The sequence below is a fragment of the Anabrus simplex genome, chromosome 12 (assembly GCF_040414725.1).
Source record: "Anabrus simplex isolate iqAnaSimp1 chromosome 12, ASM4041472v1, whole genome shotgun sequence".
Taxonomy (NCBI): Eukaryota; Metazoa; Arthropoda; class Insecta; order Orthoptera; family Tettigoniidae; genus Anabrus; species Anabrus simplex.
The window spans coordinates 9,441,503-9,503,340 of record NC_090276.1 but is presented as its reverse complement, the minus strand read 5'-3'; the positions used below and the strand labels follow the sequence as shown (position 1 = coordinate 9,503,340).

General features: G+C 40.3%; 1 protein-coding gene and 1 pseudogene across 2 annotated transcripts; both read left to right on the top strand.

Moving 5' to 3' along the window:
• Positions 1-15,008: 15,008 nt before the first annotated feature.
• On the top strand, positions 15,009-52,490 carry LOC136884256 (ankyrin repeat and SAM domain-containing protein 3-like). 2 transcript variants are annotated; one of them, XM_068229876.1, is made up of 5 exons: positions 15,009-15,052; positions 24,937-25,055; positions 31,947-32,140; positions 39,146-39,284; positions 52,183-52,490. In XM_068229876.1, exons 1-5 carry the CDS (start codon positions 15,011-15,013, stop codon positions 52,241-52,243), a joined length of 555 nt encoding a protein of 184 aa, XP_068085977.1. In that variant the 5' UTR covers positions 15,009-15,010; the 3' UTR covers positions 52,244-52,490. The 2 variants fall into 2 exon arrangements, with proteins under 2 accessions (XP_068085977.1, XP_068085978.1); XM_068229877.1 differs by lacking the exon at positions 52,183-52,490 and adding an exon at positions 48,539-49,035.
• On the top strand, positions 33,150-34,862 carry LOC136884378 (piggyBac transposable element-derived protein 4-like; annotated as a pseudogene).
• Positions 52,491-61,838: the final 9,348 nt, after the last annotated feature.

Genomic DNA, 61,838 nt, shown 5'->3' with positions numbered 1-61,838 from the left:
TTTTTCAAACACTGGAAAATATTACATACGTCTTTAAATTTCAAATTTGTCTCAAAACAGAAAGAACTGGGATCTGTGTAAGTACACTGTAATATCTTCATTGGGGTAATCACATTAATATGGCGTATGGCCTTCGGAAAGGCCTGATGTAGAGCTTTTGAGTTGACGCCTGATGGGCGACGTGTGTGTGAATGGGGTCCTACCAATGATGAAGTCTACTTGTGAAGACTGCACCCATCTAGCCCCCTGACCCATCGGTATTCACCAATGAAGGTTAAAATCCTCGTCCCAGCTGGGAATCTAACCCGGGACACCCTGGACCAAAGGCCATCATGCTAAACTATTTAGCCATGGAGGGAATCACATTAACGGGATTGTAAATAAACGTTACAGATCTCTTCATGTTGTTATGAATATGAGGGTATTTAGGGGTTTAGTTGGGATGTACAGGAGAGATCAGACCCTTAACTAGAGTATAGTTCTAGTGTATGGGAGGTGGTGGTGGTGATTACTGTTTTAAGAGGAAGTACAACTTTGCAACCATCCTTTATATAACACTAATCAGAGAGGAAAACTGGAAGGGGTCCGACACATCAAAAAATGAATATATCAGCCAAAGGAAGTCAAGGGCCATGAAGGGCATACAATGAAAGACTCCCTAGAATTTGCAACCTAATACCGTCTGGATCAAAAAAAAAACAAGAGTTGATCAAGTGATGTCGGATAGGTTACATGAAGGTGAGGAGCCTGGCATAAGCAAGTGGTAGCAATGCCAGGACTCAGCTCAGGGCACTGTGGTCGCCAACCTACACTCGCAAGTTGAGAGCCCCGGCATGGGATACCATGGGTGACATTCTACCCCACCCCTCTCATGGGGTGGCTTGATACGAGAACTGGAAAACAGCAGCACTATTTGTTGTGAGTGATTCCCAGCAAAAGAGTAGCGTTGTGAAAACGTTGCGAATTTTGGGCTGAGGGACTTGGTAGTAAGGAGACTGTTTCAAGCTGTCAGTGGAGAGATGGTGTAGAATGGCATTAGTATATGAATATCCACACACCAAAAAAGGGTTGTGTTAGATTAACGAACGTTGGTAGGCGTGTTTATCTATATATTTTAAAAAAATATGAAAACTAAAGTCAGTCAGTCCAGCCATTATATCCGGTCGATTTCCTTCATTCCTTTTTAACTAAAAGGTATTCATGCACACGCGCCATTGATATATACATTCCAAAGCTCTAAAACCAATTTGCAGACCAAAAACAAAAAATTGGTGCGCGTTGTGCACTTTTCGAAAAAGAAAAAAAAAAACCCACTCATAACAGTGAGATAAACCGCGTTGTTGAAACCAAATTGTATTGTTGTAAAACAGGACATTAACAAAGATAAGGCCATACAATAAGTTTCCCTCTTAAAACAAGTCACAAACCACATTGAACTGTACAACTAGCGCGATGCACGGCTGAAGGAAGAGTTAAAGTCTATGGCTTGCCGCCGTCTGCTGACATCATCAACGGGCGCCACAGAGCGTATTGTGGTGTGAATACTGGCGCCCTCCTTTGTGTCTTCTGCGAACTAAAATGAGTCAACTTGTGGCTGGCATTGTTCAGGTAACGTGTAGACAGCCAACCGGTTTCTCCTGGGCAGGGCGCCAGATTTTGAAAACTATTCTTACAAAGTCCAACCTAGCAAGTGGCCACACAATTGGGTTCGATCCCCAATGTCGACAGTCCATGGTTTCCCAATTTCACTCCAGGCAAATTATAGGGCTGTACCTCAAGTAATGCCACGGTCGCTTCCTTTTCACTCCTTGCCCTTTCCTACCCCATCGTCGCCATAAGACCTATCTGTGTCGGCGCGACGTAAAGCAACTAGTAAAAACTCACGTTCCAAAAAGGTTAAGGCCCCGGAAAATGTCGAACTGTAACCCTCATGAAAATGCGGTTCTAGGTGTTTTCGAATGAGCAATACTTGATGGAAAACATAACTATTCTTTTATTAGCAGTTTTTTCAACAATAATGATTGAGTACAAAAAAAGTCCGCGTATATCCACACAGAATCGACGTAAAATCCACATTAAATGTAAAGGTGTGTTATAAGAATGTAAATTTTAAATATATATATGAGTTAAAAATGGAAGTTAAATAAATACAAGTTATGTCTCTAAAATCTTAAGGTAAAAAAATAAGTCTAGTTTTCTCGTAGAATGATGCCAAACAGAGATTTTTTTTAAAATAAAGTAAGTTTGGCATTTATTATTAGTATAATAATAAAGGAGAAAGTGAAAGTCTTAAGTCTTTACTACAAAATGTTAAATATCTGTGAGCTCGATAGCTGCAGTCGCTTAAGTGCGGTCAGTATCCAGTATTCGGGAGATATTAGGTTCGAACCCCACTGTCAGCAGCCCTGAAAATGGTTTTCCGTGGTTTCCCATTTTCACACCAGGCAAATGCTGGGGCTGTACCTTAATTAAGGCCACAGCCGATTCCTTTCCACTCCTAGCCCTTTCCTGTCCCATCGTCGCCATAAGACCTATCTGTGTCGGTGCGACGTAAAGCAACTAGCATATATATATATATATATATATATATGGGGATTTACCGGTTACCTCCATCGGGCGCGTCCCATTGGAATTGGGGAAGCTCGCTGGCTTTGCCGCCAGCAGAGTCAGAGTGTAGTAGGGAAATAAAATACCACCGTAAAAAAAAAAAAAAAAAAAAAAACTGGTCCCTTACCAGGGTTACGGCGAAGACTGGTAAATGACCAGAAGCCAGAAAACATCTTGAGGCAACCTCTAGGGCTAACAACCATAGTTGTAAAAGGATGGGTACCCGTCCAAAGCAAAGTCAAGTCAAAAAGCATGATGGCACAACATTTCAAGAAACATACCCCAGGGGGTAAATCTTCGGATAAATCCCTCGTCGTGAACGCCACGGCGCACGAGTCTCGTTCGGATTCTGGGGGAGACTCGACATCGTGCAAGAGACGAGTCGGAGCGTCTCGGTGTACCCCGAAGAGTCAAAAACTCAGGCCAAAATCTAAAACCTTTCTAGCAACTTTCAACATAAATTCACTTACACAAACTGGCAAGCTGAAAACCCTCACCAAAGCTCTTCACGAAAATCAGATATCCATAATGGCCCTACAGGAAACAAGGTACCCAGATGAAGAGATTTTTTAATCTGAAGGCTACCGATTTTTCAAGAGCAAAGCGCAAAGAGGAATCCTCAATGGAGCTGTGATGCTTGGAACCGCGTTTGCTGTTAGAACCAAGATCCTTAAATCGGTTGCAAATTTCGAACCTGTGAATGACAGATTGTCTATACTCACAATTAAATGCGCGAACAAAACCTACGCCCTAGTTAACGCACATGCTCCTACAAACGATAAGAACAAGTCTGATCCAGACGAAGTTGATAATTTCTGCGACCTACTGGATGAAAAATTTAACAAAATCCCCAAACACCATGTCAAGCTTCTTTTGGGTGACTTCAATGCCCAACTAGGTCGTGAACAGAAGTACAAGAGAGTTATAGGAAATTACCATGCTCACAAAAGAACCAATCCCAATGGCAAAAGACTGGTGTCCATTTGCGAAAATCACAACCTGCAGGTCATGTCGACCCACTTTCGCCATCTACCCAGAAAGCAAATGACTTGGCTTTCTCCCGTCCAAGCTCTCGGAGAGTTCCAAATTGATCATGTTGCAATCTCCAGGAGAAACAGCCCTGAGATTATGAATGTCAAGGTAAAGAAAGGCATCAATGTGGCCTCAGATCATTGTATGTCTCTTATCAAATTCAAACCAATTCCCGCAAACACAAGGAAGACAACCAAACAGATCACACGCTTCGACAATGATAAACTTCGGCAAAGGGTCGAATAGTTCCAGGAGAAGGCTACACCAAATGACACTGACTTTAACAACGCCAAAAGTCTCCTTGTTGAGGCCGCCAAAGACGTTGCAGAAATCAAGAGAGGCAAAAAGCATGCCTGGTGGAATGGTACCTGCGAATCAGTCCTCCAAGAAAGACTCAATGCGTGGAAACAGTACTACTCTACGAAATCAGAAAATGATTGGGAAACCTACAAAACCCAACGTGCCCAAGCAGCTAGGGTGTTCAGAACTGAGAAATGTAAATACGAAAAATCTCTCATTGAAAAGATAGAACAAAACTTTAGGAAGAATGAAAGCAGAGAGTACTACAGAGCCTTCAAACGCAAACTCACTGGCTATAAACCACCATCTCTATGCTTTGAGCGAAAGGACGGCACACTGGCGACATCAAATGAAGAAAATTGCAGCATTCTGGCAGATTACTTCAAGAATTTACTTAATTGCTCTAAACCTCAAAGCGCCATTGAGACCAAGGAACCCTTACTCAGGTACCCAGATTCCAGACCACCCGACAGAGATGAAATCAAGCGCCACATTGCCCGTCTGAAAAATAACAAAGCGCCGGGGGAAGACTCAGTAGTAGCAGAACTATGGAAATATGCCCCAGAGGAATCACTTGATATCTTGCAAAAGCAAATAGAAGAAATTTGGAACAAGGAGACCTTACCCGAAGATTGGAAAATAGCTTTGATCCATCCATTACACAAAAAAGGCAGCATGAAGAACATCAACAACTACAGAGGAATATCTTTGCTACCCGTGACTTACAAAATTCTATCACTTGCCATCCTGGAGCGTTTGGAAGCACAAGTCGAACATCAAATAGGAGAATACCAAGGAGGGTTCAGAAAAAGTCGCTCAACAGCTGAACAGATCCAAAATCTCAAAACGATCATCAGATATTGTACACTAAGGTCCAAGCAGTATGTGTCTGTTTTTGTGGACTTTAAGAAAGCGTACGACTCCATTGACCGGGAAGTCCTGCTAACCATCTTAAATGAATTTGGAGTTGATTTGAAACTGCTGGCATTAATTAGAGCCACCCTGACCGATGCAAAATCCAAGGTGAAGTTCCACGGATATGTCTCGCATTCCTTTGACATCAAAACAGGAGTCCGACAAGGTGACGGGCTATACCCGATACTCTTCAACTGTGTTCTTGAAAAGATCATCAGAACCTGGCGGGTGAGATTACAGGAAACCAACTACAGTCCATTGAGAATAGGAACGAAATCCAAGGGGATCGCAACAGACTGCTTAGCATTTGCCAATGATATTGCTGTTCTCTCAAACGACATAGAAACCGCTAGAGCTCAAGTTGAAATTTTAAAGGAAATTGCCGAACAAACTGGTTTGCAGATATCGTTTGAGAAAACAGAAGTAATGACTAACATCAAAGAGGCTCCACCAAAACTCCATACAAAATACGGGGACATCACCCGAGTAGACAAATTCAAATACCTGGGTAAGATCATCATGAAAAATGGACTGGACAAAGAAGCACTTCAGGAGCGAGTACGCAAACTGGAAATAGCCTACCAAACATCCCGCACAATCTACAACAAAAAATGCCTATCCCAAAACACCAAGATACGTCACTATGAAACAGTTCTGAAGCCAGTAGTTCTATATGCAGCCGAAACCCTGTCTCTAAATGCCAACAAAGGACTCCTTGAAGAACTGGAGAAAAGAGAACGCAAAATTGTGAGAGGAATCTTGGGATCAAAGTACAGAAATGGAATCCATCAAAAGAGATCCAACAAGGAAGTCTACAGCAAAATAGAGAAAATTACCGACACAATCAGAAAAAGACGGGAACGATTTTACGGTCATCTGAAAAGAATGGACGGAAGAAAGTTAACTAAAGAAATCTTTCACTTTTTTTATTCAAACCCCAAAACCACAATTCCCTGGTTTAGAAATACCAAAGAAGACCTGCAAATGCTACATGTCTCAGCTGAAGACGCCCTTAACAGAGATCTCTTCCGCAAGAAAATATTGACGAACGGGCTAAACCGAGACGAGCAGTCGAAGAGAAGACACGGTGCCCCTTGGACAGAGGAGCGTAAGCAGGCCCACTCACAAAGAATGAGGGAAATTTGGGCTCTAAAGAAGGCCCCAAGTTCAGTGTCAAATGCAACAAGACTTAACGTGGTCCTTGATGGCCCTAGCGAATTATATATATATCTGCGAAATTTCTCACTCATAAAGAATGTGTTCCGACGAACAGGCGATCGTTTGATGAAAATGTTCGCCACAGTTTCGAGTTCAGTTGTTTCTTGCTTATGGACCTGCATGATTTGCATTGTCGTTCAATTTTCCTTGCGTCATGGCACAGCGTAGGTACATTTTAAATCTTCTCATGGCGGATAAAGAACGTTCTGATGTACTTGTAGAAACAGGTATAGTTAAAATGATCTTTAGCAAACTTAATTACCTCTTGAATCAATTACCCTTTATGAAGTTTTGGATAAATCAGATCTAATTAATAAAATGAAATATCCATATTAGTCACTTGTGATTGAGAATAAAGAAAACACAAGTTTTTAGTGGACTCCTCAGCCCCGTACCCCGCCCCCCCCGTTGGTAATGTATGGAAAATATACTTCCCCCCTTTTTCTTTCTTTTCTTCGGTTATCTCTTTTTTTTTAAATTTCTTCTCTCTGTTGGGGTTGCTGGGCACCCCCTCAAAAATTTTGAGGAGTTGCTCGAGTACCGTAGTTCCTGGGGGTGAGATATCCGCACACACATTGCCATCGTCTTTCTGGCTATTTCTGACGTGACAGCAACCGTAAAATGTAATTTTATTTAACACGTTAACTTCGAGGTGAATAATTGCTTTTTACTGGTAAATAGCGGAAAGGCGATTTACGTATTGCAGGTTGTAATGGGCTAAAATAAGCATGATTTCATTCCTAGATGATAACCAAAGATATAATCTTATCTTCAAAGTTACTATAGTAGGACCCACGAGAGTAGAAGTCTGACGTTTGGCGCTACCGGCGAGAAAAAATTGACTAACGCTGCTCGAATATGTTCTGTTACTGTGGAAACAATAACAGGGATGCTACATTTAAGAACGCTATCGCTATCCATCACGCTTGTCCATAGGAAATCCCACATACAGGTTCGGAGCCTACAAAATGTGTTTCTGCCCTTTTCCTGGCCAGTTTATCTGCCTTTTCATTTCCTTCTGTACCTTTATGCATGGTACTCATGTTATTTTAACAATGTTGTACTTTGAGAGCTTCAGAAGAAGTGAGGTCAGAGTTTGACAGAGCTGTGAGTGACCTCAATAGGAACAAGGCAAGGAATGAAAGATGACAGGAAAAAAACCGGGAGTACCCAGAGAAAAACCTGTCCCGTCTCCGCTTTGTCCAGCACAAATCCCTCATGGAGTGACCGGGATTTGAACCACATTACCCAGCGGTGAGAGGCCGATGCGCTACCGTCTGAGACACAGAGGCTCAGTGTGTTGCCTGAATATTAAGAGAAAAGTGGTGGAACTAACACTAACACCCAGTCTCTGAGCCGATCCTGATGGGAATCAAATCCGGGACTTCTGAAACGACGGCCACAACGCCATTCAGCCAAGGATTCGAACAAACTGAAATCCTTATTGAGTTTTATTAATGTAATGATAATGTTATTGGCTTTACGTCCCACTAACTACGTTTTTAGGTCTTCGGAGACGCCGAGGTGCCGGAATTTTGTCTCGCAGGAGTTCTTTTACGTGCCCGTAAATCTACCGACACGAGGCTGACGTATTTGAGCACCTTCAAATACCACCGGACCGAGCCAGGATCGAACCTGCCATGTTGGGGTCAGAAGGCCAGCGCCTCAACCGTCTGAGCCACTCAGCCCGGCCTTAAGTTTTATTATTACTATCAGTATTATCATTCAACTATCGTATTAGGAAGAAGCAAAAATCATTATTTAGTTTCATTATTTCTATCATTTTTAAACACGTACGGTATCGTTCGTTGTTCAATCTTGCCGCCTGATTATTCTTCAGGGACTTGAAAACGCTTTAAAAATATAGTTAAGTACCGCAGTTAAAACTCTAGGCTTTAAAGTTATACAAACATGTACGGTGTCTGGAGAGACAGATTTTATTTGTACTACTGCTTAAGGCCACGGCCGCTTCCTTCCAACTCCTTGGCCTTTCCTATGCCATCGTCGCCATAAGACCTATCTGTGTCGGTGTGCCGTAAATCCAATAGAAAAAAAAACAACAACAAAAAAAACTTCTGGCCAGGATGAAATAGTAACAAAAGTATGTTCCTGCAACGGTACAAATTACAATGTAAGAAGAACTTGTGATCCGTCGTCTTTGTACTGTACATTAAAATGAAGTTCTGGAGGCAGTCTGTATATTCTGGGGAGGCATTTGCAACGACTCGTCGCACATACACAGATTTTGGCTGTCTCTAAATTGCAGATACAGTTTGAAGGGATTATACGCTCAAACATGGGCGGCAGCAAGGTGGGGGCACTTGCCCCCCCCCCCCCCCCCCTGGAATTCTAAAGATGTTGATGTTCAACTGTTTAATATCATACCAGATTATTTCATAAACTGAAATTACTGACAGTCATCTAGCATATGTTATAACTGGAAGTTTCTGTAAACAATTTAATGTTGCTGACGTTATATTGGTTTTTATATTCAAGAAAATTGTTAATGTGCCCCTTCCCCCCCTGGAAAAGATCCTGCGGGCGCCCATGCGCTCAAAATATACAGAAGCGCACAGCAAACTCAGGACGAGGCGGTATCGCCTTAGCTCAGTAGTCTAACACAGCCGTCTTGAGGTTTCTAGCGCCCAAAAGCTCGAACTTCGAACTCTGACATCATCTATTCGTGTTCGAGCAGCTCGAGCCCGGCTCAAGCACATCGTTACCAAAAACCCCAGAAATAGATAGGATATGCTGAGGATCGTTTAAATACGGATATCCTTCTGTACCTCCTCTGCGAACCATGTGACTTTGCCGCGGCGGGGAGGCTTGCGTGTCCCAATGATGCAGATACCCGAGCCGCAGGTGCAACCATATCGGGTGGGTATCTGTTGAGAGACCAGGCTAACGAATGGTTCATCGAAAGGGGGGTAGCAGCCTTTCGGTAGTTGCAAGGGCGGCAGTCTAGATGATTGACTGATACGGCCTTGTAATAATACTCAACATGGCTTAGCTGTGTTGATACTGCTACACGGCTGAAAGCAACGGGAAACTACAGCCGTAACTACCTCCCTAGGATATGCAGCTCTCTCTGTATGAATGATGTACTGATGATGGCTTCCTCCCGGGTAAAATATTCCGGAGGTAAACTAGTCCCCCATTCGGATCTCCGGGTGGGGACTACACGAGAGGGGGCGATCATCAGGAAGATGGATACTGACATTCTGCGAGTCGGAGCGTGGAATGTTAGAAGTTTGAATCGTTGTGGTAGGTTAGAGAATCTCAAAAGGGAGATGGATAGGCTAAAGTTAGATGCCGTTGGTATAAGTGAAGTACGTTGGCAGGAAGAACAAGATTTTTGGTCAGGCGACTACCGAATTATCAACACAAAATCAAACGGGCGAAATGCAGGAGTTGGTTTAATAATGAATAAGAAAATAGGGCAGCGGGTAAGCTGCTACGACCAGCATAGTGAAAGAATTATTGCCGTCAAGATAGACACCAAACCAATGCCCACCACAATAGTGCAGGCCTATATGCCTACTAGTTCAGCGGATGATGAAGAAATTGAAAGAATATATGAGGAGATAGAAGATTTAATACAATATGTCAAAGGTGACGAGAATCTAATTGTGATGGGAGACTGGAATGCAGTGGTAGGCCAAGGAAGAGAAGGTAGCACAGTAGGAGAATTTGGATTGGGACAAAGGAACGAAAGAGGAAGTCGGCTGGTTGAATTCTGCACTGATCATAATTTAGTCCTTGCCAATACTTGGTTCAAACACCACAAACGACGGCTGTATACGTGGACGAGACCTGGAGACACTGGAAGGTATCAAATAGACTTATTATGATTAGGCAGAGATTCAGAAACCAGGTGTTGGATTGCAAAACTTTCCCTGGAGCAGACGTGGATTCTGACCACAACTTGTTGATCATGAAATGCCATCTGAAGTTGAAGAAAGGAAAAAATGCAAAAAGATGGGATCTAGACAAGATGAAAGAAAAGAGTGTGAGGGATTGTTTCAAGGAACATGTTGCACAAGGACTAAATGAAAAGACTGAAGGAAACGCTATAGAGGAAGAGTGGAGAGTAATGAAACATGAAGTCAGTAGAGCTGCTGAAGAAATGTTAGGAAGGAAGAAAAGATCAACTAAGAATCAGTGGATAACTCAGGAGATACTAGACCTGATTGATGACCGACGAAAATACAAGAATGCTAGAAATGAAGAGGGCAGAAAAGAATACAGGCGATTAAAGAATGAAGTGGATAGATAGTGCAAGATAGCTAAGGAAGAATGGCTGAAGGGGAAGTGCAAGGATGTCGAAGGCTGTATGGTCCTGGGAAAGGTAGATGCTGCATACAGGAAAATCAAGGAAACCTTTGGAGATAGGAAATCTAGGTGTATGAATATTAAGAGCTCAGATGGAAAGCCACTTCTAGGGAAAGAAGGCAAAGCAGAAAGATGGCAGGAGCATATCCAACAGTTGTATCAAGGTAAAGATGTAGATATTTTGGTTCTGGAACATGAAGAAGCTGTTGATGCTGATGAAATGGGAGACCCAATTTTGAGGTCAGAGTTTGACAGAGCTGTGAGTGACCTAAATAGGAACAAGGCACCTGGAATTGATGACATTCCCTCTGAATTACTGACTGCCTTAGGAGAAACCAGCATGGCAAAGTTATTCCATTTAGTGTGTAAGATGTATGAGACAGGAGAAGTCCCATCCGATTTTCGGCAGAATGGTGTTATACCTATTCCCAAGAAAGCCGGGGCTGACCGGTGTGAAAACTACCGCACCATTAGTTTAGTACCTCATGCCTGCAAAATTTTAACACGTATTATTTACAGAAGAATGGAAAAACAAGTTGAAGCTGAGTTGGGAGAAGATCAATTTGGCTTCAGAAGAAATGTAGGCACACGAGAAGCAATCCTGACTTTACGTCTGATCTTAGAGGATCGAATCAAGGAGGACAAGCCCACGTACATGGCATTCGTAGATCTAGAAAAGGCATTCGATAATGTTGATTGGACCAAGCTATTTATGATTCTAAAGATGATAGGGATCAGATACCGAGAGCGAAGAATTATCTACAATCTGTATAAAAATCAGTCTGCAGTGATAAGAATCGAGGGCTTTGAAAAAGAAGCAGCAATCCAGAAAGGAGTGAAACAAGGCTGCAGTTTGTCCCCTCTCCTTATCAATGTTTACATAGAACAGGCAGTAAAGGAAATCAAAGAGAAATTTGGAAAGGGAATCACAGTCCAAGGAGAGGAAATCAAAACCTTGAGGTTTGCCGACGATATTGTTATTTTATCTGAGACTGCAAAAGATCTCGAGAAGTTGCTGAATGGTATGGATGAAGTCTTGGGTTAGGAGTACAAGATGAAAATAAATAAGTCCAAAACAAAAGTAATGGAGTGTAGTCGAACGAAGGCAGGTGATGTAGGAAATATTAGTTTAGGAAATGAAGTCTTAAAGGAAGTGGATGAATATTGTTACTTGGGTAGTAAAATAACTAACGATGGCAGAAGTAAGGAGGACATAAAATGCAGACTAGCACAAGCAAGGAAGAGCTTTCTTAAGAAAAGAAATTTGCTCACTTCAAACATTGATGTAGGAATTAGGAAGATGTTTTTGAAGTCTCGTGTGGAGCGTGGCATTGTATGGAAGTGAAACATGGACGATAACTAGCTCAGAAAGAAAGAGACTAGAAGCTTTTGAATTGTGGTGTTACAGAAGAATGCTGAAGGTGAGATGGATAGATCGAATCAAGAATGAAGAGATACTGAATCGAATTGGTGAGAGGAGATCGATTTGGCTAAATTTGACGAGAAGAAGAGATAGAATGATAGGACACATCTTAAGACACTCAGGACTTGTTCAGTTGATTTTTGAAGGAAGTGTAGGTGGTAAGAATGGTAGGGGTAGACCAAGGTATGAATATGACAAGCAGATTAGAGCAGATGTAGAATGCAATAGTTATGTAGAAATGGAAAGGTTAGCACAGGATACGGTGGCATGGAAAGCTGTACCAAACCAGTCTATGGACTGATGACTCGAACAACAACATCCTTCTGTAAATATCTACACTGGTAAAGTAAATTCGTGTCCTCATCCCAAGGTGGTGCAGCTCTTTTCAGGCACACCCCCATTGGAGGTGAGCTGCATGTACCATTTCAACCACGTACCAACCCTCCTGCCATTCTTAAATTTCTAGCAGTACCGAGAATCGAACCCGAGCCCCCGAGGACGGTAGCTAATAACACTAACCGTTACATTACCGGTAACCGTCAGTCAAAGGAGTATCCATCTTAAAAAGGTTGGTGTTATTAAATATGCCTATGCATGTCTACCTAGGGCAGAACGCATGGGCACTCCAAAAATTCAGAAAATCGAGTGTCATTGACGAACATTTGACTGTAAGATTATTTATGTGCGCACAGTTTAATCTTTAATAGGAGTAGTAATGAAGATATTCCCTCAGACCTCGAAACAAATAACATAATATAAATGTTAACCATAAATATCTTAAACAAATTATTTATTTACGTTTAATAATTAATATAAACGTCTCCAACTTGGATAGGAGAATGTAAAGTAGTTGCATATTTACGTGCCGGAGAGTTTGAAACCACGTCCATAGCCAGCCAGCCAGCCAACCTACACCTACAGCCAGTGTAATTCGTTCTCAGTCGATTCACTATTCGAGATATCGCATCGATATAGCAGCGGTACAGCTCTTCAATATTAAAGTTGTGCCTATAATCACCTGTGGTCTACAACTCGTCTGGGAATACCTAAACTTTAATAGTCTACGATGAATAGGGAAAGTCAAAGCCGCATACTTAGAGAGCTCTGGGGGCTTTCGAAGTATACACTATCTCGACTTGTGTATGTTCTGATATTCTATTCTATTCTATCCTCTTTGGTTCTGACTTAGCCTACAAGGAATACAAAGCCTGCTCACTCGCAGTGTTCTCTTCAGAAACACTGTCCGCCTGGCAGTGCGCGTCTTGACCGCTGCAGCGCTAATATACCACCTCACATCAGCACTCAGTAGCATTGGTAACGGGAGTTAAAACCAGCACAAATTCACCTCTACACTATACTTCCTGTATATTATATACGTTACTGAGCAGAATGAAGTAGAAAATAATAAATGTTCACCTTTTACCCCTAGGAGTTCAATTCAGACGTGGGTTTTCATTTCAGATAACACGTAAAACTGTCGCAATTTATGTCTGGCATTTAAAAGGATATAAGGTATGCACTAGATATTTTTACTAACGCACCGTAGATTTTCAGTGAAAAGGGACGACTAACTATTTTCCTTGATATTTTCTTCTCGAGAAGTATTCTCGGCGATACTCATCTGTCATGTCATTAGCGCAGTTAGTGACAGAGGAGTGCAGAAACTTCTGCAGTATTATTCTGCTTTGTTCCTCAGGATGATCACTTTTCCCACACTGTAGAATAGGATTTTTAGCAACACGTGGCAACAGTATTTCGGTTAATATTCGTGCTATTTTTGGACTACCTAGCGTTACCGATAACATTTCGTCCCTTACTTGCCCCAGTTTCATCAGCAGTGAAACAAGACTTGGCTTTGGATACCTGAGACGTGAGACCACCTCTGTCTTTGATTTTTATTAATGACGTTAGTGGAAATAGACTCTGGATACTACTAATTTTATCAACACACTCTTGACATGGCATGTGGTCTTCGACAACTCTTACCAAATACCCTCCAATATATGCCATTGCAGCACTCGACGGAGAGGTCACTAGGGTTCCATAACTTATCTTTGGTACCACTTACACAACAGAATAAGGAAATTATTATCATCAGAACAGGAGCAATAATAATAAGTAACCTAATTTTTGCCGTCACATGGTCTGCGTATTTACTGTACCATACCTTGTCTGCTTATTGCTTTAATCCATAATTCGCTAGTTGGCTCTTGGCAAGGGAATTCATGGAAACTAGTTCCAGGAACTTTATTTCTAGAGCCTTGTTTACAACACGGTACGCAACAGTACACCATTGTAATATGATTGACGCATTTTGACAATACCTTTTTCCAATTTGGTCAGTGTGTGAATTAAGCCGAAAGTGTCAGGTTCCAATTCATCCTCAGTTTACAAGGATTTACCCGTTTCACGTCGGATGGTAAAATTATATTCTGCGACGTTTGCAGCAAGAGGTGAGTGAGTGAAACTTGTTTTATATTTCCCCATAACGAATTATTATCAATTTAGCAAAATCAACACGGTGTTTTAAATAATGCATATTAAGATACATAAAACTGCAGCTGCCTAAAAATTTTGTAGAGCCTATTTGAGAGTCTGTTTTAGGCAGCTAAAACAACATTTTAGCACCTAAAAATCAGAGGTCTAGTAATCACTGTATCAACAAACACGAACACCAGTCACCGAGCCAGAAGAATTAATTAGACGTGATTATAATCACGCATTCGGCCGGTAATCGAATACGGGACCTTCTGAACCGAAGGCCTCAGCGCTGACTATTCAGCCAAGGATTCGGACAAAAACAAAATCATTATTGAGTTTCATTATTTCTATCAATATTAACATTCAACTTTCGTAGTAAACGTCACCAGTAAGCATACAACGTGTAGAAATACCGCCAACCGAGGTGTTCATGTGAGGTTGAATTGCAGCGCCTCTAGCGGCAAATATAACATCCACAGGGCGGACAGCTATGAGTGGCTATTGGGCAGGCTTTGTATTCCTTGTAGGCTAAGGTTCTGACAAAGGAATCTTTCCTGATCGAAGATGTCACTACCATCCACGACAAATTACGATCGACTACTTACGAAACTGAAGCAGCAAAGAGAAGACATTTGGTTACATTTCTATGCAACGGATGTTATGACAACGCGGGGATGGATGGATGGATGGATGGATGGATGGATGGATGGATGGATGGAAGCGAACTACGAATTAAGACATATTGCAATTAGATTGGCTGTTCATGGTTTTCACTTTAAGCTTTGCAAAACCAAAACATTTCATGAACCTGAATTCGGATGCATGTGTAAATTGTGCGATCGTGAATGTGATAGATACCACGTCTTAAAATGTCCAAATAGAGGGAAATCGTTGATTAAGTTCTGTTAAGAAGAATGAGACTTGTGTGGCTTGGAAATATTAAAATTAATGTACTTAGTTACATCAAATACTGTATTTGGTTACATGGCCATTTTGCTGTAATAAAACTATTATAACACATCGATATAATGGAATACGACTTAAACATCTCGATATACAACTTGCTCGTATAATCGAGTAGCGTATACGATTCCAACCAACGCCACCTGAAGCTGGTGAAGTCACTATCAGCAAATACAGTAGAGATCCGCAGAGATCAATACGCGTCACTGAGCGATATATCGAGGGACGGCTACTGGAGCTCACTCTAGCGGATAGACCTGAGAACTACTGATTCTCTCATAAGAGCATGTGTATTTTTGTGTGTAATTTTTGGTGTTATTTATGCGTTTTCAGGGAGTTGACATAAATAAATAGTAGTGTGTGTCATCCCATGATATCTCCTCTCAACATGAGGGGAAAGGTATGTGCTGTGTTTGGCTGCAGTAATTACGACGTAGAGAAAAATGCGCGGTCGTTCTTCAGGTTCCCTCGTGACAAGAACATTGTTGTATTGTATTGTATTTTATTTCGTCCAACTGATCATACAGTGATATGGGACACGTCGATAATCATATTTACAGTAACAAAGGATAAAACAGTAATATACATGCCATTATAAATAAAGAGATACACTGACTGACAGAGCAAATGCAACACCAAAAAGGAGTGGTCAGAACTGTATGCCAATTGCAGGGTAGACTGACGTCACTGAGGTATGCTCATGATGTGAAATGCGCCGCTGTGCTGCGCACGTAGCGAACGATAAATGGGACACGGCGTTGGCGAATGGCCCACTTCGTACCGTGATTTCTCAGCCGACAGTCATTGTAGAACGTGTTGTCGTGTGCCACAGGACACGTGTATAGCTAAGAATGCCAGGCCGCCGTCAACGGAGGCATTTCCAGCAGACAGACGACTTTACGAGGGGTATGGTGATCGGGCTGAGAAGGGCAGGTTGGTCGCTTCGTCAAATCGCAGCCGATACCCATAGGGATGTGTCCACGGTGCAGCGCCTGTGGCGAAGATGGTTGGCGCAGGGACATGTGGCACGTGCGAGGGGTCCAGGCGCAGCCCGAGTGACGTCAGCACGCGAGGATCGGCGCATCCGCCGCCAAGCGGTGGCAGCCCCGCACGCCACGTCAACCGCCATTCTTCAGCATGTGCAAGACACCCTGGCTGTTCCAATATCGACCAGAACAATTTCCCGTCGATTGGTTGAAGGAGGCCTGCACTCCCGGCGTCCGCTCAGAAGACTACCATTGACTCCACAGCATAGACGTGCACGCCTGGCATGGTGCCGGGCTAGAGTGACTTGGATGAGGGAATGGCGGAACGTCGTGTTCTCCGATGAGTCGCGCTTCTGTTCTGTCAGTGATAGTCACCGCAGACGAGTGTGGCGTCGGCGTGGAGAAAGGTCAAATCCGGCAGTAATTGTGGAGCGCCCTACCGCTAGACAACGTGGCATCATGGTTTAGGGCGCTATTGCGTATGATTCCACGTCACCTCTAGTGCGTATTCAAGGCACGTTAAATGCCCACCGCAACGTGCAGCATGTGCTGCGGCTGGTGGCACTCCCGTACCTTCAGGGGCTGCCCAATGCTCTGTTTCAGCAGGATAATGCCTGCCCACACACTGCTCGCATCTCCCAACAGGCTCTACGAGGTGTAAGGTGTACAGATGCTTCCGTGGCCAGCGTACTCTCCGGATCTCTCACCAATCGAACACGTGTGGGATCTCATTGGACGCCGTTTGCAAACTCTGCCCCAGCCTCGTACGGACGACCAACTGTGGCAAATGGTTGACAGAGAATGGAGAACCATGCCTCAGGACACTATCTGCACTCTTATTGACTCTGTACCTCGACGTGTTTCTGCGTGCATCGCCGCTCGCGGTGGTCCTACATCCTACTGAGTCGATGCCGTGCGCATTGTGTAACCTGCATATCGGTTTGAAATAAACATCAATTATTCATCCGTGCCGTCTCTGTTTTTTCCCCAACTTTCATCCCTTTCGAACCACTCCTCCTTGGTGTTGCATTGTCAATGTCAGTCAGTGTATATACAATGTGGTAAAGAGGCACAGATTAAAAAAAAAAAAGTGATACATAAGTTAATTTTCAAGAGCTAAGTATTCTTCAATAGAATAAAAATAATGGTTAGAAACAAATTTGAATAATTCTTTCTTAAATTTTGAACATGGTTTTATCTGCTTAATGTAGTCTGGTAATTTATTAAATAAATGTACTCCTGCATAACTCAAACTTGATTCATATAGCTTAGTTTTGTGTGGTTCTATGTGCAGACTGTGTTTATTTCTAGTATTATACCTATGTACATCAGAGTTTATGGTGTAGCTGTTTACATTCTCCTTCATATATACAAGTGTATGGAAAATATAAAGGCTAGGCAATGGTAAAATAAAATAAAGTTTAAAGTATTTCTTGCAGCTTGTCCTCCTACCGACACCGGCCATTCCTCTAATTATTTTCTTTTGTAACTTAAAGATGACTTCGCTATATCGTGAATTCCCCCAGTAAATGATTCCATAGGTTAGTATGGGATGGACATATGCAAAGTACATAATTTGGCAAGCCTTTAAATTAAAACTATTTTTCAAAGATATTATCATGAAATAAATTCTACTAAGCTTTTTCCCTATAAACTCTGTATGTTTATCCCAGGTTAATGATTCATCCATCCACAAGCCAAGAAACTTTGTTGATGATGAGTACTCAATTATGGTCTCTCCAAATGATATTGGACTAACTTCCATATTTAAATTAATCTTATGGTGAAATCTAATCACAGAAGTTTTCTGTTTACTTAAAATTAATTTATTATCTTCAAGCCAGCTCAGGATATTACTCACTATATTGCCTGCCTTCAATTCTAACCCTTCAGAACTTTCATCAGCTACAAAAACAGTAATATCATCTGCAAACAAAGTTAATTGCACTCCTTGAATATCATCAACAATTTGGACGATATCATTAATAAATACTAAAAATAATAATGGTCCTAAAACTGACCCCTGTGGAACACCATGATCTATGTTTCTGGCACAGGAATACACATTCTTAATTACATTTTTGCTCAAATCAGTACCGGTATATGATATTTCAACAATCTGTCTTCTATCCCCTAAAAATGAAATGAACCAGTCATAGGCCATTCCCCGAACTCCATACATGTATAACTTTTCTAAAAGCAAGCTGTGGTCAATTATATCAAAAGCTTTTGTTAAGTCCAAGAAAATACCTAAACATGCACCCTTCCCATCTAGTGTGTCATATATCCGTTCAATAAAGTTAATGAATGCTGTGGTAGTTGATCTATTTTTACGAAAGCATGTAAGTAATATTGTGTTTGCATATATATTCTTCCAGTGACAGAGATTTTTATAGTACTTCATAATCTTCTGACCTGCTCGACCTATATTTTAACTGGCTTAAAATGTAATACGCATATTTTATTGTATAGTGCAGCAGTTAACCTTCAATACCGATGTGTTGTTGTAGGTGTGATCTGTGGGTTTTGAAATATCACAAAAGTGATTTGGATAAGGTGTACAAGAAAGAAGGGACGTTACGCTTATATAAGAGTTATAAGATCTGTTCAGATCATTTCCAGGCCAGCGTCTTTAAAAATCCTCGACTATACAACCAAGGGTATGTTACATTTTTACTCTAATTGTACGTAAATATTCCTCAAAGCATCACTATCGACAACATTTTCATACTTTTCTTTCTTTGATCCCTCTTCTCAGATTAAAGCCGGGATTTTATAGATTATCTTTCTGTTAGTAGGCTTCATGTTAAGAGGAAAATTGTCCAGCTATTAAATGTTAACTCGCCGGGCTGAGTGGCTCAGACGGTTAAGGCGCTGGCCTTCTGACCCCAACTTGGCAGGTTCGATCCTGGCTCAGTCCGGTGGTATTTGAAGGTGCTCAAATACGTCAGCCTCGTGTCGGTAGATTTATTGGCACGTAAAAGAACTCCTGCGCGACTAAATTCCGGCACCTTGGCGTCTCCGAAGACCGTAAAAGAGTAGTTAGTGGGACGTAAAACAAAAAAATTATTATTATTATTATTATTAGTAGTAGTAGTAGTAGTAGTAGTAGTAGTAGTAGTAGTAGTAGTATTGCCAACCGGGGTAATTCTGGGACAAAAATGAAAACTTTCAATTTCTAGGGCACTAAATCTCAAAGTAGAAAGTTGGCATTATGTTAAATTAATGTAATTTGGTACCCACAGTTCATTTCCAAGAAGAAATTTTATTAAATCTTACAACTGTTTAGCAATTCCACAAAAACTGTGTCCCAAAATTATCCCATGGTTTGGAGTAATGTTGGGACAAGCATGGGGCAAAAGAGGGACACAGTGATAATTCAATGAGAGGCAATAGTGGGATAGAGTGTATTCATATTATGTGACTAATTAAAATAAAAATTAGCCCAATATTATGCTGTTTTTCGTTAGTTAAAAAACAGGTTTGTTAACTGGTAAAAATTACTTGATACTTAAAGCAAGAATAATCACTTTTATTTCCCACCAAAATACATAACACTTGGGATAAAAAATGACCACTGTACATACATATTACCCAATTAAAATTTTGGCAAAAATTTATATTTAATATATCTGAAATAAGCAAAAACATCACTCGATATACACACACACGCCACAGGTACATAATAAAATATATGTTTGGAAAAACGAATAGGCTACTGCTACAGTCTACAATATGTCAAAGTAGCCTAATCCAATGACCTAGACCCTATATTTTTTCTCCATTACATCTATGGACTCGGAAAATTTATTACGGATCCGATCCCCAATACAAACAAATTTAGGTTGTGGCAGTTTCTTTATAATATTCACATGGCTAATTAAAGTCACATCATCTTCATCTGGCCTGAATACCATATTTTGTTTGTCTGCACACTTTTAAACACATCACTTCAGAATCATTATCATCAATTACATTTTGTATAACACACACATACCTGTATTCACTGATTTTTGCTTCCTGGCTACTTCAAATTTCACCAAAACAAAATCTGACTGGTGTAAACCTAAAATACCTAATTTTGCACCTGATGTCTCCTTTTCACTGATTAAGTTACAGCTGTCTTCAGAATCACTTGATATTACAAACTCATCACTGCTTTCGCTGCTTTCCAATTCTTCCATGTCTTCCTCACTCTTTCACCTTAAAGTTTTAGGTTTTGGTCTAGCCTTCTCTTTTCCTGGTTTAGTCAATTTCTGTTTACTACATGGTGTCGTATTTATTATGTCTAAAAATTCTTCTGTTTTAAAACAAAAGTAACCTAAAAGAAGGTCCAACAACTGTCCCACAATTGCCCCGGAAATGAAAATAAGAATTTCTTTCTTAATATTGATCATACAAATACTTAGCTTTAGAGACAGTTTCTGCAATGCTTTCTTTAGATGTGGGTTAAAAATAATTACTTGTATCAACATCAGTTTTTTCAAAAATTATAAATATTTCTTACCAGAAACCAAATTTTTTAATGCTGAAAATGATTGTAAATTTTTCGTTATTTTTCCTGCTCGTCACATGGTAATTTTTTGTAATTTAGTTATTGCCTGCCATTCAATAAACTCAAAATAATGTATTGCCACTAATAAAGCTTACAGATAATTTACTTGTAAGGAGATATGATGATGTCCCTCTTTTACCCCAACATTTTGCTGTCCCACATTTGCCCCAGTTGACCCTATTATTATTATTATTATTATTATTATTATTATTATTATTATTATTATTATTATTATTATTATTATTATTATTATTATTATTATTATTATTATTATTATTATTATTATTATTATTATTATTATTATTATTATTATTATTATTATTATTATTATTATTATTATTATTATTATTATTATTATTATTATTATTATTATTATTATTATTATTATTATTATTATTATTATTATTATTATTATTATTATTATTATTATTATTATTATTATTATTATTATTATTATTATTATTATTATTATTATTATTATTATTATTATTATTATTATTATTATTATTATTATTATTATTATTATTATTATTATTATTATTATTATTATTATTATTATTATTATTATTATTATTATTATTATTATTATTATTATTATTATTATTATTATTATTATTATTATTATTATTATTATTATTATTATTATTATTATTATTATTATTATTATTATTATTATTATTATTATTATTATTATTATTATTATTATTATTATTATTATTATTATTATTATTATTATTATTATTATTATTATTATTATTATTATTATTATTATTATTATTATTATTATTATTATTATTATTATTATTATTATTATTATTATTATTATTATTATTATTATTATTATTATTATTATTATTATTATTATTATTATTATTATTATTATTATTATGCGCATAATGAGAGATTACTTCAAAGATCGCACTCTGTTGTATGATACGGAAGATGGAGAAAAGACAAAACGCCTGACGGCTGGTGCAGCGCAGGGATCGATCCTTGGTCCAGATCTTTGGAACATAATGTATGATGGCTTGTTACGTTTGGAGATGCCAGAGGACACGAAGCTTGTGGGCTACGCCGATGATGTGGCCGCCTTGATAGTAGCTCGTAATGTTGAAATGGCTCAAATCAAACTGAACCAGGTGATGCGGCGCATAAAAGAATGGATGATGAACCACAGTCTAACATTAGCCGAACACAAAACGGAGATAGTTCTTCTGACGAGGAAAAGGATCGAAACTCTTGTACCAATGACTGTTGGAGAGTTAGTGATTGAAACATCTGCGAGCACAAAATATCTAGGAGTGACACTTGACTCCAAGCTCACATTCTGGAATCATATTCAGAGAACGACAGACAAGGCAGTAAAATACATGACTGCACTTAGCAGACTAATGGGAAATATTAAAGGTCCGAAATCCAGCAAACGACGTCTTCTCATGTCGACGGTTCAGTCAGTGCTCTTATATGGCTCTGAAATCTGGGCTGAATCCTTGAGATTCGCTTGGTATCGGAGAAGGATAGCTGCCGTACAACGGAGAGCGGCTTTACGTATTGCATGCGCATACCGCACGGTCTCCGAGCCTGCAATCCTCACGGTGGCAGCAATAGCCCCAATAGACCTACTTGCATTGGAGCGCCATGAAATCTGGCGAACCCAAGGAGAGCTGGGAAAGAAATGTGCAAAGAAGCGTGCCTTCAGTCAACGGATGAGGCGATGGCAACTCAGATGGGAAAGTGACCCTCGAGGCAAATGGACCAAGCGATTGATACCACGCTTGGATATCTGGGTTGAAAGGGCCCATGGTGAAGTAAATTACTACCTCACGCAGCTTCTAACAGGGCATGGATATTTCCGGAAATTCCTGCATAAAGTGGGCAGAGCGAATGACGCAGCATGCATATACTGTGATGACATTGATGATGTATTTCACACCTTTTTTGTATGCGGCCATTGGACGATTCAGAGAAGATGTGTGGAAACTGAACTAGGAGAATTGACAGCAGATAATATTATTTCGGTGATGCTGCGAAACCAGGAATCCTGGGATCGCGTGGCAGTGTACGTGGAGAATGTCCTTCGTCAGAAGAAGAAGGATTTGGAAGCATACGAACGATTGTAAAGGAGAAATGAAGAAAGAAGACGTCTGAAAGACAAGGCACGATATCACCCTGAAGTAATGCGAGAGCGGTTCCGGGGTGATGATACACATCGTGGGAAAAGGGTGTGTGGTTTTTAGTGGGTAAGAATCCCACACACTTGTGGAGTGCGGACCCTTCACAAGTGTCTTTTTGAAGATTTTCCACAATCCCTCGTAAAAAAAAAAAAAAAAAATTATTATTATTATTATTATTATTATTATTATTATTATTATTATTATTATTATTATTATTATTATTATTATTATTATTATTATTATTATTAAATGTTAATTCATTGCATCATATGTGTAAGGAATGTGCCGATATTGTTATTGACAAGTGTCTTAATGTGATGATACAATGTTTTTAAATGAGAAAAAAGACAAATCCAACCGTAAGAGTTCAGGCAGGAATTCTAAAGCTAAAAAAAGTAATGCATAAATGAAAGATCAAGCCATTTCACAGCAGCCCATTTCATATCTTGTTTACGTGTCTAATTTCAGTCTTTGAATAATAACCTTTTAAATAATTCTTCATTCATTTATCCAGATTTGCTTTAGCAACTTCGTAGTTAATATCTCATTAACACTTTCTTTCTAGACGTAATTTATTTATCCATTTCCGTATATACATTTCCATTGATATTTGAATTTAGCGTGATTTGTTCAGGTCAAGTCACTAGGAGCGCCACCGTCAAATTGTCTCCCATTTTAGCAAGGCGAAATCCGTAAGTGTCGCGTATTATCTCTACTGTATTTGCTATCAGCTATAAGCACAAAGCTTAATATGACAGTGGAGATTCCTGCGAGAAACTGGCGACATCACTTCTGCGTTCCATCTAGCTGTTTGAGAGGCTAACTACTCTTGCTACTGCTGTCAGCTGTGTATGCCAGAAGTGTCTTATTAAATACAAATTTTGTACTTCAGATAGAAGCAGGACCGGACGTAGCCGAGCTGCTCCGAGTGGCTGCACATTGTCAGGCGCTAGACACAAGTATAGTTTTGTGCTTGTGATGAATTGCAATTTTGTGACATTGTCCCCATATTGTGCTGAAAGTCTTCTATGAATTTCTACTCCTGGTACACCCTCAGACCACAAAAAACAGATTACGGAACGCTGTCCTTCCTTGGTGCAAACAGCGAGCGGCGCGGCCATCTTTACATCTCAACAGCGCAAGCTGTACTGATCTGATAACGCTGAAATCTACTGGAGATGTAGACAACAGTGCCATCTAGCGGCTGGTGAGCACACATCATCATAGAGCCAAGCTGAAGACAATTAGAACAAAATTGCAGATACATACTGACTTGCCTACGTATATAATAAATGCATAACACTTATTGTGAAACCCAGTTTTAATTTTACAATGAACATAACACCATGGTATTCACTAACTTGATAAGAAACCTTTGTGTAGTAATCGTAAATAGATGGGACAAAAGAAAAAATCATCAGAATTTGAACACAGGACGCAAAAGTATGAAGCTGTGATAATAGCCGCTGCACAACTGCATCAGTTGAACTTGTTACGCTCTAAAAGGCAAATAGATAATGACGGAAACTTCAACAGTCATTTTCTCGGAAATGGTCCAGTGTCTATGGTTAAGGCGAAACATGTGTTCGCTTTTTTCGACCCCCCCCCCACCCCCCCCCCCTCCTTTACTGAGCAAAGTTCCTGGGAAATTGTGTTGTATTACACTTCACAGGTTCCCCTCATAAGAAGCAAGACACATTTCTTCCAGTGGAGTGTTATCTGCAAACGCGCCCATAACCCTGGCAGGAATTCTTCGCTGGATAAAGACGTATAAACTTGTTGCATCATAATGTCCTATGTCCTGAATGTTTGTTGCTGGTATTGGAGCTTTCCTCTCATACCACATGAAATATTGACAGATCTTCAATCTTGATGTGGTACGAGAAGGAAGCTGGACAGACAATGAGATTGTTCAGCCTTCAAGAACTGTAAGCTTTCCATCTCTTCCAGGTAGCGCACGTTGACGCTCGTGACGATAACGGCTGGACGGCCCTATTCCACGCCGTCGACATGGAGCAGGAACAGAGCATGCAGTGGCTTATTACTTACGGAGCCAATGTCAATGCAATGTAAGACTTATCTTCACTTTATTCTTCCTGTATATACTTGTCCTTGTGATATAGACGTTCCATTATTAAAAGGCTTGTAGCATTTCAGACATTCATACTTATAAAATATCAAAACCATCTTAGTAAACAGTGCTGATGATAGGTTTCTTTTTTTTTTTTTTTTTGGTTCGGTTTGGCCTACTAGGGACCACGGGACTCGTCTTAACTCTTAGCTATGATTTCTGCTTTTTCCTGGCCCAGTTATGCTTTCATTTTCTCGCTGTGTGCCTGCTTCCTTCCATCCGTCCACTTAGGTCTGGTGGTCCCTGTACTCTTTTTGCTTGTGAGGGACAGTGGGAAGACTCCTTGCAGGATGGCCTGCCGGTACTGAGATCGGTTCTCTATGGTCTCTAATGGGATCTGTAGTTCCTCTAGGTCTGATTTTACCGAGGTGACCCACTTGGTCTTGGAAGCCTTTCTGTCACTGTGAGGATTCTGTTGGTGAGCCTGAAGGGTTTCAGGCAGTTCATGTGCCCGTAGAAAGTCAGTCGCCTTTTCCTCATAAATGAGAGTAGTTGTTGTTGTTATTATTATTATTATTATTATTATTATTATTATTATTATTATTATTATTATTATTGTTGTTGTTGTTGTTGTTATCAATCACGAACAGTCGTATCAGCAGACTCCATAATCGATTTTCGGACTCTTAAGATCCATCATCAGTGTTAAAATTATTTAAAACATTTAAGTCCATCTTTAGGATGTTGAATTTTAATCTTTTACCTGTATATCTCTTGGATTTCTCAATCTTTTAGTTTCCAGCATTTGATTTTTGCCTGTCTTTTTCCTCCATATTTACCCCTTCTGAATTTCATCAATGTCCCCACCAATAGTCTGTCGTCACCATCAAGATTAATGCTTGGTATCACTTTCATGTCTGTCAAGCATATTCTGATGTATATAATCAATTATGGATTTCTGTTGCAAGTTCCAACTGTATCTGGTAAACTTGTGACTATCTCTTTTCTTATACCATCCAATACTACTGATCCATATATTTCTCAGACACATGTCGAATAACATCTCCCCTTCATCATTTCTGTGATCTTCTCCGTGGCTTCCTATAACTGTTTCATATCCTCCTCTGTCATTACCAACTCTAGCATTGAAGTCTCCTATAATCAGTCTTGTTAGACGTTACAGCATCCTCCAGTTTAGGGATGAACTCTTCCTCTTCATCTATTTCACAATATATTTGGGGAGCATAAACCTGGATTATATCGAGTATATTTCCTTCCATCATTAACTGAACTTCAATTATTCTGTCGCAAACAAGTACACATCGAGTACTTTGTTGGCCAGTTCTTTAGCCACTATTGTTGCAACATCATTTCTTCTTTTGTTTCTTTCTCACCACTACATTTTATATCCCCTCTGCAGCATCTTACTATCGCTCCCTTTTTTCTTCTTATTTCACTTGGTCCCATTATCGGTATGTTTCTCTCTGTCATTATGCATGTGATTTCTTGAATTCTCGCATCCTTTTCTAAGGATACTACATTAATAGTCCCAATTCTTATATTTTTGTTTCAACAGATTTGTCTATCAACGGTGCCATTTTGGCCGTCATACCTGACAGATCTACACGAAGGCTTTGCCACTTTTGGTATTGGTTTTACATTTGATCCGAGGCTCGTTTGATTGTTGAAAGCGATGTTAATACGCTACCACTGGCTTGTTGGGCCTACCGTGGATCTTTGCATTAATATTTTGTTATGCACTAGTTGGTCGGTGCCTGACATGTTTATGGTTTACCCGCCAGTACTCGGGAGGCTAATTGCAGTGGTTACCGTCTGGGCGATGTGGTCGCCACATCCCTACAGCTGCAGGCAAGAAGAAGAATAATGCATGGAGAGAATGGTTCAGAAACAGAACGGAACATAACAGACACAAATGGAAACGACCAAGCAGAGCAGCAAGGAAAGTTACAGCATTGGCTAAAAAGATGTCCGGGGAAAAATGTACGAAAGAGATAGAAGAGAATTATAAGAATGAAAAGAAAATATACTACTTATTAGGTAACAGAAGGAAGCAAAAAGGAAATACATCAAAAGTCATCAACAAAAATGGAAAACCTGTGTGGAAAGAAAAAGAAGTTTTGAAAGTACGGAAAGAATACGTCCAGAATCGATATGAAGGACAAAATGAAACAAATGAACCCAATTAAATGGATGAAAATAAAATAAATATCACCATTACAGTGGAAGGGACGAATAAATGATCAGATGAAATGGGAAGAGATCTACAAATGTCGGATATAGAAAAAGCTGTATTAGAAATGAAAAATAGCAAAGCTCCTGGAATAGATGACATCACAGTGGAAATGATGAAAGCTGCAGGACCTATTGGAATGCAGTGGCTGTATAGAATAATGAAGATAGTATGGACTGACGCAGAAATTCCTGATGATTGGACAAGGGCAGTTATTGTACCTATTTTTAAAAAAGGTAATGAGGCACTTTGTGAGAACTACAGTGGAATAGCATTACTGTGTCATTGCATGAAGATTTATGAAAAGATAACCGTACTAAAATTAAAAACAAGATAGATTCACAATTAAGAGATGGACAACAAGGATTTAGACCTGGAAGATCAACAATGCATGCCATATTTAAAGCTAGAGAAATAGTAGAAAAGAAAATGGAATATAGGAAAGACATCACAGTTGCATTCATAGATATACAAAAGGCTTATGACAAGATTAGAAGAGGAGACATGGTAAGGGCTGAATAGAATGGAACAGTCAAGAGAAATGCAATTGAAACTTAGGAACATGTGTAACAAATGTCTGAACTGTGTTATAATAGATGGCAAAAAATCAGAATGGTTTAGAACAGACAGAGGAGTTCGACAAGGAAGTGTACGTTCACCAGTGCTTTTTAATATAGTGATGGACAACATTATGAGGAAAGGGTCAACAGCAACTGATATGAGTTCTAGCATATGCAGATGATTGTAATGATGTGGAAAGAAAATGAACAACTAAATGCGTGGCAGAGGGCAATTGAAGAAGCAGGCATGTAAATAAGTTTAACGAAAAGTGAGGTAATGAAAATCAGTAGAGAAAACAAAACTATGAAGGATGTTCAGTGTAATGGAAAAATTCTTAAAGTAGTAGATGCTTTTAAATACTTAACTCGAAAAGGAAACATCAAGGTAGAAATTTTGGAGAGGATAGGAAATTGCTCAATTTTATTACTGTGTATTGGACATAATTAGAAATTGGAAAGTACCTACCAAAGAAAAAATGATTATATATAAATCATATTATTTGTCAATATTGACTTATGGATCATAATATTGGACTTGGACAAAAAAAATCTGAGTAGATTACGAGCAACGGAGATCCGCTTTCTGCGAGGGATCTTGGGTAAAACAAGGAGGGACAAGATAAGAAATGAAGCATACAAAACACTCTACAGATCAACCCTATAAAAGAAACTATGGAGAGAAATAGACTGAAATGGTTTGGCCACTTCAAAAGAATGGGACAAGAAAGATTACCAAGAAGAGCTCTGGAATGGACAGAATCTGGAAGACCAATTAGAAGACCACGAACAAGATGGAGGGATCACGTTGAAGATGACGTAAATCGGAGAGGATTACAATGGGAGATAGTGATGAATTATAGAAAGTGGGGAAAAAGAGAAGATTGGAAGAGGCTCTGTGAAGGACCTGCATAAGCAGAAACTTATCAGGAAGATGATGATTGGAGTACACCTGAGTGTATTATCAAAATGAATTAAAATAAGTTAAAATGGAGCCCTGTTGAGATCAACATAGGAAGGGCTCAATTAACAGCCTTAACACGAGCACAAGCCACATTCTTTTGTGCATTTGATGCAGCATACCGGTGTTCGTTCGAAATACTAGGCGAGCTCAGTCTTTCAGGTGATCATCATTCATGTACCGCACTTTATACACCTCCTCTTTAACAAGACCCTAGAGCACATCGTTTGGTTTGGTAAGGTCCGGGATTTGTGAAGCCACGGCATTGAGGCAGGAAAGTCTTTCTTATCCATGTCCAATCCATCGATTCTTTCAGCCATCTCTGAACACTCTGAGAATAATATTGGAGAGCACCATTGTGTTGGAATGTAATGGTATCAGCTGTTCCTCTGGCCTTTAGTTTTGGAAGCAGTCACTTGTTAAACATTTGCAGGTAGGCCCTAGTGTGCTGATTGACATAGCCAACAAAATATTATGGACCAGGCAGCTGGTTGGCTGATGGCTTTGCCCAAACCATAACATGATTTCTTGATAACATATACCTTGATTTCTTCATAAAAATATATATTTTGCCCAGAAAAACTTCATGTCTGCAAGAGCTGTGATAAATCAAACACTAACGTTATTATTTCACAATATAAAAATATTAAAGATTGCACCTGTTCAATAGTCATCTTAAACATTTTTATTTCCCCTTGTCCAGCTCCTGCCAGGTCGGGGTGTTGATGGCACTTCTCCACCATTGCCTCTCCTTCCTCCACTCGTCTTCATCTCACTGACCCGAAATTTACTCTCATTTCTTGCTGTCGAAGTCTCGAAGCAGGAAGCAGGTAGGGACCTTCTTCAGAGGCACCCCTGCCTATGTTAGTCCCAGAACACATTGACCCGGTGTGTAGCATCTGGTAAGGGTCCCAGCTCAGAGTTACGAGTGAAGACCTCAACGGAATCTACAGCGGAGAAGATGAACTTCGTAATGGTGGAGATTGCGGAACAGTACAAGTACACTATTCATCAGCAGCGTTTGTTTCCCATCAAAGGGGCAGTAGCTCTAAAATGCCTTCGGAAGTGGTGACCCCATTCTAACAATAGCCTAAAATGAGTGTTTTGATTATCCAACTAATGCCTTTTAATCTTCAAGATTAATTAGTAATCATTAGATAGTAACATATAAAAGTTTCAGATCTATTGAGCTATGAAATACACTAGAGTCCGGTTAATCCAAACTGAAATATTCAATTTTAAAAAAATTTCTCCTTATTGAAATTAAAGAACATATTATAGAATGAAGATTTACTTGCATTTTATTAGTCATATTTCACTAGAGAAACTTAATGTAAACATAATTACACATCATAAACCATCATCACCGATCGTTTATCTTTAAAAAGTCTGTTAGTTTCTTTTGCCGTAGTGATTGGAACCTACTCGAAGGTGCAGTGTTAAACCAGCGTCTCATAGACATCACATCAGTGGGCGTAGCAGCGGAGCGTTGCTTGACGTACCGTACGGCAAGTCCTAAGGCGGCCATGGCATCTGAATGTGACACTAGTTGTTCATTGTGGTCTTCTTCGTCGTCACTCTGTTCCTCATCAACTCCAGATTCTTTCTACACCATAGCTAGAATTTCTTGGTCTGTTTGTAATTGGCTTCCATCCACTCGTTAATGTAATTTTCATTGTCGTTTTCTCCTCACCAGGTTCTTAACTACCCTACTGTAATTTTATACAGCATTTTATTAACGTAACTGATAAAGAGTGGAGATTTCAAATTACAGTATGTACTGTACTGTATTGCAGAAACTATTTTCCTCAGACGCTGAGACGCTGGCCTTTTGACCCCAACTTGACAGGTTCGATCCTGGCTCAGTCCAATGGTATTTGAAGGTGCTTAAACATGTCAGCCTAGTGTAAGTAGATTTTCTGGCACGTAAAAGAACTGCGGGAGAAAATCCCGGCACCTAGGCGTCTCCGGAAACCATAAATGTAGTTAGCGGGGCGTAAAAAATTAACTTTATTATTAGAAAATATTTTCCGGTTAATCCGAAAATTTTGTAATCCGAACAGGCTTCGGTCCCAGTTAGTTCGGATTAACGAGACTACTGTATTTTTCAACTTGATGGTTAAAATATCTTTTGATAAATTCAATGTTGTTATTCTGGAACTACATGCTAGTTAAAATATGTGATCAAGACACACAGTTAAAAATGTGCTGAAGTAGTTTAAAAATGTACATCTTGTATTGCTCCATATGTTGCAAATTCATTAGTTCTAAAAGTAATTCTTATTATATTGACATTTTCCTTGATGTACTACTGTCAGTATGAGGTATAACCATGTCTGCTGCTTGATCTTCTTAACATATTGATGACCGGGTCTGTTAACCCTGATGACCAGATAGTTTGAACCTGCAAGGACAAAATTAGAGTGCTGTACTCAAACTCGTGTAATGGGAAAAGTATTCTAGATAATAATGACCTCCAACTTCTAAATTACAAACAGAATTATCTTTCAAGAAACCGCTGACTGTATCTATACCAACTGCGTATCACTCGTGCTATCTATACTCTACTTTTGTGTGTCTCAGTCACTACTGTATTCCAACACACAAGATTGTTGTCTACGATCTGACATAGAAGGACCAAAATCATTGTCAGCATCTCTCACATAATTAGAAATGTCTAATTCAGTGTCTCTAGGTACCAGTACTTCTGATAACCGGTCTGCACATAATTCATCACAAATATCCGTATCTGCTAGCAGCTGCATGTGCTACACCATGTTGACAGCTGCACTGAAACTCCACTGAAGCTTGACATTTCTGATGTTATTTTTGTTATGAAGGTTTAAGAAAAGTAGACGATGGAGTGATAGTTACCTTACACAATATTCCACGACTACAACGTTAAAAAAATTATAATTTCGTCAGCAGATTGTAGCAGTGATCAAGGAAACATGAGGTCCATAAAAGCAAGAATTCTCGAGGCCAGTCACCAGTGTGTTAATAGTGGACCGGGGCAGGGTCTTTGAAATATTGATGCAATGGGCCTAAGAATGAACATTTATTTAGTTGAAAGTGCTTTGTGCCTCATTCAGTGCCTTACAGTAAGTATGCTTCTGACAGGGAACCATCAACTGGACGCACCATTCTGATGTTGGCTGCCAAAAGTGCAAGAATCTCTGTTATCGAAAGACTGTTGAGACATGGAGCCGATCCCTACGCGACTTCTTGGTACGAGGAGACAGCATTGTCCATAGCCGAGAACAGCCAGAACCAGCCTGTAGCTGAGCTGCTGCGGAAAATAACCTGCATCTCAAGTAAGTACGGTGAAAAGTACCCAGACAGATGCCTTTACATGGACACTCTCTGAGGACACCAGTTACATTTTACCAGGGGCGATTCCACCTTGAGCATACATGGTCACGTGTCCCTGCATCAAAGTTTTTTTGTAGACATGGTATAGACTTTTTGGGCTTATGCCTTGTCAAGGAACCTACGGTATCCTCTGTCATAAGAGGCGACTAAAAAAGTCGACGAAGGGATGATTTAATAAGGACCATGAAACTATTTGTGATTAGTAACATCACGTGGGTAATACCATGGGTTGCCTTTACTTGCGAGTAGTACCACTATGTTTGGTACTCAATAGGTTTGTGATTAGTAGCAGCAGAGAGTGGTTTACTGTGGGTTTACAGTGCCTGTGATTAGTACCCACCATGTGAGAAACACCATTGGTCTGTGTTACCTGTGTGTATTACATTACCTGTGAGTAGTACCAGAATGTGAGGAACACAGTAAGTCTTCGTTACTCATGATTAGTACCGCTACATGAAAAATACCATGGCTAGCGATAAGTACCATTAACCCTTTGGCTTTCAAGGTAACGATCTATCGGTACCCACGGGTCCTGCGAAAACTGTCAGGGTAACGATCCGTCGTTACCCGCCTTTATTATAATTATTTCATTATTTACGCGCCAAATAGCATTTTTTTTGCACGGAATAAGAAGAGTACAGTTTTATCTCACGTTATACTCCGCAGGAACTGCCGGCTAACAGTATTTATCGTTATTCTTGAGGTCTGAAATATGTGCTCACTGGAGTTCCGTGTCTTGTTTACATCGTGGTTGGCGGCAATCTTGCGTTCATTTCTCTCTGTTTTCATTCGTGATTATATAGTGAAATTAGGCTGTATCGTAGGCAATATATTTAGTTTACTTGTTAGTTCATTATTGAAATAGTTTTCGTAGGTAATTAGGTGCATAGTGATAGTGAAGTGTAAGATATAGTTCATTTAGGTTAGGCCTAGTTATTTATCGCACGCGACATGGCGAAGAGAGTTCATTTAGCTGACGATGATACCACTGAATATCTTGCCAATTATTCAAGTGATGGTGATATTTCTCTGTCCGAATCGGAAAGTGTAGACGATGATGATGATGATAATAATCCCAGCACCTCCAGACAGTGATGTTAGTGTGGATAGAGATTTGTAGGACGAAGATTATCGCGATATCTTAGCCCCGGAACAGCCCATCCCACTCCCTCATCAGTATCAGGAAGTGACAGGACCTAAGCATAAGCCACCATCAAATTCTGCTCCTATTTCATATTTCAATTTGTTTTTTACCTCCTTTCTTTTAAATCTGATGGTCTCAGAAACCAATCGCTATGCCCATTAATTCCTGAACAAAAATAAGGACAAGCTATCTCCACAACTTCGTAAATGGAAGGGCGTAACCCTAATTGAGATGAGAGGTTTTCTGGCTTGCATTCTGAATATGGGGATAAACAGGAAAACTACCAGTGCCTCATACTGGTCAACCTTCTCATCCCAGTCAACTCCATGGTTTGCAAACATGTTTTCATTCCATAGGTTTCAACATATTTTCAGGTTTTTTTCATTTAGTGAACAGTGAAAAGTGTGCTCCACCAGGTGATCTAACGTATGATCCCTGTATTCTATTTCAGCCTTTACTTGACCATGCCAATAACATATTTCGGCACCACTACACTCCTCACGAGGAACTGAGTATTGATGAAAGTCGGGTGGGGACAAAGAACAGGACATGCCTAATGCAATATCTGCCCAATAAACATCATCATAGATGGGGAATAAAATTCTGGATGCTCTGTGATTCAGTTTCAAACTACTGCTTGGGATTCTTCACCTACCGCGGAGCCAGGTCTCAAGAAGACAAGGACAATATTGCTAAGTGCGGACTGGGGTACACTGTGGTCATGAGACTATTGAAATTAGGGAACTACTTACAGAAAGGACACCATGTGTTTGTGGACAATTTTTTTATGTCTGTTCCACTTGTAAAGGACCTTTTCAAGTTTCAAGAAAGTATCTGCCTAAGAGTTGTAAAAGGAAGTTTGGAATAGGTGAAACTTTGTATTGTCGTTCTGGGCCTGTCTTGGCCTGTGCCTACAGGGAAAAGAAATCACAAAGGGCACCTGTTATTCTTCTCTCCAGTAAGGCAACAGCTAACTCTAAGGAAGTAGAAATTAAGAGGGGGAACACCGTAAAGCTTGTGAAAAAACCGGAAGTGATCCACAGCTACAATAGATTCATGGGGGGCATTGATACCTCTGATATGATGTATGCCTACCTAGATGAGCGCAGAATTGTTCGATATTGGAAAAAGGTGGCATTTAATATCATCGCCAGAATGGTCCTCAATTCTTACATTCTATATAAAGAACATGCAAGAGGTCAAGGAAAACTGAAATCTAGGCTACGCTTTATTGTAGAGATCATTGAACATTTAGGGGGTGAGTGGTTGCAAACAAAGAATGCTTCAGCGAATGATCCTAGAGGGCCACCAGGTGTGAGAAAACTGCCTGATAGGAGAGAGTCCAGGTGCTGTGTCTGTACTTCAGAGGGGAGGAAGCGGAGATCCAGAACCATTTGTACGAGGTGTAGCAAGGGACTACACGGAGTGTGTTACCCAAAACACAAGTGTTAATAGGTCAGTGGTACATCACATTACATAACTGAGAAAATATGGTCTCAGGAACAAACAGTTTTTAAAGTGTTAATAGGGCCTACAGACAGAATCAATTGAGAAAATTTGGTTAAAATTAATTTCCTAATGAAATTTAGGTTTTCCAATATTTTTACTTTTTTCACATTCAAACAAGATGGTATAGATGTCCAACACATTATCAGTGATAATAAGTGATTCATTTTCTATAGGTCAACTGAATTGCATGGTAATATCTTCATTGGTGAGTCTTTTATATCCGATTTAAGAAATGTGTGTTTTATGCAAAAATGGCTGACATTTTTCAGTGTTACATCACTTTAAACATTTTAATCTATCCTTGGATGTAATGGACATAGAATCGTGATATTTACCATGATAGTAAACAATAATATAGCCTTCCTACTGACATGAATAACAAACTCGGATTGTGAATACTATTTCCTAGAATTACTTCCAAACTTTCAAAATCTGAAATTTATAACTTTGCTTCTATATTTATTATTTTTTAACATTAAACGCTTTTGGTTTAGGGAAATGACTTACATGCAGTGATACTAAGTGATGTATATTCTATAAGTGTGCCAACTTTCATGTTGATATCTTCATTGGTGTGCCTTCAATGCAATTTTAAAAGAAGTGTATGCATAGTGTGCTAAATATGGCTGTCAGTTTTCACACATCCATCAGCTGAGAGCTTGAAAGCGAAAGGGTTAAGAGAGGCCGTTGACGTGGATTTTGGACCCCTTTAGACAAGTATCATCGACTCAGGAATGTGCTTTGGAAGCTGTCCCTTAGTCAGTAAGATAGTTTCTGGGAAAGTGGGGCATTGCAGCTCGGATCCACTGATTGTTTTAAGTTCATAATTATTTTTCACTGTCGTCCTTATGAATTCTAGCCAGTGGATTGATTTTGGAATTATTTTTAACTTTCATTATTGTGAGTCGGATCCTGTGATTATTTTAAATTCATATTCATCTGTTCATTCTTCATCATCACATTTTGAATTCTGGTCAGTGGATGAATTTGACTTTAAAATTTTCATTGCCCCATTTCGTACCATTAGGAGCCGATGACCATCAATCAATCACTACTGATCTGCATTTAGGACATTCTCCCAAGTGGCAGATTCCCTATCTGTTGTTTTCCTAACCTTTTCTTAAATCATTGCAAAGTAATTGGAAATTTATTGAACATCCCCGTTGGTAAGTTATTCCAATCCCTGACTCCCCTTCCTATAAATGAATATTTGCCCCAATTTGTCCTCTTGAATTTCAACTTTATCTTCATATTGTGATCTTTCCTACTTTTAAAGACACCACTCAAACTTATCCGTCTACTGATGTCATTCCACGCCATCTCCCTACTCACAGCTCGGAACATACTGTTATTAAATAACACTAGTATATTTTTCCTTACCCACCTATTCAATACAATACAATACAATACAATCTTAAAAATTAGGACTTTGTCCTTATCAAAATTGTTAACATAAAATTAATACATTGGATGATACATGTTTTGCCTATCAATAGTAGGCATCAGCCACATTTTACCTTAGGAATAGATTAGGTACCGGATTGGAAATTACTTATGAATAGCTTACTATTAAAAAGTAAATATGTCTTGTAAAATGGATTAAACAACTATTACAATCTAAAATGTAGTATCCTATTACTTAATATTTGTGTTAATATTTCAGTCTAAAAGCATGACAGTTATTTGAGAATTATGACATAGGTGGTTGATTCTTGATATTAAAAGATATACGGTATCAGATTCCAATTGATTGTCAAATGGCATTGTTGTTAAAAACTTGAAAGTTGAGCATTGGTAATAGTCCTTGGTTTTTGAAGTTGATAATTATTGATTTTCATTTAAATGCTTATAAATTTTGAAGAATTTTCATATGGCGTGGTTCCTTTTTGTTAAAATATTAATTAGAATGCTCGTGTCATAGGCTATATTGGAGTTTATGTAGATGTGAGCGTGCTAGTCGAAAGGGAACGTTGTTGTAGTAAAAGTTGTTGTCAGTCAGTGGGTAGCCAAGTGAGTGTTGAAATTCTGTAATGAAAGAGTTATTTTGAAAATTCAATGAAGAATCATAATTGGAATTAGGGAGTTAAATAGTGGAAGTTAAATGAAAAGTGTTGACACTTGCCTCTTCGACCGCTGCAATGTTAACTTTTGTTGAGAGCTTTAGGGCAACTGGCTGTCGCCGAGCTCTTACTTCGCGTGTTGTATTTGTGGAGTCTTGGTGGAGGGGGTTGAGCTTGAGAAGGCGTGGCTAAGGGCTTATTCGTTGCGCGTGAGGGGGAGTTGCCAGCAGTGGGAGAAGGGGAGAGGGGTGGTGTGTGTGGGAGTGTTTGCTGACTTGGTGCTAAATATTTTCACTATTCTGAAGGAATGGTTTTTGTTCTAGAATTGGAATCTGTTCATAAAGAGAACTTTCGTTATCTATTCCTTCATTTAAGTTTTTGTCTTTAAGTTGTTGATCTAGGAAGATGTATAAGTTTTCATATTCCGTCATGAGCTTACCTTTTGCAATTCTTTTTAAGATTTGTAAATCCCGATCTATTGTAGTAAATTTGTGGCCTGTCCCCTTCGTGTGGTTACTCATCACAGAGAACTTATTATGTTTTTGGGCGTTATAATGTTCTGCATATCTAGTTGGGAAACAGCGGCCACTTTGGCCAACATAAGATACATTACATACAAAGCATCTGAGTCTATATATCCCTGAGCTTGAATATTTATTATTAGTTGAATTGACTTGAGTTATGATTAAAAAATACATTTCGATTTATATTCTGTATGGTGTAAGCAATTTTTACCTCATGTTTTTTTAAAGGATTGGTAATTTGATGGATTTTTGGGTTGGTGAATGTGAAATTTGTGAATTTTGGTTTGTTGTGTTTTATTGGAGAAAGGTTTGTGGTTTATTGTAATATATTTTAATATCAAGAATCAACCACCTATGTCATACGAGGGCTATGCCGAGAGTTTTTAGCAGAGTGGGAGAAAAAAATTTTATTTGCGAAACATCAATTACAGCTTTTCAAAATACTCTCCATTAGCACATATACATTTTTCCATTCTCTGAAACCACTTAGAAAACGTTTCAGTCCAAGCTTCTTTCGGGATGTCGCTTAGTGCACTCCCGTATGCTGCAATGGCAGCAATGGCTGCAATGGAATGGTCTTAAGGGGCCCATAGACGTGCAATATTATTGCACAAAATGGATTGTACAATATATTGTTAGCTGCCTATAGACGTACAATATTATTGCACAAAAATCGAGTTTGTGCAATAAATAGAATCATATGGAGATAATATTGATAGTTGTGCAGTAGGGCACTCTGTCCCTGTCATCAACAGAGAACACCTTGCCAGTGGTCCTAAACAATTTCCCAACATTTGACATAAGGTATTAGACTTTGCAGGTGACTGCAGTTGTATTTGTTAGTTCATTAAGTATTGCATTCTATCAATATTGCTACTACTTTTACCTCAGCCGTTGTAGGTGGAGGAAAGGCAGCAAGTAGTATTGCCATGTAAATGTCATCATGGTTACATGAGGTAACTGGCTGAGAACATTCACAGACCCTAGTAATCATCATCATTATCATCATCATTTCTTCGTTCCATTAAGCCAGGTGCGGTTGTGTACGAGCCTCCTCCAGTTTGTCCTATCCATCCACAGATGCTGCGACGCCAGTTCACATCTCTAATTTCAAGGTCCTTCATTATCTGTTTTTCCCAAACATCACGAGGTCTTCCTCTTGGTCTCTTCCCAGGAACGTTGTGGTCAAAGTATGTTCGAGGAGTCCTGTGAGGGACCATTCTTTTCATGTGTTCATACCATTGCAATCTCTTCACTTCTAGAGTGTCCAGCAAGCTTCTTTCCAATCCAAGCTGTAGTTGGATATCCACATTCCTTATTTTATCCATTTTTGTTTTTCGTAGACAAGAATGGAGGAACTTCATTTCTGTTGCCTGAAGACGACTCTTTGTTGGTCCAGTAAGTGTTGCTGCTTCCTGGCCATACATTAATATACAGTAGGTACTAGATATATTTTGTACAAGCTGATCTTGGAAACTAACGGAAATATTTCATCCCAAATTATTTGACGTACAGCGTGATAGAATTTAGAAGCTTTATGTATTCTGTTGCTAATCTCTTGATGTATGGTATTGTCCAATGACAGAATACTACTTAAATACTGGAAGTTGTCAACAATATCCATCCATAACCAATAATAAATATAATCAAGAGAAGAGCAGAAAAGCAACTCTGAGCTGATTCTACTTGCTACATTATTTTGTTTTCCAGGGAAGAAACCAAACAGTCTGCGAGAACTCCTTGCATTCATTGGGTATGAGAAATACTGGCCTCGCTTGAGAGACCAAGGTGTCGATCTTGAAGTCTTCCTCTCGCTGTCCGAAGCAGATCTCAAGGAGCTTGGAGTTGAGTAAGTATGAACATGTTCTGCAACCAGTAGAAGTGTAGCGGATAGCTGAAGTTAATACCAAACAGTACTGAAGAGTAAAAGGTATATAGAAAGATTAGGAATATAAGTTGGATCACATATTAGGATAACCATGATAACGGTGGAGCATGGAGGTATTTGCTTCATGACAAGGATGGGCATTGGGTAGCGATGGAACAGTTCCGGTTGCTCCTGTTCTGTAAAATTACTATGTTCCACGTAACAGTTCCAAATAACAGTCCGGAGTTTAGGAGGTGGGGGAATTAGAAAATATCAACAAACATAGTGTTCGTGTATGCTAATTCCAAAATTGTTCCCTCATTGCGAGTTTCATGGTTTGTTTTAATTGGATGTGCTTTACAATAGTTGAACCTAAACAAGGTAAACTGGTACCTCTCCTTATGAAGAGAATACTAGGTGCAATATGAGTAGGATCGCAGGAATTCAGAGCGAATAGTTAGCTGATGACGTGATTAGTTAAGGAGACTTGCTAGGTGAAGCTGAATCTGAGAACTAAGAAATCTGCATTGAGTGACATAAGCTTCTCACATAGTTATGTTTATTCGTCTGATGGTATTTATACATTCTAATAGTTAGGATATATTCTAATACCAGTAATTTACAAATTGCTGTAGATAGCACAGCACAAAACGCCGTAAACCACGGTAAAAATAGTGGTGGTTGATGATAAATGTGATTAAACACAGCAAAAACTAAAAGGAACCAAGATTAATATAATCATGTCATGGATACTCACCACAAATTTGCTATCTGCCATAATCCTTACGAAGACACGCACCTCTTACATACTCATATTATGGCTCTCTTCCCTGGTCCCTTAGTGCACACTGCTGCTCATTGCACCCAATGACTACTGTAGTTTCAAGAAACACAGTAAACAGTGTAGAGAAACAGCGCTCATGTTCTCCCAGATCCAGAACAATCTGCGAACCATTGGCGCTTGCGAGGATCTCGAACAGTAGACCAATCCCAGTGCAGTGCAAGCGATATGGAACACATTCGTTTCAGAAGAGGATGTTGTGGCGTACTCTTCATTTTAAGAAGAGTTCAGAGTCTGGAACAGTTCCAAAATAACTGTTAATTTTCCTTTCTCTGCATGTGGGGACATCTTGACATCTCTCGTTGACGCTGTGCTTTGTTAATGGTCATTGCAAAGGCAAGATGTAACGGGAACTGCCTCCTTTTAAATTTTGAAAGGTAGGTTAATGTCAGTAGACACCAAATCAATCCTAGGTAGATAAATTCCCTGTTTCTTGGAAGCACCTGTAATGATATCAGATTTTATAATTTTCTGTATACAGTTCTCTATCAAACACACTCCATTTATTAAACCAAAGGCCACATCATATTTCTTAAAAGTATTACAATTGAACCAGCTTTCAATTTTGATACATGTGGATACATTCCAGGTGGTACAACAGAGTGTAGGTATTCTACAGGTATGCTGCTTTCAAAATCTGTGTCAGATTCATCATCTGTCCACACTGCTGCATTCCGTAAAACTTACTGGGATTAGGTGAACTTACTCTGTTATAATAACTTGAAAAATAAAAGTGTATACAATTGCAAAAATGTGACTTGCCAATGAATTATTACTTCTTAAGTCATTGGGAACTCTTATATCATATTCTATTTCACTTTTAAATTCATTATTTCCTAGTTGTAGTAGTCATGCCGCAAATTCCTATTCGGAAGGCTTTGTACGCATATTTGTCTTAAAGTGCAATACTTTTTATTTTTTATCATAATTTAACATGCCAGATACATGGCTTAACTAGCTTTGAATACCTACGACAGAAAGAACTTCGCAAAAATCTCCCCCAAATATGACAATTTTACCACACATTTCTTTTTCACACTTCATGATGTCCATTAGTAAGTGATGAATACAATTTACAGGAATCATCAAAGCTTCATCAATAACAATAACATACATGCATTATCATTAAATACTGTTATGCCTTTCAGCATTCAGTCTGCAAGCCTCTGTGAATTTACTAAATTTCGCCACAATCCTCTATTTGCAACTAGTGCTGTGGCCTCATGTAGTTCTATACCTCTTATCTTTAAATCACTAGAAACTGAGTCTAACCATCGTCGTCTTGTTCTCCCTCTGCTTCTCTTACCCTCCATAACAGAGTCCATTATTCTCCTAGGTAACCTATCCTCCTCCATCCGCCTCACATGACCCCACCACCGAAGCCAGTTTATGCGTACAGATTCATCCATCTAGTTCATTCCTAACTTAGCCTTTATCTCCTCATTTGGAGTACCCTTCTGCCATTCCTCCCTCCTGTTTGTACCGGCAATCATTCTTGCTACTTTCATGTCTGTTCCTTCTAACTTATGAATAAGATATCCTGAGTCCACCCAGCTTTCGCTCCCGTAAAGCAAAGTTGGTCTGAAAACAGACCGATGTAAAGATAGTTTTGTCTGGGAGCTGACTTCCTTCTTACAGAATACTGTTGATCGCAACTGCGAGCTCACTGCATTAGCTTTGATTCAATCTCACTTACTATATTACCATCCTTGGAGAACACACAACCTAAATACTAGAAATTATCGACCTGTTCCAGCTTTGTATCACCAATCTGACATTCAATTCTGTTGAATTTCTTACCTACTGACATCAATTTAGTCTTTGAAAGGCTAATTTTCATACCATACTCATTGCACCTATTTTCAAGTTCCAAGATATTAGACTGCAGGCTTTCGGCACAGTCTGCCATTAAGACCAAGTCGTCAGCATAGGCCAGACTGCTTACTACATTTCCACCTAACTGAATCCCTCCCTGACATTTTATACCTTTCAGCAGATGATCCATGTAAACTACAAACAGCACAGGTGAAAGATTCCAGCCTTGTCTAACCCCTGTAAGTACCCTGAACCAAGAACTCATTCTACCATCAATTCTCACTGAAGCCCAATTGTCAACATAAATGCCTTTGATTGATTTTCATAATCTACCTTTAATTCCATAGTCCCCCAGTATGGCGAACATCTTTTCCCTCGGTACCCTGTCATATGCTTTCTCTAGATCTACGAAACATAAACACAACTGCTTATTCCTCTCGTGTATGTATGTTGTATGTTGGGTATTCAGCCCGAACGCTGATTGGATCCTCAACAGGTTCACCATTAGCTGTCATAGATGGCCTAGGTGTCACTGAAGAGGCGTACTGGGGAAATGAGGAGTGAGGTAGTTTCCCGTTGCTTTCTTCACTGAGCCAGAAGTTGCTATTGCACATCAGTCTGCCAAGCCCACTGAAATGTGTGCACCACCTGACCCTATGAGCGACATTTTCACACCATTCATAGCAGGGACTGGCTGCATAAGGAATGGCATTACTAGCGTCACTCATACCTCAGCCACTTTCGTATTGTCAAAGCCAAGTATAAGACTGAGACAGGTCAATGAAAGTAACAATTTTATTCTAGCCCATACCAGAAGACATAGTGCACTGTAAACACTTCATCTTGCCAGCAAAGGCCAATTCCTCTCGTATCCTCTCGTATCCTCTCGTAGCATTGTTCGCATACTGAAAATCTGATCCTGACAGCCTCTCTGTAGTCTGAAACCACGCTGGTTTTCATCCAACTTCCTCTCAACTATCGATAGCACCCTCCCTTCCAAGATGCCAGTGAATACTTTGCGTGGTACACTAATCAATGAGATACCTCGATAGTTGTTGCAGTTCTTCCTGTACCCTTGCTTATAGTTAGGTGCATTTTCTGCATTTGTCCAGTCTGAAGGTACCTTACTGTTGTGTGTGTCCTCCGCCGCCTGCAAGCTCCGCAACCCGCCTCGCGTTGACTCTTCTAGATACCACGAGGTGTGGACTGCAGCGCGCTGATGTAATCGTGTGACGTCAGCCAGCGTGTATAAACTGTGCGACGTCTTCTCCACTCCAGGCACTCCACAGTGTCCAGCGATGAGACTACACCGTACGTCGGACACGGAAGTACCCTCTTAAAAAAGTGTACTGAACAGGTGGACTAATTCTGTACGGGAGGTCTCACCTCAGGAAATCTTCGCCTCAAGTTATCCTGCCTCCCGTATCACCGACATACATCCTGCCTAGCATTCTGCTACCACGAACTTTACTCCAAGTTCTCTTTATAATTCTCCAAACCATAGATAGTCATCAGCTATCACAAACATTCATTCCTTCGGATATCCTATCTCATCAAGATAGATATCATTGTACATATTTCTCAGACAGTCAGTCAACTAGTTTATGTTATTATTTAACGTGTACAGCACTTCAAGCAGCAAGTCAAATTTCGTTCATTTTTGTATATACTGTGTGAATATTTACAAACTAATAAACTTTTATGTTGTGCTTTGTATATCGTGATTCTTGTATACAACACAACACTTACCAACACTCCATGATAATCTTACTACTGTACTCTCTGAAGCCATTTCATTCCTGCCTTCCCACTAGACTTCACCATTTCAGGTCTAATTTCATCTATTCCTGCTTCTTTATGACAATAGAGTTTATTTACCATCCTTTCTACTTCCTCAAGCATAATTTCACCAACACCATTTTCCTCCTCCCCATGAGCTTGGCTGCTTACAACACCATCAGGAAGATTTCCTTTTACGTTGAGAAGCTGTTCAAAAGATTCCCTCCACCTCTCCAGTGATTCCCTTCTATCTATTATGAGTTCACCTGAATTACTCAAAACACTGTTCATTTCCTTTTTCCCTCCCTTCCTAAGATTCTTTATTACTGTCCAGTAAGGTTTCCCTGCTGCTTGACCTAGCCTTTCCAGATTATTACCAAAATCTTAACATGACTTCTTTTTGGATTCAACAACTATTTGTTTTGCTCTGTTGCTTTCATCTACATACAAATCCCTGTCTGCCTCAGCCCTTGTTTGGAGCCATTTCTGATAAGCCTTCTTTTTACGTTTACAGGCTGCTCTCACTTCATCATTCCACCAAGATGTTCGCCTTTTCCCTTCCTTACACACAGTTGTCCCTACGCATTCCATTGCTGTTTCTACTACAGCATCCCTGTATGCCACCCATTCCCTGCTTACTGTCTACTGTTCGAAACTTCTCACTAATCATATCCATGTACTTCTGTCCAATTTCCTCGTCCTGGAGATTTGCTACCCTTATTCGTTTGCAGACAGATTTCACTTTCTCTACCCTAGGCCTAGAGATACTTAGTTCACTGCAGATCAGATAGTGGTCTGTATCATCGAAAAATCCCCGGAAAACTCGTACATTCCTAACAGATTTCCTGAATTCGAAGTTGGTTAAGATATAGTCTATTATGGATCTGGTACCCCTAGCCACCCAGTGTAGCGGTGAATAGCCTTATGCTTGAAAAATATATTCGTAACTGCTAAACCCATACTAGCCCAGAAGTCCAGCAAACGCTTCCCATTCCCATTAGCTTCCATATCTTCTCCACATTTACCAATCACCCTTTCATACCCCTCAGTTCTATTTCCAACTCTCATATTGAAATAGCCCATTAGCACTATTCTATCCTTGCTGTTGACCCTGACAACGATGTTACTCAATGCTTCATAAAACTTGTCAACTTCATCCTCATCTGCACCCTCACATGGTGAATACACTGAGACAATTCTCATCGTAATTCGTACAACTGCCAAATCTACCCACATCATTCACTCATTTACGTTATTATTCTTCTGTGCGTTACAGTTGCTAGCGCCGAACGAAGCTTTAGTAAGCTTATTAAAACTTATTTGCGCTCTACAATGGCACAGGAAAGGCTGAACTCTCACTATTTTAGCAATAGAAAATGACACCGCAAAAACCTTAGACTTTAGAGATATTCTGACAACATTTCTTAATGCAAAAGCCACGTGAATGCCTTTCAATGTTTGAAGTTTGTATACAGACAATAACAAGAACAAATAATGAAAAATCAAAGACCGTATTTTGTATATAAATAAATCAAGGCTTGGTATATGTATATCAGATATGTAGTGGAGGGTGGGTGGTCCGTGATGCTGTTATTTATTATAGCTGCCTGTTTTTCCAGTCCGCAACACGGCGGGTCCATAGGTGGTGGATAATGGAGTGGCTCTAAAGAGCTAGGGTATCATCCCCCCCGAACCAAAACTGGAACGAACATAATTACGAAATTTACCGGGGGTGGGGGGCGCCGGTTTAAGCCTTGCCTTGGGCGCCTACATACCACTCGACGGCCCTGATCTAGATTCATCCTCTTTGCTGACTCAGCCAGTTCTACTTTCTTTCTTCCATAAGCCCCATTAATATTGATAGCTCCCCATCGAATTCCATTTCGTTCGGCAAGTTGTTTCCAAGGAGTCCCTCGCCTGTCAAATGGGAGTGGGACTCCGTTACTCCCATAGATCGGGGGCTTGCTTAAAGTGTTCTGAGCGCGGTAAATTCATGAAGCAGGATGCTACCCTACTTGCACATAGTCCAAGTGAGGATCTCTCCTCTAACGGGTTATGGACCACCGGTGGATTGTATAGTCCTAGCCGCCTGAGCACACGGAGGGCCACGACTCAGAATATGTCCGAGATGCCCACTCCCATTCCATAGCAACTGGTGTCCCGATTCTCAGACCACTTATTAGGCCACTCAGCCCGTTGCTCATGGTTCACGAACTAGGACGTGACTACATTAACCCACTCCGTGAACCATCAATAATAATCTGCTTCTGAGCTGTTCCATTTAATGCACGAAAGTGAACTTTCTGTTACTGGAACAGAGAAACCAAAAGTTTTGTAAATTGTCGTACCATCTGGTAATACAAAGTTGCAATTCCTGTCCATGCAGCAGCGACTGCTTCTAACCATGTATACTAAACTTGGAGCAGCCTTCTGGAGCTTCGAAAGAAAAAAAACATTTCTGACTTGATTTTACAGAGCCCTCTATCGGGCTGGCATAGAAAGATCAGTGGAGACAAGTTACATAGATCATCATATTATTTGAATAAATAACTATTTAACACAAATTATCAACTTAGTGAAATAAATACTATTTTCCTAGTAATCCTGATATGGAGACCTTTCTTTTGATGTAGTATATTGCGTTAGTATTACGGTTTCTCACAATATTGCATTAAACATTCAAATTATTTGTATATATGTATTTTATTGATATTCACATATTGAATATAGGTGGACCCACTCTCACCCCATTTAACATGGAAACATTTGTCTCAAGAAGTACTTAACATAGTTTGAAAATGATATCGCATCTGAATTTGTAATGCCTACATCTCTAATGCTAGAAGAAACCTTGTAGTTAGTATGGTAGTATAGTACCATTATCTCAGCAGATGTTGCCTCTAGAAAAGTGTTGAAAGTTCGATTAGAGTCCTTTGATAACTGAAAGTGGAAAAACAAATTTTGAAAATCTTCAGTGGCTTAAGTTATTTACGTTAACATCCTAGGGAAAGAGAGAGAGTGTGTGATGGAATCTACAATTCTATGAATAAGGATTTGAGACAGGAAGGAAGTTTGGACACTGAAATTATCTCGCATGGGCTGAGGACAATTGAAAGTGCATGGATTGGGACTGTGAGGGGGGGGGAGAGATATGGTGATTGTTTGAAGGGAAGAGACAAGTACAAGTAGAAGCTTAGCTTGTGGTAGCCACCCCATACTTTCAAACTGACAAGTTACGGGAAGAAACAGAGTCATGATATTGCAATATTTCCTTTGTTCAATCAGTCACCACTTATCTGCCTGCCTGGTGGTAGTGATCGTTAAGGCATCAAGCTTCTATGGTCTGACGCTGTGGTTAGCCGCTTTGAGTCCCATTGGTTGAAAAAAATGTCGCCATCAGAATGTTGCCCGGCAGGGTAGGAGAGGTGGTGGTATACAATTCCTAATCACTAAATTGTACGCCAAAAGCCTGGATTACCCGCTGTTGGTGGTGATTCGTCTGTTGGATTTGGACGTTAAGCCCTGACCAGACACGCTGGCTTTATTTGGCAAGAGTAGGCTATATGCTGGCACTGGGTTTCGCCCTCTTCCTACGTCATCATCTCTCCCCCAGATGTGCGGGTCGCCCAGGTGCAGCAGACGGGCCGAAAATGTCCTCGGACTCTCCTGGCACTCGATGCCACGAAATAAATAAGAATCCCACTGATCTGCAGTTGGAGTTCTCATCCAGGTGGTGGATTCTGTATCAATTGTTTTCCTAATCTTTTCGGAAAATGTGTTTGAATCCCACCGCTGGCAGTTCTGAAGATGATATTCCATGGTTTCCCATTTTCACACCAGGCAAATGCTGGGGCTGTACCTTAGTTAATGGCTGCTTCCTTCCCACTTCTAGCCCTCTCCTATCCCATCATTGCTATAAGAAATATCTGCGTCGGTTCAACTTAAAGTAGATTGTACAAAAAAATCAATGATTTTTAACAAACTTTCAGATTTGGGATGATTGGTCATTATTTTGTCTTTCAAGAAGGTTTTAAGTCAATATATAGTTTTCAAGAATTTTTACATTATTGTAATTATTCAATGAATTTTAAGTGTATTTTTTGTCAGACTGATCAAAATCTGCAAGTGACAATATTAAAAACATTACACATTTTTTCGTTCATATGGGTAAATTTGCGAAATATCTTTCGTGGCCAAGCAAACTGACCAGCAGTGTCAGTGACTAAGAAAGAGTAAGGAAAAGATTTATAACTGAGTCTTGTGCAGGCTCATAACACAGGACTCTGATAATTAGGAGAAAGTATTTGCTAACGTTTCTCAATCAAGTTAAAGCATGGATAGCATTCTGTGAGTTAAATGCCACATATGGAAAAATTGTTGAATTGCATAACAAAATCCTCCTCAAATATAAGGTTAAACATCACGGTTAGTTGTAAACTTGGCATGTAGCTTTCAGTAGCAGGAATCGCAGTCTCCATGTTGGCCAATGACAAGTGAGCTAGACGTCACGTGATGAACGTTCAAGACAAATTTAATGTTAATGTTACCAAGTGTTTTCTTCTAGTATTTTTAAAACGGGCAAAAATATAACCTGTGACAATAAAGTTCGGTGAATGAAGTCAGAACAGTCGATCCGGCAACACTGGTGACACGCTACGCTGCACCTGCGTAGCAGCAGGTTTTGAGCATCGTGTGTGTGCCGTGTAAGACCTGTTTGACACAGTGCGTGTTAGTACGTTGGTTCTGAACTGCGAACAGGAACATGAACGAATAAAAGATCAATGTACAGTTTTGTTTTAAGGTTGCAAGACACCAAAAGAAACGCATGCGCTGCTGGTACCTGTTTATGAAGATCAAGCACTGTCCTTGAAGTGTCTGCACGAGTGGTTTGCCCATTTTCGAGGAGGCCGGGAAGGTGTTTCTGACAACCCCGCGTAGCGGAAGACGACAACATTGAGAAGGTGAGGACATTAATCACGAATGATTGGCGATTCACTGTGCGCGTGATAGCGGATGAACTGCAGGAAAGAGATTTGCCTATATTCCTGACATCCAACGAAATGTAACGATGCCTTTGAACACCATCCCAAGGGAAGCCTTCTTGCAAAGTTTCCAGGAAATGCATCGCCGATCTCAGCAGTGCATAGTTATGGGAGGGGACTATTTCGAAGGACGGTAAGGTCACTATCATGCCTTGTTCATCTATTTTGATAGTACAGGACTATTCATCAAACTTTATTGTCACAGGTTGTATAAGAATGATTAATCCCAGTGTAATTGAGAGGTGTTAAAATGAATGCTTTGAAACTGCAAGACGCTGACAAATTCTTGACTACAACATTATAGCAATCAGTGGAAAACATTTGACAACGTCGAGTTTTAGACAGATTTGCTGAAAACAATGGGGAATGATGCGACAGAGAATGAGGAAGAGGAAGTTTTTGTAGAAACCAATGATTTGATGGTTTAGATGTTCCGTTTATGTGAATAAGCACCGTTAATATACATTGAAATATTTGATCATGATTTTCTGTTATTTCACTTGCAGTTATGCCAATTTCCTAAGAATTTTGCATGCAGAAGTGGAAATCTCGACCTGTTAGTTGCAAACTTGTCAATCTTCAATTTTATTTTTTTGCTTTACGTCGCACCGGCACAGATAGGTTTTATGGCAATGATGGGACAGGAAAGGCCTAGGAATGACAAGGAAGCAGCCGTGGCCTTAATTAAGGTACAGCCTGGTGTGAAAATGGGAAACCACTAAAAACCATCTTCAGGGCTGCCGACAGTGGGGTTCGAACCCACTATCTCCCGGATGCGAGCTCGCAGCTGCGCGCTCCTAACCGCATGGCCAACTCACCCGGTATCTGCAATTTTAATAACGTCAGTGCTCAAAAGTCGTGGATGTTAGGTTATGCTGCATTTTAGAATGTTTAAGGGTAGAAAAAAAATTCATGCATATATCTCCTCTAGTTACGGAGTTCTAATAAATCTTTTTCTCATGTAAAATTGGGTTGATTGTACATTGGCAGTTTTGCTCAATTAACTTTTAAAGTCTTGATCAGGGATTTTTCCAGACATGCTTGCTCTGGAGTATGGAAGGGGTCAAACATATCCTGTATTGCGCTCTTAAACTCTTTGCAACCCTAGTTACAAACCATGGCTTAAAGTTAGGGAATTTGTGGTTTAGAAAATGTTAAGTTCATCCCATTATGATCTATGTTTCCTTGAGTGAAATGGAACACTCAGTAGGATGCACACAATGCCAGGTCAGTGCAGGGAGAAGGAGCAATAGAAACACTACATTCTAATAGTTTGAATACTTTCTAATTGTTTATTACTTATATCTTAACTGAGCAGAGTGGCCACACCTATGGATCTGCATTCGGGGGAAGTGATCGTTTGAACCCGACCATCAGTTGTCCTGAAAATGGTGTTCTGTGGTTTCCCATTTTCACTTCCGGACAAGTGCTGGGCCACTTCCTATTCATAGCTCCTTCCATCTCCTTACCCAATCTCATTTGCCATCATTTATTTCATCTTTATTAGCTCTTCAACTGAGGCTGGCAACATGAAGGGCATCCAGCTGTAAAAACAGGCCGTACATTTCATCTCACCTCATCCCCTACCTCGTATGAAGAAACAGGACTTACGAGCAGATGTACAGTATTTACCCTTCCCTTACATTCCCTTTTCTCATATCTATCTGGCTTTCTTCTATCCTACACTCATTGCACATGAAGGCTGAAGATCTTTCAAGATGTCTCTTTAATGAGTGTTGATGCCCGCCCTCCTGATGTAGCTGAGAAGCAGAAACGAGCTCGTCTGAGACTGAGAAGAGATGGGTGTAGAAAAACTGAGACTGATGGGGAGAGAGCCTATCTGTTGGAAAATAGCAGTGTGTGACAAAATGGAGGTTGTTCTTGTCTTAACATTATGTTGTCCTGCCTCCTCCTCTGACCTATCATTACACTTCTTTTCTAGTTCCTGTTTCTCTTCTTCTTCTCCTTTTAAGACCACATAAGACCACTTTAGTCTGTCTATTGTCCGTGTCTCTTCAAAGGAACTGTTCGGGCTTTGCAGTCTTCCCAGTACTTTTTTCATGTGTTCCAATCTTCGTGCCCTTTCTGGTGTTGAAAATATTCGTGTTGCGAGTTTCTTTCTCGTGAGTGTGCAGGAGATGCTTGTGAAGGCCAATTTCCTTCAGATTGTCCCTTATTTCTGTGACCTATCTTCAGCTTGTTGTGGTACTTTTTGAGTCAAGATTATACTGTACCAGTTGTTTCTGAAGTCTCACATCTGGCGTTCTGATGTGTCCAAAGAATCCCAGCCTCCTCTTATGCATAGACTTCCAGCTCTCCGTACACGACTCTGTTGGGTACTATCCACCACTGTTTGTCTTTCTGGTATTTTTTGTTGATGCAGCTTCTTGCAATTCTTTCAATATTGTGGAGTCTGTTGGTCTTTGATTGTTCATTCAGGTGAAAGAGGATCTCTGCTGCATATGTGGCAACTGGTTTTATTATCCCCAGGTTTATCTCATGGTACCTATACACTACTTGAACCAGTTGCATATGCATGTGTACAGATGAGTTCATCTATTAAAAACAATATTTTATTGTTATAAAAATAATGTACGAATTGGAAGTGATGCAGTGGAAATCAATCTGCAAGTACGACGTATGTCTGTACATAACAAGGGAAATCCTGTACATGCATACATGCACTTGGAACACAAATGATAGCAAATAATAACAATAAAAATGTCAAGAAAATATAGATGTGATTTCATCTATGGCCTTTATTTTAACGATCTATTACAGTGGGTGATGAACCAACACAAGCACTGATGTTCCATCCTTACACCACAGAGGGCAAAGTCCTGCTGGCTCTAAACAAGCTTGAAGTTCAAATGTAAGACATAAGATGACGCGACCTCATAGAGACGTCATGATACACTCTATTTCCACTGAAATCTCGCTTTCAAAAATTGCTTGGTTACATCCTTATTCTGGGAGATCTCTTAAACTGTTTTTTCTGTTTTGTGTAAATGGATAGGTTAATTTTTGTGGGCTGGCCAGCTTGTTTGTTCTTATTTCGGTCAACAGTGTTTAGTTTTTTGTTTGTTTGTTATTACATCTCCAGAGTTTTTGAACTGGGTAACAATTTTGACCTTATTACCATTTATGCTCATTTCTTTCAGTGATGTCGGTTTTTGGAACGTAATTTCTGTCTTTTCGAATGATATTCTGAGGCCAGTTTTGGTTGCAATGTTTTTAAGTTGTGATATCTATGTTTTAGCTTGTTTGGACAGAGCAGGAGTGGTTGTAGAGAAGTTTGTATTCCTGTCTCTCTGTGACTTGATTTAACACTAGTTTGTTTCTTTCTAATACTACCATTAGCAAATATGGAAACTTTTCAGTTTACTTTTGTCTTTCTTTGCAGTAAGGTTGGTCCCAGAAAGGTCATGGCTAAAGCAATTGATACATGGAGAACTACAAAATGAATTCACATAATTTTAAAATATATATATTTTACTAAATTTTGAACATATTATATAGTGCATATTCTATTTTTAACATTCCTTTGATATTAGAAGCCTTATAATTAAATTTCAACAGTGTAATCTTGAAAAAAAAGAAATTGACATTTGTAATTTTTTTCCAATACTGTAATAATTTATCTGAAATAAACTTGAATTGAGTTGTAAATGTAATAACTTTGGTTAAAGCATTTGACTCAATTTTCTTGTATTCATCGGCTCTCCTTTCTCCCTAGCCATTGTCCTCTGTTAATTAGTTTCTTGACTGAGACAGCCATCCATATACAGGGTGGCTGAAAACAACGTGAACCGGGTATATCTCCGTTAAAGGGTTGTACATGCTGACAATTAATTTGAACCCCCTGTGGGTGGGGGGGACGCAGATGAATACACGCAAGGTATCCCCTGCCTGCAGTAAGAGGCGAATAAAAGGGGCCCCGGGTGCTCTCGACTTGGGGGGCGTGGGTTGGCGACCATGAGGCACTTAGCTGAGTCCTGGCAATGCTTCCACTTACTTGTACCAGGCTCCTTACTTTCATCTATCCTGTCCGACCTCCCTTGCTCAACTCATGTTCTTTTCCAACCCCAATGGTATTAGAGCACTTGAGTCTTGGGAAGTCTTTCATTTTGACGCCCTTCGTGGCCCTCGCATTTTTTCCGTTACTTCATTTTTTGAAGTGACTTATCCCTTCTTTATTTTTTCTCTCTCTATCCCCAATGAAGAGGGAGAAGAAATATTAAAAAAAGAGATAATAACTGAAAAGAAAGGAAGGAGCGCTGGAGGTAAGTAGTCCATTAAGAAACTTTTGTTCTATTTGCGTTCTATCGGTTTTGGTACACAAAAATTTTTCACATTATCAACCAGGAGCGCTGACCACGGGGGTGCTACCGTGCAAATAAAACTTAGGAAAATGTACCGACACTTCTAAATTTCTTTTTCGAACACTAGAAAATATTACATACGTCTTTAAATTTCAAATTTGTCTCAAAACAGAAAGAACTGGGATCTGTGTAAGTACACTGTAATATCTTCATTGGGGTAATCACATTAATATGGCGTATGGCCTTCGGAAAGGCCTGATGTAGAGCTTTTGAGTTGACACCTGATGGGCGACGTGTCTGTGAATGGGGTCCTACCAATGATGAAGTCTACTTGTGAAGACTGCACTCATCTAGCCCCCTGACCCATCGGTATTAACCAATGAAGGTTAAAATCCTCGTCCCAGCTGGGAATCTAACCCAGGACACCCTGGACCAAAGGCCAGCATGCTAAACTATTTAGCCATGGAGGGAATCAAATTAACGGGATTGTAAATAAATGTTACAGATCTCTTCATATTGTTAAGAATATGAGGGTATTTAGGGGTGTAGTTGGGATATACAGGAGAGGTCAGACCCTTAACTAGAGTATAGTTCTAGTGTATGGGAGGTGGTGGTGGTGGTGATTACTGTTTTAAGAGGAAGTACAACTTTGCAACCATCCTTTATATAACACTAATCAGAGAGAAAAAATGGAAGGGGTCCGACACATCAAAAAATGAATATATCGGCCAAAGGAAGTCAAGGGCCATGAAGGGCATACAATGAAAGACTCCCTAGTATTTGCAACCTAATACCGTCTGGGTCAAAAAAAAAAAAACAGAGTTGATCAAGTGATGTCGGATAGGTTACATGAAGGTGAGGGGCCTGGCATAAGCAAGTGGTAGCAATGCCAGGACTCAGCTCAGGGCACTGTGGTCGCCAACCTACACTCGCAAGTTGAGAGCCCCTGGGGTCCTTTTAGTCGCCTCTTACGACAGGCATGGGATACCACGGGTGACATTCTACCCCACCCCTCTCATGGGGTGGCTTGATACGAGAACTGGAAAACATCCACAGAAAAGCAGCGCTATTTGTTCTGAGTGATTCCCTACAAAAGAGTAGCGTTGTGAAAACGTTGCGAATTTTGGGCTGCGGTACTTGGTCGTAAGGAGACTGTTTCAAGCTGTCAGTGGAGAGATGGTGTAGAATGGCATTAGTATATGAATAAGCTTGAGTGCAGCTGTAAAATGTAGCCACCATATTAATATCAAGATACATTTGGAATTTAAGAGCACAAACTGGGCCAGATATTAATTTATAGGACGAGGAATTTAGCCTGCCTCTCACCGCTGCGTTCCATGGTTCAAATCCCAGTCGCTCTATGTAAGAGTTGTGCTGGACAAAGCGGAGGCGGGGCAGGTTTTTCTCCGGGTGCTCCAGTTTTCTCTGTCATCTTTCATTCCAGCAACACACTCCAATATTTTTTCATTTCATCTGTTGGTCATTAATCATTGCCCCAGAGGAATGCGACAGGCTTTGGCAGCCGGCACGATTCCTATCCTCTCCACTAGATGGGGGCTTCATTCATTCCATTCCCGACCCAGTTGAATGACTGGAGTAGGCGGTGAGGACAAAGAATTAGAGATTAGAATAATAGATGTTCCATACATTTCCAACGTCCTTGAAATCATTTAAGAAAATAGAAAGTAAACGACGACAGGTCTAAATGAAGATCAGTGGTGATGGATTAAAATCAACGACGGAAACTCAACAGCTACTTATAAATTATGCTTTACCGTATCTAACGCACGTTATGTTCATGAAAATATTTATTATTATCAATTCTTTCTTTCTTAATCCGTTTACCCTCCAGGGTTGGTTTTTCCTTCGGACTCGGAGAGGAATCCCACCTCTACCGCGTCAAGGGCAGTGTCCCGCAGCGTGAGACATTTGGTCAGGGATACAACTGGGGAGGAGGACCAACACCTCGCCCAGGTGGCCTCACCTATGTTGAGCAGGGTTTTTCTGGAGGATAGGACGATCGTAAGGGATAGATAAGGAAGAGGGAAGACAGTGGCCGTGGCCTTAAGTTAGGTACTATCCCTGCATTTGCCTGGAGGAGGAGGAGGAGAAGAAAGAAACCACAGAAAACCACTTCGAGAATGGCTGAGTTGGAAACCCCCTTCTATTCAGTTGACCTCCCGACGCTGATTGGATTCCGTTCCAACCCTCGTACCACTTTTCAAATTTCGTGGCAGAGCTGGGAATCGAACCCGGGCCTCTAACAATTACACCACGGGTGGGTGTTCTTCTTCTATCTTGTTATGTCCGTTCAAAGAGCGCGTTTGAACTTGTACCTTGGCGTGATGGTTTTCGCCTCCTTATCTTCCCAAAATCTCTTCATGGATGCACTGTGTTGCAGTTTGGCTTCTATTGAACACTTCCTACCAGTTTTCTCCAGGAATTTATGCTTGGCTATTATTGTACTACAGACTCTACTATGATGTGCGTGATATTCTTTCTGAGTTTCTTCTAGCGGACATAATAATAATAATAATAATAATAATAATAATAATAATAATAATAATAATAATAATTATTATTATTATTATTATTATTATTATTATTATTATTATTATTATTATTATGAAATGAAATGTCGTATGGCTTTTAGTGCCGGGGTATCCCAGGACGGGTTCGGCTCGCCAGATGCAGGTCTTTCTATTTGACCCCCGTAGGCGACCTGCGCGTCGTGATGAGGATGAAATTATGATGAAGATAACACATACACCCAGCCCCCGTGCCATTGGAATTAACCAATTAAGGTTAAAATCCCCGACCCGGCCGGGAATCGAACCCGGGACCCTCTGAACCGAAGGCCAGTACGCTGACCGGTCATCCAACGAGTCGGACATTATTATTATTATTATTATTATTATTATTATTATTATTATTATTATTATTCAATACCAGGAAAATGAAATGAAGTATGGCTTTTACTGCCGGGAGTGTCCGAGGACATGTTCGGCTCGTCAGGTGCAGGTCTTCTGATTTGACGCTCTTAGGCGACCTGCGCGTCGTGCTTAGGATGAAATTATGATTAAGACGAGACATACACCAGCCCCGGTGCGAGCGAAATTAACCAATGAAGGTTAAAATTCCAGACCCTGCCGGGAATCGAATCCGGGACCCCTGTGACCAAAGGCCAGCACGCTAACTATTTAGCCATGGAGACGGGCTGAAGATCAGGAATGAGTGTTACACGAGTGTTCTCGCCATGCCTAGGGGCCAAGGCGGTATTGATTAGGCCCAGCTAATGAATGAAAGGAACTGCTTATCTACGGTGATTTTTATTGTCTGTAACCACAACTTCTTGATGGTTTTCGTCGCTGTCTACACTCTGTCGGCATCAATGATCAGTTGTGACCTTCACAGTAAGGCATCACTCACGATTTCTTTTCCGTCTGGACCACATTCCGATGGAGGGAGTAACTTCCCCCTTTCTGAGGAACGTAATTCGCGGAAAGAACTCATCTCTGTCTTCCGAGAATGCTCGGCTTCCGAGAAGAGAGGGTTGTAAAAATTGAGTGGCCCAGTTCAGTTGTGGGAGCGTGGGCGACATGCGTACGGGCGGCCGGGGATGTGATCAGAGAGGGAAACTTGAGGAGTCTTCACACAGTCCCGAATAGTAGGTTACGTTGGCACGGATAAAATGCGAGTAAATGCTACCACTAGGGATAGGCAAATTTATCGTAGCTTCTGGCTGTTTTCAGAAGAAATAATAATAATAATAATAATAATTTACTTTAACCGGGCGAGTTGGCCGTGCGGTTAGGATCGCGCGACTGTGAGCTTGCATCCGGGAGATAGTGGGTTCGAATCCCACCGTCGGCAGCCCTGAAGATGGTTTTCCGTGGTTTCCCATTTTCACACCAGGCACATGCTGGGACTGTACCTCAATTAAGGCCACGGCCGCTTCTTTCCAACTCCTACGCCTTTCCTATTCCATCGTCACCATAAAACCTATTTGTGTCGGTGCGACGTAAAGCCACTAGGAAGATAAATTACTTTACTGTACTACTTTTACGGTTTTCGGAGACGCCAAGATGCCAGAATTTAGTCCCGTAGGAGTTCTTTTACGTGCCAGTAAATCTACCGACACGAGGCTGACGTGTTTGAGCACCTTCAAATACCACCGGACTAAGCCAGGATCAAACCTGCCAAGTTGGGGTCAGAAGGCCAGCGCCTCAACCGTCTGAGCCGCTCAGCCCGGCGTTTAGAAAGGAGTTGAGCCAGCTCATTAGCAAAGAGTCCCCTTTCCGAAGTATTCATTCTAAACTATGTCAGTTTTTACCTCCCAATGACTAGGCGTGTAAAAAAAGGCTTATAACCCTAATATACCATGTAAAATAGGGTTCTTTTCTGTAAGGGAAATTCAGTAAAAATAAAAAAGCTTACTCATCGTGGAGTGCACTTTATAATTTTCATCAAAATCCACTCATATCATTCATTGTCTCCATAGTAGTATATATTATACAAAATAGTAATTGTTGCATTAATAATTATACTCGTGTATAGTATCGTTGTCCGCCTGTGTAGTGTAGTGGTTAGCGTAATTAGCCGCCACTGCCGGAGGTCCGGGCTCGATTCCAAGCTCTGTCACGAAATTTGTAAAGTGGTACCAGGGCTGGAACAGCTCGGGAGGTCAAATGAGTAGAGGTAGGTTCGATTCCCACCTCAACCACCTTGGAAGTGGTTTTGCGTGGTTTCCCACTTCTCCTCCAGGCAAATGCCGGGATGGTACCTAACTTAAGGCCACGGCCGCTTCCTTCCCTCTTGTCTCTCGCTTCCAATCTTCCCATCGCCCCACAAGGCCCCTGTTCAGCATAGCTGGTGAGGCCACCTCTCTTGAAGCCTTGCCGCATTGCTTGAGAAGGAAACAGAAGACTCCAATGGTCAAATAATTGGGCTATCGATGAAAATGCCAAGAACAGTTCGCTGACCACTGAGTTTTGGGCTTCTTTTGTAAACTTTACTCCAAAGGAGTTACAAGATTTTCTTTGCCCAGCGACAATATATAAATATACAATACATTATTTTTATTATTGCGGAACAGTGTGGTGTAGCGGCTTAGTTGATTGCTGTGTCATTTCGGCGGCCGTGGTTTGATTCCTGGTGTTGCTGGGGTGGGATTTTCAGTAGATAATCCCGTGGTGTCGAGAAGCTATTGGCTTTACGTCGCACCGACACAGATATGTCTTATGGCGACGATGGGACAGGAAAGGGCTGGAAGTGGGAAGGAAGCAGCCGTGGCTTTAATTAAGGTACAGCCCCAGCATTTGCCTGTTGTGAAAATGGGAAACCACGGAAAACCATCTTCAGGGTTGCCGACAGTGGGGTTCGAACCCACTATCTCCCGAATACTGGATACTGGTCGCACTTAAGCGACTGCAGCTATCGAGCTCGGTGGTGTCAAGCAGGGCAGTGGCCTTAAATCCCCGGCCACAACTCTTTCATGCCTTATAGCCTAGTTAATATTATTTGGCAACAACCATTTGTTTGTTATTTCTGGTATAATCGCAGTATACTCGTACTTGAGGTGTACGAAGACAAAACAATTAGAATTTGGGGGTTCGCCAACCAAAACCTTTGAACACCACTGGTCTAGAACAAATTTACTTTCATTGACCTGTCTCAGTTGGCTTATCCCCCTGGGCGTGGGGGTGGTAGAATAACACCCACTGTTGAAGATTATGACCATGTACAAATTAGAGAATTTTACTTTTGTATGTTGACAGTTGATATAGATAATGACGAAACAGTTGACAGTAGATTATTGTATTGTATGTTCACGAGACGTAATAAAAAATCACGATCTGCTAGTTTTGTAATAAACACGCTTTCAATTAACACCCGTAAAACATATCATGGTGCCGAAACCCCGGAAACACGGAATACAGGAGAAAATAACATACAACAATATTTAATCTTGTGTAATACGTAATAAGGTGTTGATTGAAAAACTTGTGACTATCGGCCCCTTCGTCAACCCACGTTTCACCACGACAAGGGAACAGATAAGTACTTACACGGCATTAATACTATTTTGAATGTTGTTAGAGCACTAAAAACTTGCTTTTAGACATGGTTGAGTGCTCCTTGATTTTCAATCATCTCAAAATATTATATTTGATTGCAATATATTTTAGCCGCCATGTTGTTGTCATATAACCTGCAAAGAGGTCATAATCTCTAGGAGACTCTAACAACGACAGGGTGACAACTAGCGCTATCTCCTGAGCATTTATGTAACTACAAAAGAAAACACATTGCCAGACACGTCACGAAAAAATCCACGGAACATTATTACACTAACCGTGGGTGGACGGACGAAAGAAGACAGGCTGCCAGAGAGAGGATGCTGAAGTTCTGGGCTGTGAGGAAGGCTTCCAGAAACATGTAATTGTTATCTAACGTGGTCTCTAATGGCCGTAAACGAATATATATATATATACTAACCGACTAACAAGAAAGAATGTCTCAGTCCTCGCTTGACAAGCTAAAAAGGAAACGCACTACTCAGCGTTCCAACGTTACACGTTTTACTAAACAGATACATGATTTCAGCGATACTGCGGCGCTGGACGATGTAGAACAGTAGCGTAGCCAGGATTTCAGTTTGGGGGGGGGGCCCATTTTTAGTTGACCAAACTTCCAGAGTTTAGGTGGTATAGAATACCTAAAAAGGAAATTAGTGTCCTTGGATCCACGTAAGAGTGGCGGATTCGTGCGGATTCCGGAAGCTAATAGTAATCATCATCATGATCATCATCATCATCATCATCATCATCATCTTCTTCTTCTTCTTCTTCCGTTTTTCCTACATCTGTGGGGGTCACGGGTGCGAACTGTGTCATACATGTGAATTTGGCCCTGTTTTACGGCCAGATGCTTTTCTGTATTTATATCAATGACATACCATCCGTGACAGGAAATAACATATCGACACTGCAAGACAAGATATTAACAATGACCTCTGATGACTCAGTATATATGCACAACGAAATTCTCTTATACTAAACTCCACAAAATCTCAGGCAATCATAATTGGACCACGAAAAATTTTTTTTTTTTTTTTTTGCTAGTTGCTTTACGTCGCACCGACACAGATAGGTCTTATGGCGACGATGGGACAGGGAAGGGCTAGGAGTTGGAAGGAAGCGGCCGTGGCCTTAATTAAGGTACAGCCCCAGCATTTGCCTGGTGTGAAAATGGGAAACCACGGAAAACCATTTTCAGGGCTGCCGACAGTGGGGTTCGAACCTACTATCTCCCGAATACTGGATACTGGCCGCACTTAAGCTACTGCAGCTATCGAGCTCGGTACCACGAAAATTACTGAGCTGCTCAAACAATGTCGCAATCCCGCCTATCCTACTGAATGGGAACATTATTCCCCACAGTAAACCGGTTAAAAATCTTGGCTTAATTATGAATGAAACACTTGATTGTTCTGGTACACGAAAGAAATACGTAAAAAAAAGACCTTTGGAGTGCTTCACCCTCTTAAACGGCAGAGGGATATATTTCCATTTGAGCTAAAGGCAAAACGAATACAGACACTCATTCCCCCTATTCTTGATTACTGTTACGTTGTATTAGTTGATATGACGAGAGAAGAAACACTTAAACTTCAACGAGCACTGAATTCCTGCCTGAGATTTATTTACAACATCGGGTACGATGTTCATACCATGTCTCATGGCTGAAGCCTGATAAACGTCGGCAGCTACACACTTTAACGATGGTGTTTAGGAGTGTTAGCTGAAAGTCAGCCACTGTATATTTCTTCTAAATTCACCTTTTTATCATCATTTCACAACTTAAATACACATTCTAGATCCTATCTTTCTATTCCACTGCACCGCACAAATACAATTAATAGATTATTTGTGGTGATCGGCGTCACATTATGGAATTCCCTGTCAGCTCAGGTCAGAGAAACTAGCTCTTTATTAAGATTTAAGGTCACCTGCCGAGACGTCCGACTCATTGGCTGAATGGTCAGCGTACTGGCCTTCGGTTCAGAGGGTTCCGAGTTCGATTCCCGGCCGGGTCGGGGATTTTAACCTTCTTTGGTTAATTCCAATGGCCCGGAGGCTGGGTGTTTGTGCTGTCCCCAACATCCCTGCAACTCGCACACCACACATAACACTATCCTCCACCACAATAACACGCAGTTACCTACACATGGCAGATGCCGCCCACCCTCATCGGAGGGTCTGCCTTACAAGGGCTGCACTCGGCTAGAAATAGCCACACGAAATTAAATTAAACCTGCCGAGACTACCTGCTGAGGACAGCTGTGTGCGTGCCTGAGGATGTCATTTTTAAGAGTTTTTAATATTGAAATGAAATGGCGTATGGGTTTTAGTGCCAGAAGTGTCCGAGGACATGTTAGGCTCGCGTCGGGATGAGAATGTAATGATGATGAAGACGACACATACACCTAGCCCCCGTGCTAGCGAAATTAACCAATAATGGTTAAAATTCCCGACCCTGCTGGGAATCGAATCCAGGACCCCTGTGACCAAAGGCCAACTCGCTAACCATTTAGCCATGCAGTCGCACACTTTTCAATATTAATTAGTTTTAATTTTAATTTAGTTAGTAATGTATTTACATTTATTTTTAAAACTATTAATTTATGTAGTTTTAACTGTTTTACGTATCTCAGTATTCTATTTAAGATTTTGAT

Coding starts and splice junctions, on each gene's coding strand:
- LOC136884256 (XM_068229876.1), top strand. CDS start 15,011: ATGGATGGATGGATGGAAGCGAACTACGAATTAAGACATATT. Junction 25,056..31,946: donor GGAGCCAATGTCAATGCAAT/GTAAGACTTATC, acceptor TGCTTCTGACAG/GGAACCATCAACTGGACGCA. Junction 39,285..52,182: donor CTCAAGGAGCTTGGAGTTGA/GTAAGTATGAAC, acceptor CTTTCTTTGCAG/TAAGGTTGGTCCCAGAAAGG.